The sequence below is a fragment of the Microtus oregoni genome, unplaced genomic scaffold, assembly GCF_018167655.1.
Source record: "Microtus oregoni isolate MIOR12 unplaced genomic scaffold, Mior012 000029F_ref0000214, whole genome shotgun sequence".
NCBI classification, from domain to species: Eukaryota; Metazoa; Chordata; class Mammalia; order Rodentia; family Cricetidae; genus Microtus; species Microtus oregoni.
The window spans coordinates 196,787-266,581 of record NW_024543088.1 but is presented as its reverse complement, the minus strand read 5'-3'; the positions used below and the strand labels follow the sequence as shown (position 1 = coordinate 266,581).

Sequence of the window (69,795 nt, the reverse complement as noted above, 5' to 3'; positions counted from 1 at the left end):
GGGTTGTGGACAGAAGTTACACCACAGCTTTTCACAAGGGGACTCTAGGGGGTGCACTACCACTGAGCCACACCCAAGTTCTTCACTGGGGGATTCTAGGCAGGGGCTCTACCACTGAGCCACACCCCAGCCCCTCACTGGGGGATTCTAGGCAGGGGCTCTACCACTGAACCACACCCCAGCCCCTCACTGGGGGATTCTAGACAGGTGCTCTACCACTGAGCCACACCCCAGCCCCTCACTGGGGGATTCTAGGCAGGGGCTCTACCACTGAGCCACACCCCAGCCCCTCACTGGGGGATTCTAGGCAGGGGCTCTACCACTGAGCCACAGCCCAGCCCCTCACTGGGGGATTCTAGGCAGGGGCTCTACCACTGAGCCACACCCCAGCCCCTCACTGGGGGATTCTAGGCAGGTGCTCTACCACTGAGCCACACCCCAGCCCCTCACTGGGGGATTCTAGGCAGGGGCTCTACCACTGAGCCACACCCCAGCCCCTCACTGGGGGATTCTAGGCAGGGGCTCTACCACTGAGTCACACCCCAGCCCCTCACTGGGGGATTCTAGGCAGGGGCTCTACCACTGAGCCACACCCCAGCCATCTTTTTACTTTTTATTTTGAAGCAGAATATCACTAACTTTCCCAGGATTGACTTGAAGTCGCAATCCTCCTGCCTCAGCCTACAGAGTTCTTGACAATCTGCCCCCACGCCTGCCTTGTATCTAGCCATATACCTTTCTGTCACTTTTCATTCAACTGTGGTCTAGATGCATGAACTCCTAGCTGGGTCCTCCACCAGACTCATTCAGAATCCATTCAATGAGCAGGGCTTGCCATGATACACCGGGGTCTCTTTTTCCCACAGGCCTCTTGAATCCCCACCCCCAATCCACCCCACACACACCATTCTTCTTCTGTTTTTGCTTGCTTCCTGGTTCCTCCATTTTCCCATCAACAAGCTCAGAGAAGTCCTGACCCTCCACAGGCCCCACAGAAGGCTGGGAGAAAGCCTCTTTACTTGGTTCCATCCCTAACCCTTAGAAAAATCAAAATGGTCAGCACCTCCAAACAAAAAGCCTAGAGTCCAGCCAAGTCCCTTCCATCCTGTTTGGTGCTGCTGGCTCCCAGCTTCATCCTGGCAATCTGTCTGTCCATCTCAGTGCAGTTGTCCCTGACAACAGTGGCCAGAGCTGTTTGTGTAGGGCCGTGATTCTCAGCCTGTGGGTTGCAACCCCTTGGGCAACCCTCTGTCTCCAAAACTACTGGCATTGCAGCAGCAAAACTATAGTAGTAAAGTAGCACCAAAAATAATTTCACAGTTGGAGGAGGCTACAACATGAGCGATTGTATTAAAATGTTGCAGCATCAGGAAGGTTGAGAACCTCTGAGCTAGAAAAAGACATGGTGTGGACGTGGACGTGAAATTAAAGTTGATTCACATTCAGCCCCTTGCCCTGGAGAGCCTGGCTCTGCCCGCTGCCCCTGGATCACCTGCCTCTTTAGGTCTTAGCATCATGCATCAAGCACCCACTGCCTACAGGGGGTTGGATGCGGTCCAGAAAGAGGTGCCGAGTCTGGATCCTGAGCTACGCCTGGACCCTTACTTGGGCTATTGCACAGTTATTAAGGATCATCCTGGGTTACTGTCTGTGAGCCGACCCATGGCACATGAAGAGAGAAGGGGTTTTGGACCCATCACCTCAGAGGTTGAAATAGGAAGATTGAAAGCTCAAGACTACCCTGGACCAAAAAATGGCAGCATGAGGAGGATCTGAAGAGATGAATTAATGGTTATGAGCATTTACTGTTCTATCAGAAGACCAGATACCTGTGCCCACACAGGGAGGCTCACATACACCTGTAATTCTAGCTGCAAGGGATTCAGTGTCTCTTCTGGGCTCCAGGGGCATCCACACATGCACATATACAGACAGTCATGTACACATGCACACACAAACACACACACACACACACACAAGCAAAATAAAATAAAGATATATTGCTTGTAGTGGTAAATTAAAAGAGGAGAGTAGTAAGTTAGGTCAATGACTGAGTCAATAAACTACGTCCCGGGGGCTGGAGAGATGGCTCAGTGGTTAAGAGCACTGCCTGCTCTTCCAAACGTCCTGAGTTCAATTCCCAGCAACCACATGGTGGCTCACAACCATCTGGAATGAGGTCTGGTGCCCTCTTCTGGCCTGCAGGCATACACACAAACAGAATGTTGTATACATAATAAGTAAATAAATAAATATTTTTTTAAAAAAAACTACGTCCCACACCAGCATGAGGATCTGAGTTCAATCCCTGGAACCCACATTTTTTAAAAGCTGGTGTAGTCTGTACTTTTACGTGCACTCAGCACTTTTAATCCCTACTTCTTCACTGGTACCTATATGGTTTATTTATCGATGTCATGTGGTACTTATCGATGTCATAAGGCCCTTCCTAGCCACTTCCTTGTTAGCAATGAGGTAAGTACAACATCTCTAGAAACTGGAACTTTCCCCAGGGCCTGTATGCAGTGAACACACGTGGAACCTATGGATAGAGTGGTAGCATGCATCCCAGGAGAGGAAGACTCGTGGCTTTGGAGAGAGGGTGGCTGGGCTGCATTCCAACCCTACACACCACTCGCTTACACTGGGGTTAACTGCACCCCAGTTCAAGGCTGGAAGAAAGACTAGGGGTTCAGGTCTTCAGGAGACTGATGGACACACTAGGTTCTGGTTCCTTGGGCAGCATGTGACCCCTCTCACGGGCCTCTGAGCCACCTGGACAGAAACGTAAGCATGAAGACCTCACGTTATTCCTTCTGCCTGGAAACCCGACCTCCACAGGAGACCTGCACTCAGTAGTAGCGCTACCTGGGGTCAGCGCTCTGCTCAGCCCTATGTCTGATGTCCATCGTGCTATGTCATAAGCTATTTCCACTCCCAGAGCACCCCAGATTAAGCCGGGGCTAGGAAGCAGTGCCTGCAGACAGGCTGGACCGTTCTCTGGCTGGCTCTGACGGGGAGCCTTGTAGCTCTGAGACACCCAGAGAAGGAAGTGTTTAATTAATTTTTGATGATGGATGTTTGCAAAGACTTTTACAGAGGAGAGGCCCCTGGGTCCCCATCGTGTGACTTCGCTAATGAAGTAATGAAGTAATGAGTCTGTAGGGTGGGTTAAATAACACCCAGTCCCCGAGGGTCTGGGAACCAGTGCAGGCTCCTGGGTGGGTAATAAGCTTCAACTGTTTGGAGAAGCAGGAGGTGACTTGGGGAGGGGATCATCTTTCTCATTAAACCTCGGTTCCCCAGATGCCACTTTCCTCCCAAACTCAGATGAGCTGACAGGTCCCTGTCTGGCAAGGGAAGGCGTGGAGAGAGGCATACAGGATGGACACTTGTTGTGAACTACACTCACCGCCCCGGTCTTCCTGTGCTGTGTCCCCAGCTGGCCTCCAGGGACTTCCATATAAACTGACACTGGCATAGAGTCCCCTCCCCGCCCCCAGACTTAAGGACTCCAGCTTCCCCTTCCAGCCAGAGTGCCTTCTCTCTGGTCCTCTGGGCCTGTCCCCCACCATCCCAATGGGTCCCCACGGCCCTGGCTTGCTCACTGTTCAGTTCTCACTGCACACGGGACGTGGGCTGCTGTGTTTGTTGTCTTCTCGCTCTCCCACCGAGCAGAGTTCCGCAGAACTGGGGAAAATTCCAGGCTTGCTCACCCCAGTGCCTCTGGGCCCAGCTCGGAGGCCTCCCTGTGCTGAGCAGGCAAAGACTGGGCGGGCATGGTTACGGGGAGGAAAATGAAGTGGAGTAAGTAGGGGGGGGAGAAGAGAAGGAGAAAGGAAATAGGGGAGGTTAGAGGGGGAAAAAAGAAGAGAGGAGGAAAGGAGAGGGGGAGGGTGAAAGACAGATGGAGGAAAGGGGGGTTAAGGAGAGATTGGGAAGACCAAGGAAGCCGAATAACATCTTTGTTCAGCGGTCCCAACCCTCTTCTAGAAGGGAGACTGAGGACCTTGGGAAAAACAGCAGTGTTCTGACCTCAAGGGTCCTATTCCTCCTTATGACAGTTTCCCATGGTACCAGTGAGAGAGATAAAGCAATAATATTGGCTAAGAGCAGAACATTGCTCAATGCTGTTAAATCAGGTAAGTGTTAATTTTAATGTTTATTTTGCCTTTAAATATGCCAAGATGTTGGGGTCCAGACAATTTGACTATTGAACTGGTAGTTTCTAGACCTTTCTTTGCTGCCTGGCTATCTTGAGCTGAGGACTAACAACCAAGTAGTAGGCTGCTCTGCTTTGAACGCTGCACAGATCCATGAGGAAGCTGCACAGCACCTACAACTGCTTACTACTGAAGCACAACTCTGACTGCGGAAGGAGCTGTCCGGTCATGACCGGTTCAGTTTGTGCTGGATGCCAATACTTGCCTCATCAAAGTCTCCACTGCACTGAAGCCATTTCCACCCATGCCAAAAGGGAAGGGCTTCTCCAGCAAGCTCAGCAGGAGGCCTGCAATTGGGGCAAGAAGCACAAGCCTTCAATCACATGCGGCACCGTGCTGTGTGATTGGTGTAGATACATCCCTTCATTTGCACGAAGCATTCTATGCTGTGATTGGTGTAGATATATTCCTTCCTTTGCATGAAGCATTCTATGCTGTGATTGGTGTAGATATACCCCTTCATTTGCACGAAGCATTCTATGCTGTGATTGGTATAGATACGATCCTTCCTTTGCATAAAACACTGTGCTTGGATTGGTATAAGCATCCTTGTTACACCACTTCTCCAGCTATGTAAGTAGAGAGTTTGGCTCACTATTCCAGTTAGCCAGGAGACGCTCTCCTGAGCTGCTTACCTTGTGCTGAAAGCGTTAGACTCAACAAAAGCCTTCTGAGTCATCAGACTGCTCAGAAGAGCAAGCAGGCTGGTGACATAAGGAAAAACAACAGCAAGATGACAGCATCCTATGTGTAGGAAGCAGCAGTGGGTGGATAAATGACTAAAGGGTCCTAGGCAAGGGTCTGGAGAGATGGCTCAGCGGTTAAGAGCACTGGCTGCACTTCCAGAGGACCTGGGTTCGTTTCCCAGCAACCACATGGCAGCTCACAACTGTCTGTAACTCCATTTCCAGAGGATCCAACACGCTACACAGACACACATAGGCAAACACCAATGCAAGAAGAAGAAGAAGAAGAAGAAGAAGAAGAAGAAGAAGAAGAAGAAGAAGAAGAAGAAGAAGACCAGAAAGCGTATACTCCAGTCATGAGAAGCTTGGAAAGCTGCTGAACCTTATGGGCTCGGGGACTAGATACCATAGATGTGAGAAGCTGGGGAACCCTGGGCCTGTAAGTATGGAAATCTCAGTACCCAGAGCCCACCCATGATGGTAGCTGCTGCTGTCACTGTCGCTGTCTACTCCACTGAGGAACAAGAGCTGCCAAGCTCTGGGTCATGGGCACAGTAGGAAGCTCGGAGTCTCTACCACAAACACCAACAGCCATTAGTCTCCAGCTTCTAGAGCCTGGAGCCATGCACCTCTATCTCTCAGAGCTTGGAGCTATAGGTCCCTAAATCTGTTAGTTCAGCACATAAACCCTTAGCACTCAAGGGCCTAAGACTGACCTCTAGCCTACATAGAGGTCATAGCCTCATAGCCTGCTTAGCTGTGATTTCTAGCAGGATGGAGCTGAACCTCCCAACCATATTGGTAACATGAAGCTGATGTGTGGTAGAATTCTGGTTTAGTATATGCAAAGGCCTTGGTTCCATTCCCAGCACTACATATCACTGGCTTAACAGTTGTCTTAGTTAGGGTTTCTATTGCTGTGAAGAGGCACCATGACCACAACAACCTTTATAAAGAAAAAGGTTTAATTGGGGCTGGCTTACATTTCAGAGGTTTAGTCTACTGTCATCATGGCAGGAAATACGGTGGTGTGCAAGCAGACATGGTGCTGGAGAAGGAGCTGAGAGTTCTACATCCAGATCAGCAGGCAGCAGGAAGAGAGAGTGAACCACTGGGCTTGGCTTGAACATCTGAGACTTCAAAGCCCATCCCCCAGTGACACACTTCCTTGAACAAGACCACACCTACTCCAACAAGGCCACGCCTCCTAATAGTGCCACTTGCTACAGACCTATGGGGCCATTTTTATTCAAAACACCAACGTGGTATATTCCAGTGACCTCAGTATCCAGGAAGTAGAGGAAAGAGGATCAGAAGGTCAAGGTCATTCTTGGCACCATAGCAACTTCAAGGCCAGCTTGGGCTATGTGAGATCCTGCTTTTAATCATCATCATCATCATCATCATCATCATCATCATCATCATCAGAGATTCATCCATTCCCAAGCTCAAGCTTCCTTCCTTCTTCTAGGGATAACCAGATGCCAACCCCAAGCATAGACCCATTCTGATTTTTGGGACAGCAACCTTTCATCTGAGCCCACTGACTGATCTCTGGAGACACAGTCTCCAAAAAGATGGAGGGATGGATGCAGATGGAGGAGGGTAGTTGCCTTTCCTATAGTGTGACCTCTGCTCCACTGCTCAGCGGCAAACAGTTCTGCCAAGGGACTGAGGAGCCTAGAAACTACCATCTCCCTTAGTCTCCAGTGTGGATCAGGGTTGGCCTCCCAGCCACCTCGTCCCGTGACACCCTCTCTTTCCTTCCACCTCCTACCTCTCCGAGCAGGGGCAGGCCAGGGAGGGAGAGGCTTTTGGCATTGAAGTTCTGTGGGTGCCAGAGAGTTAGCAGTGAGCTGCACGGAAACCCCAGGTGCGGCCTAACCTACAAATGCAAAATTATGGTAATGAGGACGAAGGATATTTGATGAGGCAGAATCTTGGGGGAATTGGATTTTGGCTGACTTGCAAGGAAAAGGCAGGCTGGGGGAAGGTAGAGAAATGCGGAAAGCCTACAGGCAGGGCAGGTGTGGGAAGCTCCATGGGCGGATGTAGAAGCATGATGGCAGGAGAGGAAGTGCCACCCACAGCCCCAGAAGGACACTCACTGCCAGGCAGCTGGCCCTAGGGAGAACAGAAGTGAACAGCAGCCTGGTCCTCACTCATCCATCCTGCAATAAATATGCACCTGCTGAATGCTCCCCGTAGCCTATATAACTGAGAAATGGCCCAGTGGCAGTCATTTCCCAGCATGCAAGAGTCTCTGGGTTCTATCCCAGCACTGCACTCTGAGAGCAGACTCAGGTTGTTCCAGGCTTCTACATGGGTCTTCAGACTCCAGGAAGCTGGGCCGGCTCCTGCAGGCTGAGGCCATACCCAGACCGTGCTGGAGACCAGCATCCTTGGGGTCTGTGTGATCAAGACCATAGGTGTGGGCACGAGTGCAGGAGCCCTAGGAGAGTTGTGACCCAGATGCTCCACCTGGACCCTTCTTTGCCTGGTCTTCTGAGTGCTGTGACCCCCCTCCCCCCAGTGACCCATACAAAATCAGACCTCTGTTCAGCCTCCTCTTCCGGTTTGGATGTGAGCCAGCAGGGCAGGGGAAGAGAGGGTGGTGTCATGACTACAGCCTCCCTTAATCATTTACCCATCATCCCAAGTTGGGAAGACACAGTACTCAGAAAGGGGCCCAGAGAGCTGAGTGTCTGCACTCTCCTGAGCAGGTTGTCCATACCTCAGCATCCTGCGTGGACCACCACCTCCTCCTCCATTTGCAACAGCCTAGAGGTGATCCCAGTTGCTTGTCTGAGCCCTAGCAGCTGGTTGACTGTGAGTCACCTTCTCTGAGACATCAGCACCCATGTGCTTGCCCATTTATCCCCAGAGGAAAGCCAGCAGGGCGTCCCATGTGTGGATACAAATAGAGAAGCCTGGAAGGAATCTTCAGGCCTGAGGCCTTGCAAGACTCCTTTGGGCCACAGGCTAATAGAAATAGAAGCAGTAGGAGCTAGAACTACCCAGCCCCAACCCCACAAAGCCTCCAGCACCCTGCTATCTTCATGACAGTTGTCTCACCAGAATAGTGACCTCAGACACCTTTATGACACTTACAAATTCAGGCATACACACTAAAAAAGAAAACCCAAGTCCAATTGGATTAACCTCCATCTGATCAGCTCAGCTAAATAAATTACCCCCAGCCCCAATGAGATTAAAAGGGCCGACATTTTAATGGCCTCATTTAGTGGGAGATTCAATGGGTTTAATGAGTTTAAGTTCCAGCCCCGTGTCTTTCTACCTGGCTTCAGACCTCTTGGGAGGCACAGGCCCTGGGGGTCTACAAAGGGGAGCCTGATCAACTGTCGGTGTAGTGAGGAGAGCATAAAGGGGAGAGAGAGAAGAGGTGGCAGAGGGTTCGGAGACACTTCCGATGTCCAAGAAATGTGCTCATGCTGGCATCAGGAATGCCACCCTTATAGACACACACCTTCCTTCACACCAGCCCCAGGGTCGGGAAAGCCAAGCAGAGAGTCCAGCAGGTCTAACTGCAGAGCCATATGACCCCAGTCTTTACCTGAACCACATCGGTACACGGAGGCAGAAGCTCCCCTGGTGGGCACAGGCAAACGGCACAGGACCATGAGGAAGGACAGAGGCTAAAAATGTCATTTGTTTTAGATGGGGATTTCAGGATGTAGCCCTGGCTAGCCTGGAACTCACTGTGTAGAACAAGTAGCCTCAAACTCGTAGAAATCCACCTGTCTCTGCCTCCTGAGCTAGGAATAAAAGTGTGAGCCACTATACCAAATGAAACTTCTCTTTTTTTGTTTGTTTGTTTTGTTGTTGTGGTGGTGGTGGTGTTTCCAAGACAGGGTTTCTCTATGTAATAGCCCTGGCTGTCCTGGAACTTGTTCTGTAAACCAGGCTGGCCTCGAACTCACAGAGACCCACCTGCCTCTGCCTCCTGAGTGCTTAAATTAAAAGCATGTGCCACCACACCCTGTTTTCCAGGTGTATTTTATAGGTTTATTAAAGGTATAGATTGATAAGGCCCGTTAGTTTCCCTTTGCTAGTCCGTTCTCTCCGGTGTCCCCAGTGTCTGCAGGGTGTAGGTCTACAATGATGATCAAGGTTAACCTCTGGCCTTTGTGTCCACACACCTACAAACGCATCTATAGAGGCAGGAGTGCATACACTCACACACACACACACACACACACACACACTCACACACACCAGAAAGTAACAGAGAAGCCAGGCCTGGTGGTGAGAATCCATCATTCCAGCTACTTGGCTACTTGAGTGGTTGAGCCAGAAAGATTGCGAGGTCAAGGCCAACCTGGGCTACAAAGTGAGAACCTGTCTCAAAAAATGTGAAAAGCCCAGGTGGTGGTGGCGCACGCCTATAATCCGTCACTCGGGAGGCAGAGGCAGACTGTCTCTATGAGTTAGAAGCCTGCCTGGTCTATAGCGCAAGTTCCCAGACAGCCAGGGTCATACAGAGAAACATTTTCTCAAAAAAAAAAAAACTAAAATAAATAAATAAGCAAATAATATGAATAAATAAGTAAGTATATTTGTTTAAGATAATATTCTGGAAAAGGAGACTAGAAGACGTGGAAGACGGTGTTGGAGTTCAGTAGTTAAGAGCACTTGCTGTTCTTATAGAAGATCTGGGTTTGGGTCCCAGCTCCCACATGGTGGCTCACAACCATTAGAAATTCCAGTTCCACAAGATCAGACATCCTCTTCTGCCTTCCTTAGGTACCAGGTACACATGTGGCACACAGACATAGATGCAAAACGCTCACACACATTAAATAAATAGTATTAAGAAGAAAACACAGCGGGGCTACAGGACTCAGGGACTGGCTGACTGCAATGACTCATGGGATTGGATTTGGGGAGATGCAATGCAGGCCCACATCTTCATAGTAGCCAGAGGCTGTGTGTGTGTGTGTGTGTGTGTGTGTGTGTGTGTGTGTGTGTGTATGTGTGTGTGTGTGTGTCAAGATTCATACAGCTGTACCCCAAAAGAATGCCTTTGTTGTGTTAAATAATACCCTCTTTTTAGTTAAAAAATAAATAACCAGACATGGTAGTGAGACCAGTGATATCAGTACTCGAGAAACTGAGGCCAAGGAATAGAGAGGTGGAGGCTAGCCTGAGCTATGTCAAGTTTCAGTCCTACTTTGGCTGTGTTGTTGAGTCCTTGCATCAAAAAGCGAGAGCCATGTGGGTGGTTAAAATCACTTCCTGCTCTTCAGAGGCCCCAAGGCCTCTGACCCCCTCTTCTGGACACTCAGGTGCCTGTACCCACATATCATACATCTATACACCACACCACACACACACACACACACACACACACACACACACACACACACACACCTTCACAGAAATAGTAAAACCTACTGTCTTTTAAAAGGAAAAAAGCCAATCCCAGGCAAGAAGGCCCCTTGTCCTGTGAGTCCTGGTGATACATCTTCCTGCCTGCCATTGGTGGTGCATTCCAGGCACCTGAACATGCCAGGCCCTAACACTGTCCTGACACCTCAATTCCTCTGGAGAGAACTTGAAGGGTCATGAAGGGCTTCAGACGCCTCCCTTCAAGACCTGGTGAGAGATGGATCTTCCATTAAGAGCACTTGCTCCACTTCCGGAGTACCAAAGTTCAGTTGCCCGTACCAACATCTGGAAGCTCCCTGACTCCACTGACTCCAGGAAGCCTCTAATCCCAGCTCCAGGAGATCTGACGCCCTCTTCAGGCGTCCATGGGCATTTGCACACATGTACAAACACAATACATTTTTTTATTTTTATTTATTTATTTATTTGGTTTTTCGAGACAGGATCTCTGTGTAACAGTTCTAGCTGTCCTGGAACTAGTTATTGTAGACCAGACTGGCCTCCAACTCACAAAGCTCCCCCTGCCTCTGCCTACCGAGTGCTGGGATTAAAGGTGCGTGTCACCTGACACATATAAATTTTTTTAAAAAAAATCTTTTTAAAGAGAAGAAAGAAAGCTAGATATGATGGTTCATGCTTTTAATCCTAGCACTCCAGAGGCAGAGGCAGGTAGATTTCTGTGAGTTTGAGGCCAACCTAAAACACTTTCAGAAGAAGAGGAGGAGGAAGAGGAGGAGGGAGGAGGGGACAACCCAGTTTTTCTCTCAGCAGCTGGTGACTGGGAAATAGGAACCTGTGTGCCCGGTCTTGTTTCCATATTTGCCAGGGCTACCAGGGGAGTGAAAGCTACATCTGAGACCTAAAGCTAATAACCATGAGTAAGCTGGTATCTAATGCACACAAACCTTATGTCTCCATTATGTTCCTGTCCCCAACGTGTGGTCTATTCCAAGACACGCTTCTTGCTTTTGAACATCCGAGCCATTCTCTGTATCATCCTACCATCTGTGTGTGCCGAGGATTCTCTCCAGATGGTAACAGCCTAAGCCTGTGTCTACAGTGCACAGACTCCATTCTAACCTATACCGTCGGCCCTGTGTCTACAGTGCACAGACTCCATTCTAACCTATACCATCGGCTCAGCAGGTGTCTGCGATGTATAATTGCCCATACCTTTGAGGGACACAGGTGACACAAGGTAGAGACAACAGATAAGATAGAGAAAGAAGCAGAGGGACAGAATTGGCTCCCATCCTCCCTGAAGACATAAAATTTCCTGGTGCACCCAGAGGAAGGAGTGGGATTCACGGCTTTCCAGGAGAGAAGAAAGAAGCCGGTTCTCAACCCACAAGGCTTGGGCGTGCAAGCTTCAGTATTCTATGGACTCTGCTGCCCCCTAGAGATTATGTCTGGTAATACATGCTCTCTATGAGGCTGGCGACCCTGTGGCATACTCCTGGTGCCCAATCCTTGCTCAAATCCACCCTGTTCATCCCGGAGGTTACGGGTGGGTCCACAGGCTGTAAGGACTGCTGTACCTTTTTATTTTTCTCTCTCTTTTTCTGATTTAAGATAAATTAGTGCCTGCATGATGGTGTGTGCCGCTGACCCCAGCGCTTGGGAAACAGAGGAAGGTGGATCTCTGTGAGTTCAAGGCCAGCCTAGTCTCCAAAGCAAGTTCTAGGACAGCCAGTGCTACATAGTAAGAGCCTGTCTACGAAATAAATTGAAGCAGTAGCTATCCCACCAAGACCAGAGGAATGGGGTCCCTGTTCAAGGCAGTTGTCACAACCACAGAACTGCTACTGCCCATCCTGCGGCACAATGGACTGTGTTCTTGCAAACTGCGAGCCAAAAATAATTGCTTTCTGCTTTAAATACATTTTTCTTCGCTTTTGTCTTGTGCTTTCTATTTGCCAGATTGACTTTTTGGTTTGAGACACAGTCCCATGTAGCTCAAGCTGCCCTCAAACTTCATACGGAGTCAGGAAGACCTTGAACTTCTGATTCACCTGCCTCCACCTCCTAAATGCTAGGATCGCAGGTCTGAAACACCACAACCTGCAAAACAAACAGACGCACAACACACACATGTGTGAATATGGAAACAAAGACTTACCTGATTTCTGCCCCCATTGAATCCCAAGTAATCCAGCAGTATGTCACCACTAGCCTTCTCCACCAGGTAGGGTCCCATCCTCCAGGACTTCTGGGCTTCTTGATGCCTCTCCTCCTAGAGGCGTGTCTCCCCCATCCTTTTCACCCTTTTAAGTTGTTGCCTGTTGGTCTGGCGGTGGCATGAGGGGGTGAGCTGTTCTTGTTTTCATCCCATGCTAAAAAACCTGTAACTCCGGGCTCATAATCCATCTAAACACTGGAGGGGAGTGGTTGCACAAGGAAGTCCTTGGCTCAGTTCTCACTAAATAAAGAGACAAGCAAGTGTGTCTCTTCTGGGATAAGTGGATGGATGGGTAGGTGAATGGGTGGGAAGATGGATGGAGGATGGGTAGGTGAGAGGTTGGCTGGATGTGTGTATGAAGAAGTGGGTGGGGGAATGGATGAATAATGGATACAGGGATGAGCAGGTGGATGAATGTGTCGATGTATGTTGATGCGCGCATGCATGGGTAATAGGTGGATGAAGGGATGGGTGGATGACATGGATGGCTGGATAGATGGATAGGTTGATGGATGGATGGATGGATGGATGGATGAATGATGGTTGGGTAGGTGGGTGGGTTAGTGACTTGAACACTTTCCAGGGAAACTCTCAGTAGTGAACTGCAAGCACAGCCACAGCAAGGAGACCTGTGTGAACTGAGGTATTGAGGGTAAGGGTATGTGGGAAGACGCTGGTAGCATGTGCTATCAGAGGCGCACGCATGCACGGGTGCACACACACACATCAACAATAGTAACTGCTATAATTAGTACACACAGGGCTCTGAATCAAAGCCTGGTCTGCAGGGTGGTCCTATTTGGGGGTGACTAAACATTTTGGAGGCCTTCAGGTCACTAGGGCATGCCCTTGAAGACCATGGGACCCCAGTGCCTCCCGCCTCCCCCTTGCCCTATGGCTAATGAGGTGAGCGGCTCTGCTCTTCCATATGCTCAGTCACTGCTGCCGCGAGTGATGCACCCATGAACATGGGTGTGCAAATGCCTCTTTGAGCTCCTGTTGCTATTGTGTGTGCGTGTTCATCTGTGTGCAAGGGTACGTGTATGCACACGCATGTGGAGGCCAGAGGTCAATCTCAGGTGTCATTTAAGTGCCATTCACCTTATTTTTTGACAGGGTTTCTCCCTTGGCCTGGCATTCACCAGTTCAGCAAGGCTGGCTGGCCAGTGAGTTCCAGGGATCTTCCTATTTCTGCTTGCCCAGTGCTGGAATTATAGACACATGCTTCAATGCCGGGCTTTATCTTTTTAGTTTTATTTATTTATACTGTTTATGTATAAGTGCAATGCGTGTACACCTTCAGGTCAGAAGTGGGTGTCAGATCCTGTTACTGATGGTGTGAACCACCACACGGGTTTTGGGAATTGAACTCAGGACCTCTGGAAGAGCAGCCAGTGCTCTTAATCTCTGAGCCATCTCTCCAGCCCTGTATTTTGTTTGGTTGGTTGGTTTTGGTTTTTCAAGATAGTTTTTCTCTGTGTAACATTCCTAGCTTTCCTGGAACTCACTCTGTAGACCAGGCTGGCCTCAAACTCACTGAGATCCACCTGCCTCCGCCTCCGGAGTGTGGGGATTAAAGGTGTGTGCCGCCACCACCACGCAGCTAACGTTTGGCTTTTTCGTGTGGTTTCTAGAGTTAAATCAGGTCCTCATGATCACAAGGCAAGTACTTTGCCACCTTAGTTACTTTTCTGCTGCTGTGAGAAAAAATACTCTGACTAAAGCCACTTAAGCAAGTAGGGATTTACTCTGGCTTGTACGGTCCACCGTGGCTGTTAAAAGGAGCGCAAAAGAGTTGATCACATCAAACAGTCAGGAACCAGAAAGCCATGAGGGCACGATGCCGTTCTGCTGGCTCCCTTTCTCCACCTCTACAGCCAAGGATGCCAGCCAGGAAATGGTGCCCACCATGCTAGAAAAGTCTTCCCACGTCCATTAACACTTCCAAGATAATCCTGCACAGGCACGCCCAGAGGCACAGCTCCAAGATTATTCTAGAAGGCTGGAGATGGAGTGAGTGGTAAGGTACCTATCTTTACCAGTTTAGTTGTCTAACGTGTATGTGTGAGACCTTAAGTTCAATCCCCAGTACTGAAAAAGAGAAAAATGTCAAAGCGGGGTAGTGTAGCTAAGCAATGGAGCCCCCGCCTTACCTCATATGTGAGGCTCAGGGTTTAATTCCCAGCACTGAAAACAAAACAAAGCTGGTTACCCAACTGCTTTCCAGTGCGCCCGCACTTCTTCGCGTGGCTGCCAACAATAGCAGGTGTTCCGGTTGCTCCGCACCCTTGTCAGCACTTGGCGTTGTTGGCTCGCCTTTAGCATCGCGTTTGTTTCGCACGGGCAGGATTTAGCAGCAGCTGTCTCGTGGTGAGTGTTTGGATCTCCTCTAGCTTGCAGAGCTGTCGACATTTGGATGTGGGAAAGCCCTCCCGACTCTTTGCCGAGCTGCAGATATTCAGATGTAGGAAATTGTAGGAAAGGCTTCCAAACGCACAAACTACAGAAATCCCTGTGTGAGTCCTTCGTCTGCATAACCGCCCCCCAGGCTCCATCCGGTGATCCTTCGTCCGCATAACTCCCCCTCCCCCGCCCGAGGCTCCGTTCCGTGACCCTCCTGGAAGTTTCAGGACCAGAAAGCCCTGTGTTGAGCCTCCACTGCTGTCCTGTGAACCTCTGCCCCAGCCCAGTGACACAGATAAGGCATTTAAGAGTCACACCGTGCCTTCCTATTTCACAATACTGCTTTGCTCCTGAAGGAAAAACAAAAACCAGCCCTGCAGTTAGAACTGGTGTCCCAGGCCTCTAAACCCAGCTCCTTGAGAGGATTGCAAGCTCCAAGCATACTGGAGCTACACAGTGGACGCGGGGCTAGCCTGGGCAATTCACCCGGCCTCAAAATAGTAAAGAGAGGGCTAAAAATGTAGCTCAGCAGTAGAGCTTCTGCCTATAATCCGTCAGTGAGGGGCGGGGTGCATGACTCCACACGAGGTCACCTGCCTATGTTCCCTCAGGAAGTGTCTAGAGGAATGGATTCTTAATAGAACATTTACCTAGAAGGCCAAGCATCTGGATTCGGTCCCCATCATGACAGGTGGTGCTGTGAGCAAGCATGTGACTACAAAGCTACGGGCCTGGGGCAGGGAAGGTGAGGGACAAAACACATCACTCTTATCTGTCCTGGAAAGTCCCTTTCTGGGGCTCTAGAAAAATTCTATTCTCCTCTGAGGGCCTCTATTTCCTCTTCTTTGAAATGAACAAATGGCAAAATGCCCCAAGGTTTCTGCTAGGATTGCCATAGTTCTAAGCAGGTGCTGAACTTTTGAGCCATGACCCCACCCCCGCCTGGGGGATTCTAGACAGGTGTCGTACTGTTGAGCCACACCCCAGCCCCTCCATTTCTCCTGGAGGGGGAAAAGCACACGCTGCAAGGCACTTACATTTAGACCGATGATCTTGACAGAGGCACAGGAGAGAGCAGGCTTCTTTGCCAGGGTAAATAACTTCTTAAAATATTGAAATAAAGGCTCCCAGCAATTGCACGTGGATCAAGCTTTCATTTCTTGGAGGGCTAAACAAATAGTTCAAGATATGGGGTGGTGTTTTCCAATATCCGAACTGAAGGCAGAGAGCGTCGGTTGAGAAGAGAAAGGTTGTCATATTTGAGCTTGACTAGTTTCGGCACAAATAAGCAGACGCGCTAACTCTCAATTCTGTGCCACTGCGGGATCTGGACTGACAATGAGGATACCCTTTGTGGGATTTTCCTTCCTTGTGGATTTCATTTGTTTGGTCTTGAACTGGACTGAGCTCCTGATCCTCCTGCCTCTATCTCCTGAGAGCTGGGATTACTGTTTCAGCCAATGCTGGGGATAAAGCCCAGAGCTTTGTGAATGCTATACATGCACTCAGCTAACTTCTATCAATACAACACACACATACATATCAGACACACACATCATACACACTAAATAAATGAACCCTCAGTGAAGCCCTGGAAGTCACCCAGCAGGAGGCAGGCAAGGGCACTTATGAGGCTGGGTGTCAACTGCAGAGCTTAGGATAGGAGTGTGGAGGGAGGAAGACATCCATCCACCTACCCACTCAAGAGTCCATCCACCTACCCAACCATCCATCCATCTATGCACCCATTCATCCATCTACCTATCCATCCATCCTCTTACCAACCCATCCATCCACCAATTCATCTACCCATCCTCTCCTGTAAATATCCATCCTTCCATCTATCCATCAGCCCATCCACCTACCCAACCATCCATCCATCCGTCCGTCCATCCGTCTGTCCATCCATTCATCCACCCATTTATCCATCCACCACCCAACTACCCACTCACCCATCCGTCAGCCCTCAGCTGAAGGGTAGCCAAAGTAGGGAAGGCTCCAAAGGCAGCCACTTCCCCTGGCCTGGCTTCTTCTTTGTTACCTACCTCTAAGCCATCATCCCAGAACTTCTAGAGGGTGTAACTCTTATGTCTTTAAGACTGCTTTCAGGCTTATGAGCCTGGGGCAGGAGTTATAGAGGCAGGTACATTACCCGCACTGCCAAAACTTGTCTTTTTTAAAATTATTTTTATTGATATGGTTTTCTTGATGTTTATTGGGTTTTTTTTTAAACAAAATTCAAGGTTCTCTAGAGAAACAGAATGGCTTTTTAACTTTGTGTTAAAAGGAGGCTTACTAGATTGATTTATATGATGTGGTCTGGGTAGTCCAGCAATGGCTGTCTCACACTGTAGAAGCTGAGAATTTGGTAGCCACCTGGACCATTCCCAGGCTGTCTCAACAGTCCCAGTCGGTGCTGAAGGCAGAGAATTCCTGCAGAGGAGCTGGTCTTTGGCCCATGCTGGAAGGCTAAAGAAGCTGGGTTCTGATAATAATGGCAGCAAGATGCCACAGAGTAGATGCACCTGTCAGCTGGACATGAAGGCAAGCAGGCAAAAGGGCAAAAGCATTTCCTTCTCAGACCTCTTTTTATCTGAGCTGCCAGCAGAAGCTACTGCCCACAGGTATGATGGGGCTTTCCACCTTAATTAAAAGGGTTGGTCCCTCACTGTGTGCCCAATGACTTACCTGTTGGCTGGGTCTGGATTCACTCACATTAACAACCGAGAACATCCATTGCGCAGAGTCTCACCAAGTAGCCCAGGCTATATAGGACTCATGCTTCCCATGTTTTGGCCTCCCAAGTTCCGGGAACATAGGCGTGCCCACCTGCCTGACTTGCCCTGCTTCTACTCGCAAACACTCTTGAGGGGAGAGAGCAGAGAGCAAGCCGGTGACTCACCACTTGTGTCCACGTGGCCGTGGCTTCTATTGACCTGAGAAGAGACAAAAGCTGTAGCAAGTCTCTTGGGTGTGTGAGGTCCTCCAGAAGGAAGCCTTTTGACAAATGGGATGTCATTTAATCCCCGCCAGGATCCAGGAAGAAGGAAGTACAGACACAGACTGTGCTGTGGAGGTCTTTGGAGATGTGGTGCTCAGCAAAGAAGCCTACTTAGTGAATTCCAGGCCAATAGATCCTGTAAGGGACCCAAGAGAGGACACCTGATGTTGTCCTCTGACCTCTGCATGCACGGTGCACACACAGGCAAGCATCGAGAACAGGGGACAGAATGTCAAATGATGATACTCCAATAAGAAGCTATTTGATTTGATATTCAGTGAGGATGTAACACCCTTGAAAAAAAGTAAATAAGTAAGTAAATACAAAACCACCATGCTCCTCTTTACTACAGAATTGGAAAATCCCCCACACCAGAGGATTATAGTCAAACCACCATCCAGCTTGTTAGAAAAAAAATTGTGACCCTTCCAATACACAGATCAGCTCTGGGATCCTTGTTATTTCTGTCATCTAACCCGAACTACATCCGCAGTCCAAAATGTGGCCTGTTAGTGGCCTTGTGGGTGCTGCAATTCAAAGTCGCTTCCTCTGGAAGAGCAGGAAAATCTCTTACTGGTTGAGCCATCTCTCCAGCCACCTCAATCTCAATCTTTTTGTTTGTTTGTTTGTTTGTACATGATGTCATGTATCTCAGGCTAGCCTTGAGCTCACTTTGTGGCCCACACTGTCTTTAAACCCCTGTCTTGACTGCCCAGTACTAGCATGCCAGGTATGCACCGCTAACACTCCATTCCTGAAGGGCCGGGGATCAGACCTGACTTATATTCATGCCAGCAACAGAGCCTCATCCCCAGGCTCTCAAGTCAATTTCCTTTTCAGTCAGAGTCTCATTATATAGCCCAGGCTAGCCACAAATTCACCATCTTCCTGCCTCAGCCTCCCAAGGCCTGGGTACAGGTATGACCTACCGCACTTGGCCTCAAGGCTTACCCTCTGCGACCCACTTCCTCCAGCTGGGCTCCACCCACCCTCTGCAACCCACTTCCTCCAGCTGGGCTCCACCTCCTTAAGGCTTTAGGACCCCTACTGAGCACAAAGGAGATAGTACAGACTCAAATTACAGTTGTCATTTTATTATTATTATTAATTTTGTGTGTGTGTGTGTGTGTGTGTGTGTGTGTGTCATCAGTGAGCATCAGTTTCCCAGGAGTTGGAGGTACAGGTGGTTGTGAGCCACCCTAGGTGGGTGCTGGAACCCACCTTCAGGAGAACAAGAGCAGCAAGTGCTCATAACCACTAAACCATCTCTCCAGCCCCAACAACGGCTATTTCAAATGTGTCCACTTAAGGGTTTTGCTTTCCAGCCCAGCCCAGTGGTGCACGCCTTAATCCCAGCACTAGGGAAGCAGAAGGCAGGCCTATCTCTGTGAGTTTGAGGCTAGCCTCGTCTACATAGTGAGTTCCAGGACAGCCAGGGCTACATAGTGAGACCCTGTCTTGAAAATAAAAAGGGTGGAGGGAGTCTTTCTTTCCAGTGCAATCGCCCCCCCCCCCCCCCCCACACACACACGGAAGAACAACCAAACAGGAAATGCGATTCCTCCTTTTGTTATCTCTGAGTCTGGTGTGTGTGTGATGGTGTGTGACTGGGAGGCTCTCATGCAATGGCACACGATGGAGTCAGAGGACAACCTCGGGCTTTGGTCCTCGCTTTCCACCTTGTTTGAGGCTGCTGCGCTCACCACACTAGCTGGTCCTTGAGCTTCCAGGGCCTTGAGCTTTCCGGGGACATTCCTGTCTGCACCTCCCATCTCTCCCTAGACGCACTGGGATTACAAGTACACATTACCTCAGCAGGCTTTTGCATGGGTTCTGAGTATTTGAACTCAGGTCCTCACGCTTGCACAGAAAGTGTTTTTCCCACTGAGCCCTGATTGATTGTACGAATCCCGTCCAGGCATCCGTTTAAGCCATGGGGGAGGTCTCCTCCCTGAAACAACAGCACGTCAGCCGGACACAACCTTTCCCCTGTTTTCCTTCAGGCTTGTTCTTTATCAACAGATCAAGATCCAAACCAGCCCTGAGTCAACCCCTCACCTAGCTGCTCAACAATGTGACCAGAATGCCGTCCACCTTGTTCTCCAATATCCCTTTTGCAAAGGTGATCGGTAGGTTTCCAGGGCTTCCACATGCTGGGGAGGCAGAGTTCCTGGACCTCTGTCTCCGAGAGAGAACGCCTAACAAGGTGGATCAAAAGCTTTTGAAGATTTCTCTAGGCAAAGCAACACGCCAGCAATTTGCTTTTGCGGTGTGTGGGCGGATGCGTGTTTAAATTTAGAACCGACAAAAAGACTTTGCTGAGAAATCTATACGCTCCTTGCCTCTTGAGTATTAGTGCCATGAAACCCTAATCTTCCCCCTTCACGTGCCAACCGCGAGAATGCTCAGAAACGAGTTTCCTCTCGATCTGTGTCTGTTCCCATCATGCTTTGTATGCATGCCTTTTCTTTTACACCACCAAGAAATCATTTTGGAAGCAAGCTTCATACAGCTCGACGGAGCTTTGGATAAGGAGTCATTAACTCAAGGAGGGAGGAAATTTATTGAGAAGAATGCCTGAGCTGTCTAAGGACTTGAGTGTGTAAGCAGAAACGGGGATTTTTTGGGGGCAGTCAGCAGAGTGTACAGAAAAGCTTCTGAAGTGGGGTTTTCAGGACTCTGGGAAAAGGTCTCAAGGTTGCAGCTTTTCCCAGTGTCTGCCCAAGACATTCCCAGTCTGTGAAACCTCCATCAGGGTGGCAGGGGAGCTTTCTGGCTTGGATGCAAAACTCACCCCGCAGTTCAGGAACTTCCTCCTGCTTTTCCCTGAGACTCAGTGAGGTCAGGGGTTCCAGGAATTAGCTGGGACCTGGTGAGGGTCAGTGGCCCAGGCTCAAGTATCCTCAGCCAGCATCAGGAAACCAGGTCAGGCATCAAGCTGAACATCAGGGAAGGTCAGGGTGGGGTCAGACCACGCATTCGAGCATTCTGTTTTCAAAGGGGCTCATGGCGTTTCTAAGGCGGCTGCAAAAGATGAACTGATCTAGGTCTATAACAACAAAGGGATGGGTAAGGAAAACGTGAAGTATATACACAGTGGAGCCTCGGCTGTAAAGAATGAGGTGAGGCCAGCAAGATGGATGTCAGTGAAGTTCTTACCTTGCGAGCACAAAAAACAAAGTTCCATCCCCCAGAGGCCATGTCTAAAAGCCTGGAGATCTGGCACAGCCTGTAAGCCCAGCACTGGGAAAGTGGAGACAGGCATATACATCCCTGAGCTTGCTACCTAGCTCAAGAACCTAGCTCAAGAAACAAGGTGTAGCCGTGTGTGGTAGCACACCTTTAACCCCAGCAGAGGTGAGAGAATCTCTGAGTTTGAGACCAGCCTTGCGTGCATAATTAGTTCCAGGCCAGCTAAGGCTACAGAGTGAGAACCTGTCTCAAGGGGGCGGGGAGGGAGCAGAACAGAACAGAAAAAAGGTGGGTATACAGCTCCAGAGGAACAGTAACTAAATTGATCTCTGACCTCCACACATACCTGCACCCCCCCACACACAGATAGGAATATACACACACACGAATGAGGTTATGTCATTCTTAAAAGTAGTCAAGCCGGGCGGTGGTGGCGCACGCCTTTAATCCCAGCACTCGGGAGACTGAGGCAGGCGGATCTCTGTGAGTTCGAAGCCAGCCTGGTCTACAAGAGCTAGTTCCAGGACAGGCACCAAAAACTACAGAGAAACCCTGTCTCGAAAAAACAACAACAACAAAAAAAAAAGTAGTCGAAACTGGAGGTAATCATGGTAAGCAAATTAAGCCAGTCTCAGTAAGACAGGTATTGTATGTTTTCTCTCAGTTGCAGTTCCTAGGTTTTACATAGTCACAGGAAACGTGTGTGTGTGTGTGTGTGTGTGTGTGTGTTAAGTGAAAGAAATGAATTTGTTTGGGAAAATGAGGATTAACAGAAAGGAAGAGGAGGAAAGGGCAGGTAGAAGGAATAAAGAAAAAACGTTCAATTTGAAATCTATACTTTTATGAAAAAAATCGTTTTAGTTTAATGGCTCAATGTTATGAGCATTTGCTGCTCTTGCAAAGAACCAGGTTTGGTTCCCAGCATCTACATGGCAGCCCACAACTGTCTGTAACTCCAGTTCCAGGGAATCCAACTCCCTCTTCTGGCCTCTGAGGGTACTGCATGTACATTGTACACATACATTCCAGGCAGGCAAAAATACACAAATAAAAAATAAACAAATACTGTTTAATTTTTTAAAGCATTCTGTCAGATGAGCAATACCTATTTAAATGAGTAGATTTGTTTCTCAATACCCAAAAGAAAGAAAGGAAGAAATGAAAAACAGAGGGAAAGAGGAAAGAGATTAAATGGGGGCTGGAGTTTAGCTCAGTTGGTGAGTTTGCACAAACTCCTGGAGTTTTTTTGTTTTGGTTTGGTTTCTGGTTTTTCAAGGCAGGGTTTCCTCTTTGTAGCCCTGGTTGTCCTGGAGCTCGCTCTGTAGACCAGGCTGGTCTCAAACTCACAGAGATCCACCTGCCTCTGCCTCCCAAGTGCTGGGATTGAAGTTCATGTGCCACCAACACCCAGCCAAACTCCTGGATTTTATCCCCACAACACTTAAACCATGCATGGTAGGGCGTGCTTGTCATCCCAACACTTGGAAGGTGGAGGCGGGAGGGTCAGGAGTTCAAGGTCACCCACCCTTGGCTAACCTAGGCTACTTAAGACCCCATCTCAAAAAAAGAAAATAATCCCAGAACTCCGAAGGTAAATCCCCATGAGTTCGAAGCCAGCCTAGTCTACATAGTGAGTTCCACAACAACAGGGCTACATAGAGATACCCTGTCTCTAAAAAACAAACATACACACACACAGAGAGAGAGAGAGAGAGAGAGAGAGAGAGAGAGAGAGAGAATCAGTCAGTCAGTCAAAGTCAGGTACACACCAAATGAAAATAAACATAAACCGGGCGGTGGTGGCGCACACCTTTAATCCCAGCACTTGGGAGGCAGAAGTAAGTGAATCTCTTGAGTTCGAGGCTACACAGAGAAAACCTGTCTCCAAAAAAACAAAAAAGTAAAGAAATAGTAACTATTATGGCCATCCACTCCACAGCTGGGTCCACAGCCGGGACACGAAGCCCTCTACACTGGGTTCAAGCACCGCCCACAGGGTCTAGAAGCGCCTAGACCCAGAGGCGACACAGAGTTCTTTTGTCACGAAGCCTAGCGGTCCCCGCAGCAATGCGGAACCTAAGGCTCTGGGATTGCGGCGAACCACGGACCGGACTAAAGACCGGAACCGGAAGTTCTCTTCCCGCGCGCGTTTGCGAAGTGTGAGCTGGCTCAGTTGTGCCCGGACTTTTGTTTTTGCCGTGGTCGATGTGGTGAGCGCTGGTTGCTGCTGGTTTCAGACCCGGCTGCAGTCGGTAGTGCCCCAGCCGTCCCCAGCCCTGCGGGGTCGGAGAGCTCGGTAGTTTCCCTTCTCCCTGGTAATCTACAAGTAGGTGACAGCGGGGAGAGCGATGGGTTGTAATCGCAGGCAGTGTGGCTGGACAAAGACACTAATAGAAGCCTGTCTGAGCATGCGCACACTCGGTTTTGAGCCGGGGTAGGATATTAAGATAGTGTCTCTCCCACGTAACTCAGGCTGACCTCGAACTCGGGGTCCTCCAGCCTCGGCCTTCCTTGTGCAGGGATGACAGGCATGCACTACTACTTAAAACTTTAAATGGCTTGCTTGGCATTTCTGCTTTGGAGCTCCAGGATGGACCTGACTGAGTGCTCCCTCCCCTTTTTCTTTCCTTTATGACTGAAGCCCCCACTGAAGAACACAACCATGGAAGACAAACCATTGGTAGTATCTAAACAGAAGACAGAAGTGGTATGCGGTGTGCCCACCCAGGTGATCTGCACGGCCTTCAGCAGCCACATCCTGGTTGTGGTGACCCAGTTTGGGAAGATGGGTACGCTAGTCTCCTTGGAACCCAGCAACGTGGCCAATGACATCACCAAGCCAATGCTAACCACGAAAGTCCTCCTCGGGAAGGACGAGGTAAAGGGGTTGGGAGAACAATCTTTTTCTGGGAGTCATTTGTCCAGAAGGATATGGGGTGTCTGATAGGTGCCCCTCTGTACGCACCCAAGGACACAGTAAGCGTTCTCCAGGACCTTTCAGATCTGAGGGTGCCCTGGCTGCCCCGAATGATGCTTTTCCTGGCGTGTCAGCATTTTATTCAACACTCAGTGGAGGTATTGATTTTTGTGACACAGCCATCTCCTCAATTTGACCCCCATTGTGTGGCTTTATGCTAATGAAGGCTTTATGTGTATGTCTGCTTCTTGAGTCTTGACAGCAATCCCCTCTGCAGGCATGTCTGTCTGGGTTAGGGGTAACCACAAGATGGTACCCAGAGACACCCAGGGAAAATCTTAATGATGCCTCGTCGGCAGCTGGTTATGTCTGCCGTGTGCAGTCCACTCCGCGCTCTGAATCACTGTGGCCTTTTTGTCCCTGGAGGTGATTTAGGGAAGGTGTGGGAAGCTGGTCTGGATCCCTGATGGGTGCTTAAGGAGAGGAGAGCATCAGGAAAATAAAGTGTTTGAGCCGAGTGTGGTTGTGCATGCCTGTACTCCTCCCTTGGGAGACTGGAGCAGAACGGTTGCTACGAGTTTGTGATCAGACTGAGCTATGTGGTGAGTTCGAGGCCAGCTAGAGATAGACCCTCTTCTCCTCCCCCCCTTAAAAAGAAACAAAAACAAGGGCTGGAAAGATGGCTCAGCCGATAAGAACACTTACTGTTCTTCCAAAGGACCTGGGTTCAATTCCCAACACTCACATGGTGGCTCATAGCCATCCATAACTTCAGTCCTAGAGGATCCAGCACCCCCCGCTGTAGGCACTACACACACATGGTTCACACTCATACAGGCAGGCAAAATATCCATACACACACACACACATACACACACTACATATATATATGTATATGTATAACAGGGTTTAGTTTGTTTTTTGTTTTGTTTTCTGAAACAGGGTCCTCTGTGTAGCCCTGGCTGTCCTGGAACTACCTTGTAGACCAGGCTGGCCTCAAACTCATAGAGATCCACCTGCCTCTACCTCCCAAGGGCTAGGATTAAATGTGTGTGCCACCACCACCGGGCCAGGAGTTCAGTTTCATTCCCAGCTACATAAGGCCAGCGTGGGCTATATGAGACCCTTTATTCAAAAGGCAGGGAGCTATGAGAGAGCTTGGGGGTAAAGCGCTTGGCTTGCAAGCCTGTGTTCAGTGGATGGAGAAAGCTAACTGCCACAAGTTGTACTCTCACTCTCCCAGACAAAAAACACACACATACATAGACAGAGGCTGCTTGTTCATTTCCTGGCTGCCCAAACCCAAAATAATCGCACAGAAACTATATTTTAAAACACTGTTTGGCCTATTAACTCAGGTTTCTTATTAACTAACTCTTACATCTTAAATTAACCCATTTCTATTAATCTGTGTATCGCCTGTGTAGGCATGTTACTCCTTCTGCAGCTACATGGCATCTCCTTGACTCCGCCTACTTTCTCTCTCTTTTTTTTTTTTTTTTTTTTTTTTTTTTTGGTTTTTCGAGACAGGGTTTTTCTGTAGCTTTGGTGCCGGTCCCGGAACTAGCTCTTATAGACCAGGCTGGCCTCGAACTCACAGAGATCCGCCTGCCTCTGCCTCCCGAGTGCTGGGATTAAAGGCGTGCGCCACCACTGCCCGGCTACTTTCTATATCTCTGTTTGGATTTCCCGCCTGGCTTTTCTCTACTAAGCCATTGGCTGAAACAGCTTCTTTAATAACCAATGGTAATAAAACGTATTCATAGCATAAAGAGGGGAATCCCACATCATCTCCTCATTTCTGTCTTAATAAAAAGGAAGATTTTTAACTTTAACATAGAAAAATTAAATATAACAAAACATATATATTTGTGTGTGTGTGTATATATATATATATATATATATAGAGAGAGAGAGAGAGAGAGAGAGAGAGAGAGAGAGAGAGACTAAATAGCCATGCATACATGCATATCAATGCATGTCTTTAATCTTGACACTTAGGAGATGAATGTAGGCCCTGGTCTACATAGCAAGTTCCAGATCAATCAGGGCTACATAGTGAGCTCTTGCTTTATAAACTAACTAAACAAATAAAATAGAGACTGAGGAAATAGCTCAGTTCCTAAAGTCCTTGCGAGCATGGCCTAAGTTTGAGTGTGAGACTCGGCTTGGTGATGAGCACTTTTAACTCTAGCATTGGTGAGGCTGAGGCCAGCCTCATCTACATAGCAAGTTCCAGCCATAGAGAGGGCCCTGTCTCAATATTTACAAAAAAAATAAATAAATAAAAGATATTCTCAGTGCTGGGATGGCAGAGACAGAAGGATCTTGGGGCTTGCTGGCCATGCAGTCTGGAGGATTCCAGGTCAATGAGAGACCCTGTCTCAAAGTAGATGATGGTGCTCTATGCCTCATACCTGGGGTTGTCTTCAGGCCTCTTCATACCTATGTATGTGCACACACTCTTTAAAAAAACAAACAAACAAAAAACCTGGGTATGTCAACACATGCCTGGAATCCTAGAACCTGGAATCCCAGGAGACTGAGGCAGGAAGATCTCCATGAGTTCAGTAACTTGCGCTATATGACTTCCAGGCTAGCCGCCTGGGCTACAGAAATTGACAACCTATCTTTAAGAAGAAGAAGAATAAAAGTGAGGTTTCCTGTCTTCTCCCCTCCCCAGCCGCTCATCCATGTCTTTGCAAAGAACCTGGTAGCGTTTGTGTCTCAAGAAGCAGGAAACAGAGCCGTCCTCCTGGCCATGGCTGTGAAGGACAAGAGCATGGAGGGGCTGAAGGCCTTGAAGGAGGTGATCCGGATGTGCCAGGTGTGGTGAGCTGAAGTCACAGTACATGACAGTCGGATCCGGTGGACACGCGTCAGGGTCTATGCGACCCATGTTTCTAGGACAGTCAGGTGGAGGCTCATTCTCTGGCTTTAGCCCTTGAAGCTGGGAACAACATTCAGATCTCAGGACTTGCCCTATGTGGCTACTGTGTTCTGCCTGGTGCACCGGAACTGTTCTGGGCTACAACAGAGGCATCTGCTGAGTGGAAATCACCCAGTTTGGGCACTGGCAGCCCTCGGTGTGCAGAGGCACCTGTGGGGAGACTTTTTTTTTTTATCAAAAATAAATCTAAAATACTTCGCTAGCCTTGTCAATAATGCTGAGACATTATGGTCATGTGTCAAGGTTCGCTTCAGGACACTGTAAGGAAAACCTCCTGTTTGGCAAAAGCACAGTGCATGGTTGCTGGCATGTGAGGTAGATCCCAGGCATGTGGGGTCATGGGCCAGAGCCTCAAATTACATAATATAGTGAGGGACAAGTGTGTGCAGAGACTGGACATGTGGGAAGCCAAGCAAGGGTGGAGTCCCTAAAGATGAGCTGGATGGGAAATCCATGGGGGAAGAAGAGGGCGCAGGTGAGCAATCCTCAGCTCAGAGAGGAGGAAGGCTTCTGAATCAAGTTGGGATCCGCTATTAGAAATACTTCCAAGGCTCACTGCAAGGATTGAGAGCCCAATATCAGGCCTGGACATTAGACTGGCATTGATGCCCAGAGTTGGCCTGTTGGTGCCCATTCCTCTGAAGATTGGCATCCTGGGACCCCTGGGGTCCCCTGCCATGGGAGGAGATGGGCAGAGGGTGGGGTCCCTGATCACAGCTGAGTGGGGATTTCTCAGGTCCGATAGGGAATCTGCTCTGACATTCTGATGGTCACCAGAGGAGAAGAGGCCACAGAGAAGCCGTGTAGAAGTCCAGGATGGAAAGCAAGCCAGTGCCTTTTCAGGGACCCAGGATGTCAGCTGTGTGCTCAGGAAACAAGGACGGAATTGCTGACTTGGCCTCTGAGCCAAAGATTCAGGAGTGCCTGCCAGGTCCGGGGATGGGCGGTGAGCTTGGGTAGCCACTTTCACTTAGAGTGGGTTGGGACAGCTGGGGACACTAGCTCAGCTGCGGTGGGAGTGGGGAGTTGTGCCCAACTTCTGGAAGGAGGTGTTGCTGCCTATAACAGGGGTGTCCCAAAGCCTCTGAGAGCCCCGTGCTTGCACCCCCATCCCTGGCAGGCAGCTCTCCCACACAACTTTGCCCTTTGTCCATCCTTTCCCAGACCCTGGTTTCCCTTCTCCTTTATGTCCCCTGGGTAGACTGATGGTGGGGTCTGGCACTTCTCAACCAGGCGTCCCCTCTGTAACCTCTTCCCCATCCTCCCAGTTGCCACCAGCCTCTGGAGAGTATGGGCCATCAGAAATCTCACAGGCCGTGAAGGAGAAGGACCGGTGTGGAATACAAACAGCTGGTAGAGCCAGCCAGGGCAGGGCATGCTCAGGTGCGCCCTGTAGGGTGGCGGCACTGGCCAAAGGTCTCTGTTTGGTATCACCCTGTGATTATTCAGATGGATAATAATCAGCAAGCCCCAGCTTCCTAGCCTTAGCAGATAGAGAGCACCCTGGGTGGAGCTCAAGGCCAGATCCAAGTTCTGGTTTGTGGCTTTGGTTTTCTGATTTGTTCCCTAGGCAGACAATTAACATGACCCATTGGGTGACCCATTACTTCCCTTTCACCAACCTTTTCCCGACACCTGTGCCCCAGAGAGGCTATGCAGCAGCTGTTCCCGGGTAAAAGAGCTGGGATTCGAGCCCAGATGAAGGACCCAGGCACCAGGCCCTTTAACAGCTCCTTCATCAATGTCAGCTCCATCCGCCAATAAGGCTCAGGGATGCTGGTTTTGCTTCCAGGCTTCTGGTCCTGGGTCAAGCGGTTTCCTTTCCAGTCATCTCTTTGGGTCCTCCACCAACCCAAAACGCAAGTGACAGAGTGTATTCCACATAAATGACAGCTGGGGGCGTAAAGGTAGCTTCATTCACTTTGTCTGCAGGGCTGGAGGCTGCCTGCTTGGGAAGGGGTACTGAAACTGACCTGTAGTTGAACCGGCTCTCTCTCCAAGCTGGGCAGTATTTACAGCTGCTTGGAGCTGTCTGGAGCTGTCTGGTAGCCGTAAAACACAGGCCCGTAACAAATGCCTTAATCATCTAAGCCAGTGCCCCTGGCCCAAATCTGCTGTGTAAATCAGCCAAGGCTCTACTGGAGAAGGGACCTGGCCAGAGCGTCCCCTGTGCTCCGCTGCTGCCGTAACTCAGGAGAGACCCACGTCACCCGGAAGCGATCCACAGCGCCAGCAATTCCTGGGTGGAAAGGATTTCTGTGGACACAGGCGCTGCACGTGGCACACACCTGGGGTAGATCTGTAATCGACTCCTAGCGCACGTAAACATAGACTGCTCTGCCTGTCACGTGCTCAGGCCAGGCTGCCCCCTAAGGGCCATGCCTTCGCCACCATGAGGTCGTTTAGCAGTTTTCTGCTGAGAGGAAGCAGCCTCCCCAGTGGCTAGGACAATGTGCTCTTGCTCAGTCGGTGACGGCACTAAAGAGGTCAAAGGAGGCCTAGGAAGGTATAAATCCTCAGGGGACCCTGCAGGAGCCTTTCCAGGAGCTTGACCAAGCCCTACCTTGCTCCCTATAGCCAAGTAAGCAGCACACAGGCAAGCCATTGAACTGTCCTGGCTTGAGGTTGAGGACTGGGAAATCAAGAGGCCCAGAGCTGTGATGAAAGACTTACCAAACTTGAGGGCTGGAGTTCCTATCTCCAGAACGCATGGAAAAGCCAGGCAGATGAAGCAGCTGCCCAAAATGCCGCATGCCACATACCAAAAGAGACAAAGACAAGCCCTAAGTGAGCAACTGGAGCAGGGGCCAGTGGTGAGTGAGGTCAGGAGCCTACATGATGCACAGGATGACTGCAGGGGCATTACCACTATGTCTTACAGTTTGCCATCACACATCGGGGCTTGTCCGAAGGATCAAGAGTGCTAGGCTCGGCTGAAAGTGGAAATAAACAGATTCTACAAGGACCACAAGATGTAAGACCCCAGAACCCTGCTCAAGTGGGAGAAATCTCTAGATACAAGCCCAAGTAACACAGCTTGAAAAGGCTATGTCCCAGGCCTCAGAGCCCACTGCAGAGTGGACATGGCACCTAAGGCCTCGTGGAGCCCTGAACCCAGCCCCACCACCAGACACTGGCTTCGGGGGTGACAGACTGCCAACATCATGATGGAAGGCCGAACACAAATGAAGCCTTGGGATTAAAGGGTGCTTGGAAGAAACAGGGAGATGGGGAGAGATCTTCAAAAAAAGATTTGGTGGTACCTACCACCCAGAACATGAGAAGCATTGGGCATCCCTCACAACTAGGTCCCAGCTGCAGCTCCCCAAGGCCATACCAAAGATGTAGGACAAACGAGATTTTTTTTTTACTTTTATTTTGTCCCATTTCATACATGTGGGGGGATAGTGAGAAAGTAAAGATTTTCCTTCTACCATGTAGGCCCTAAGGATCAAATCAAACTCAGGTCATCAGACTTGGTGGCAAGCACCCTTTTGTTTCCTGAGCCACCTTGCTGGTCCCAATCCCCAAGATTCTGTTAGTGCCCTGACCCACCCACTTTCAAAGCTCTTCCATGCCCTTGGACAACCATGGCAGTCACTTACTTAGCCTGTGTCTCCTGATGCCAGCATCCTGGGACAGACGTCAGTGACCTTGATTAGAGGTTAGAGGTGATGTCTGCCTTCAGGCGCTTCAGAGATGAAAGGAAAGGGAGCTGCGTGGATAAAGGGAGAAGCTGGAAATCATCCTTGCCCTTCAGTCCATACATGTCACTGGCATCATGACCCTACCTGAGAACCCATGTGGGATGTGGAGACCAGCTCCCACTGGGTTCATGGTCACAAGCCTGTCTATCCACGCAGCTCTAAGGACTTGGCCTGTGGACACTATTGACTGGGACAGGGAAAGAAAGGCTGGTCCCAGAATCCAGGATGACAGAGGGTGTGGCCAGGTGAAGGGTGTGTTCCTACAAGGCTGTTGGGCAGGCAAGGCAGGCCAGGCAGGACTGGGAGGAGTTTCAGGGCCTCTGAGAAGCCATGCTCGGGAAGCAGCAAGAGTATCCAAGGGGCCTGGGCTTCCCTGGTTGCTGAGAAGAAGGACAGCAGAGATCTGGAGACCACACTGAGGAGGGACCTCCTTAGGTCCGGAAACTGCAGAGTGTGTCCTGAGAAACCAAAGCAACGCACCAGCCCAGTGGGCCCTGCCAGCTGCCCAGAGCCACCATGGAGGTGAGCTGTGTGGGTGTGAGTGAGTGTGCATGCGTGTGGGGCTGGCTCAGGAATAGAATGGTGTCCAAGCAGTGGCCCCATGACACCAACACAGTGGGGACACACTTGCTGCCAAGAATCAGAGAATCTCATCCCCTAGCCAATCTTCTCCACCTGTGTCCAGACTCCCTCCTTACTATGAAGGGTCTCAGGACCAAGGCAAGGCTTTGCCCATCTCCAAGTGGAAGGGCCCCCAGGTCCACACCCAAGTCTGGCATCTGGCTGTGGGGCAAAGTCAAGCCCGGACAGGCCCCGACAGGTTCTCTGAAGGCTGAAGAGTCGGGTCTAGAGAGGAAGGTGGGTACAGGAGCAGGAGGGGGCACAGTTGGCAGACATCACGAGGATGACCCACCATGGGGTCTAGGGCCATTGGGCACAAGCAGATTCTACTCATCCTCAGGGATGAAAGTCGGATCCACCTGTGCTTCAGCTGACACCAAGGCAGCTGAGCTGGCTCTGAGCCCCAGGTCCTCACTGGCCTGGTGAGAGAACCTATAGCCACCTGAGATTAGCAACCCAAGTCCCCTCTGTGTGTCCAGACCCTCTGTGAAACCATAAACAGAAAGATAACAGCCTGGGGAAACTGAGGCAAGGCTTGATCATGTTGACTTGTCTGCCCCCACCTTTCTCAAGGCTACATCTATCCAAGTAGGGGCCACATCTTGGTCACCAGAAGGCACTACATACGCATTCTAGACTCGTATTCTAGGCAGGTAGGCTGGAAGTCTCAGCTGGAGGAGGCACAGGCAGAGAGAAGGGGTAGCTGTGGGGATCCCCAACACGGAAGGCCAGCAATCGGGACTCATCACCCAGACTTCCTGGAAGCCGCAAAGAGAGACACCCAGGGCCTCTCAACCTACCTGAGCACCTTGACCCATAGGGAGCTCTTGGCTTCATCTCCGCCCTGCCACGCCTCAGGTGTGGGTGCTAGCTGGATCAGGGCCAGAGCGCTGACAGAAACAAACCTCATTGACACCCAGCGGACACTAGCAGGGGATCCAGAGGATTTGGAGATCAGCCTGGGGCGACTGGATGCCAAAATTATACTGCCCACCCTGCAGGGCTGGCCCTGAATGTGTCAGCTGAGCCAGCGAGTTCTACCAGCAGGTTACTTACCCCGGGGCAAACAAACCCTGACCCCGACTCTAGAGAGACCACATGGCCAGCTAGAGACTTGCCACAGACCAGCCTGAAGCCCAGTGTGGAAACCTCAGCCCACATCAGAGGTGGAGGCCATGGGACAGTGGTGGAAGCTAGGAACAAGCAGAGCGGCTTTCCTGAACCCCCACCCCCAGTTCTCTCAGTACCACCTTCTGGATTGGCAGGAGTCTAGTGTCCTGGTCACAGTGAACAGTAGGCTAGTGGGACTATCCTCATATGGGTGTGGCCAGGGCCTAGCCCTCTGTGACTGTGGTCTCTGATACCAGCCTCTGGTGAGGCCTCACTCGGCAGTGTGTGTGTGAAGAAGCAGGGACAAGAAGCTAGCTTCTCTCTTGCCGCCTTCCCCTGTGACCCCTCACTTCTCCAGCTGTATCTGAGCTCAGCACAGCGGCTCCCCCTCTTTCTCCAGCTTCCGGGATGTGGTACTCTGTCGAGACTGTGGACTCCCTCTGCAGGCGAGTCATTTGGCAAGCCCTTCCCTTGTTCCAGAGCCAGGCAGCAAAGATGGTCCCCAGCCCTAGACATATCAAGGATGTGTTTGCCAAAGCCACACGGTGCACCCAGCAGAGACCCATTTCTGCCCCCACCTCACATGCCCAGAAGGGGGAGCCAGAAAGGGAGCTCCACCACCCAGAAGGGTGCCATCGCCTCCATTAAAGTCCATTCCTGAGATGGCTACCTGATCTCTCCCATCTCACAGCTTAGAACCCACTAGGAAGATGCTGCAATGACCAAAGTTTTCCAGCAGGGGGCAGAGCCTGCTGAGGTCGAGGCATGATCTGGAGACCCAAGAATGGGGTGGGGGGGGGGGGGGCTTCTGCGTTATTAAGGACCCAGGCACAGCGTCAGGTTCCAGAAACTCCTAACCAGAAGGACAGATAAACACCCAAACAGATCTCAGATGAAAGCTTTTAGCAATGGGATGCGGAGACATTGCTAGAAGTGACAAAAGGCCGGGACATCAGTATCTGGGAGGTGAGGGTGCAGCAGCCATGGTCCAGGGTCTATATGTCAGGGACAGAGGTGGCCTAAGCAGTCAGGGAATGACTCCCAGGACATGTGCAGTCATGGGAAGTACATGATGAGAAGACATGGATTATAAGGGATCATGGGGTTGACAGATCTCAGCCTTGTACAGTTGGGTACTTCTGGAGTATCCCAGACACGTGCTAAGCCTCCAGTGTTCGTGTCTCAACTCCAAAAGGAAAGTAGCCTGAAATCATCAGTAGGGTCACATGGCACAAAGGACCAGATGGGTGACATCATAATACACCCACAGTGGTAAAGCCCATATGAATCCAGAACAGACCTGAGATATGGCCAGAGCACCCACCTACTCCAGGAGCCAGGACAGGTGAGCCTCTTTCCACAGGCATGTCACATGGTAGGGATTCTAGGCAGGTGTTCTACCACTGAGCCACACCCCAGCCCCTCACTGGGGGATTCTAGGAAGACAGTCTAAAGATGAACTACATTCCCAGCACACTTTTTATATTTTATTTTTAGATAGGATCTCACTAAGTTGCCCAAGCTGATCTTGAATTCACTCTGTATCCTAGGCTAGTCTTGGTTTACCAGTGTTGCCTCAGATTCCAAAGTAGCTGGGATGACAGGCCTATGCCATGAGGTTTGATTAAATTTACCCATTTTTATTTTTTCGCTCATTTGTATATTCATTCATGAATATGTATAGTGATTGATTCAGTGGGACAGGCTTTCCACTAGCCCAGTTTAGCCTAAAGCAGTTTGTAGCAAGAATGACCTTGAACTTCTAACCCTCCTGCCTATAACTGAAGTGCTGGGAAAACAGTCGGACACCAGCTCACTTGGTTTATGCCACACGGGGTGGAACCCTGAGCTTCACGCATGCTAGGCCAGCACTCCACCAACTAAGCCACATCCTCAGCACTACCCAGTTTTAAGCGCACAATTCTGGAGTAGTAGGGATGCCCACAATAGGCAGCCCCCACTTTGTCTAGTTCTAGATCTTTCTCACCACTCAAAAAAGAAGTTCTATGTCCGCGAATCCCCCATGGCCTTCTTCCTCCAGCTGGCCCAGCTCACGCACGCCCTTCTCTCTTGTCCCTGCCTGCTCAACTGCCTGACAACCTGGTGCCAGCAGGTGAAGGCACCTGCCAGCTAGGCTGTTCCTGGAAGCCAGCTGCTGCTGAGCAAACAACCCCAGAGGGATAGAGTGTCGACAGGGGCGGGGACAAGCCTTAGCTTCCCCTCCCTTTGCCCCTCCCTCAGCCCTCAGCCTAGGTGGGCCATTGGCCAGGTGAGGCCCTGTGTACCTTTCCTGGCCTAGCGCTACCCTCCAGAGACCGGCCTTGCCCCAAACCGAAGCTTGACTTCCAGTGGGGGCCATGTGGCCGCGTGAATGACCAGCCAGGCTTCCCATGAGGCTAGGCCTCTCAGGCCTGGGCCAAAGAGCTTCCTGCTCACCGAGGTAGGCTCCTGCCCCCGTGACAGACAACTGAGGGTAGGAAAGAGGCCCAAGGTTGTTGGCTCCCAGCTGGTACATGCACTACTGCTTACTGCTGGAGCTTGTGGAGACCCTAAAGAGTATCTGGCCAGAGTCAGAGGCAAACAAGGGTCGGGTGGGGGTGGAGCACCTTCTCCTGCCTGAAGGTATGATTACTGGCCATCCCTCCCAAATGTCCCAGGCAGGTGGATCCCCACTTCCCAGACAAGTTTCGGGTTTATTGTTTGCTTTGGTAGAAACAAGTTTCGGGGTTTATTGTTTGCTTTGAATTTGAGTTTGTTTGGAGATATTTTTCTATTTTGAAACTGAGTAACTAGGTAGCCCAGGCTGGCTTTATATTTGCTAGGATTACAGGTGCGTGCCATCGCCACCTGCTTAGAAAGTCTTTGACTCCTAGGAAGTAGCTGTCAATAAGCCCAGAGCACAAAGGAACCTGAGGGGGCTTCCTCCCTGAACATCCACCCAGGATCTGAGCCCCAGGCAGCAAAGCGGCCAGGTCCCTTGTCCTTCAAGTGGGATCCCATGGCTACCCAGAGTCAGGAGAGTGGGTGGGAAAGCCAGGGCAGACTCCCACAAAGGGGACAGGTGGCCACGATGGGCCCCCAGGGAAGCTTCTGTGAATATGGGCGGGGTGCTAGGGATGGTAGCCAGGCAGGCAGAAACGGCTGTGGGCAGAGCTGGCCCCTGGGCGACACCCACATGGCCTTGCCCATCTCCTGCCCCACCTCCTGCCCCTCACACTCCTATGGAGGGGAGGGGGCTGCCCTGGCTGCTCACTCCTCTGTTGGCTTCTGCAGATGAGGAATGCATCAGGCTTTCTGAAAACAGCCGGAGCTCCTTTGGTGTCAGCGACCTGGATTCCACCCAGCCCCTCTCCGGCAATGCCCATGGTGGCAGCCGGGCCGCAGATGGAGCGCGTGGACAACGGCTCACAGGGGCCCCACCAGCTCTTCCTCACCAGTGCATTGGCTCGAGGGGTGTCAGGCGTGTTTGTATGGACTGCTCTGCTCTTAACCTGCCACCAGGTAAGCACCCCAAAACCCTGCTGGGCTCACAGTCTCTATGGGACCCGGCAGGGCTCAGATGGACCCCCATGGACAAGATACTGGGATCATGGAATCTCCAGTCATAGCCTCCAGTACTGGACACCCCATGCATAGTGTCCGTCTATGGCACTTGTCCAGGGCTTACATGTAGGGGCCAAACCCAAGGTGGGAAGTCTCGGCCAGACAGAGGGTACTTTGCTGGGTGGGCACCCCCAGTCATGTCTGAGGCCTCTCACTCTGCTCACCAAGATCAGTGATTGGTCCCAGGTCCCAGACAGCAAGAACACTAAGGCTCAGAGATGACTGGAGGCTTCCCCAGGCTCACACAATTGGAAGAGAAAGGGCCTCTCCCCCCCCCCCCCCCCCAGGAACGTCCAGGGCTTGGACTTTGCTCTATACAGAGAACCTCAAGTCAGACATCGGGAGTTTGGGGAGGAGGGGCAGGAAGATGGGAGAAGGAGCGGAGCTAGGAGAGTGGGGACTGAGAGGAATGGGAACTGGGGCAGTGAAGAACTGGAAGGGTGCTGAGGGCAGTGAGCCGAGAGGTAGTGGGTGGAACTAGGAGAGTTGTGAAGTAAGAAGCTGGGGCTAGGGGCTGGGCAGGCAGAGTGGAGAACTGGGGGAGGAAGATGGCAGCTGGAATATGGTAGCAGTTGGGGAGCTGGAGCCAGAGAGTTGAGGACTTTTGGGAGCTGAAAGCCCCAGGCCCTTTGGAACACCCATTTGGCACCAGGGGAGGGCCTGAGTCAGTAGGTAAGCTGTGTGCAGGAACTAAGCAAACACCTCTGCCTGTGACAGCCACCTGCTGACTGGTACCTGGCCAGGTGTGCCTCAGTAACCAGGATACAGGCCTGGCCCTGAGGGCAGGCCAGGCAGGTGTCAGCCACTTGTTAGGATCAGCAGGATGACCTCTGGGAGGAATAGGGGCTGGCACAGAGAGAGGATCAACACCTCCATTTACAAATGGAGAAACTGAGGCAAGAGAGGGCAGCAAGTTGTCAAGGTCACCAGCCAGGTGGTGCTAGCCTGGGAAAGGTCTCCCCGCTGGCTGGTCACATTCTGTCCTCCCTCAGCGGCTGGGGAGGGAGGAAGGGACTGATAAGGAGCTGGTCTCTGACGCCAGCAGCCTTCGCACCCCACGCAGCCCCTGTACACACACAGCTCCCTCTAAAAGCATGACCTCCATGCCCCGCAGGGCACCTCCCCAAGGAGTCTTTCTCACAGTGGCCTGGAACCAGGAGGAGGCACCCAGCTCCTAGCCTACTTCCTCTTAGAGACTCTGTACAGAGGGGCTTAGGGGCACAGGCTGACCCGAGAGGATCACAAGAGAAGGCCTCCGTGGAGTCCACAATGTGTTCAAGACCAGCCTGAACAGCTAGCAAGACCCCCACCCCCAGATAAAACAGAGGAAAGAGAATGGCTCAGAAGTAGAGTACGGCTGAGGGCACACGAGGTCCTGGGTTCTGTTCCTGGAACTGGGGGTGGGTGTGGGGGGCATGTTCCTATTCTGTTTCTGGTAGAAAAAATGCAGAAAATTCAGAAAAACTTTAAGACGAACAGCATAATCACCTTCCTGGATTGGTTTTTGTTTTGTTTTGTTTGTGACAGCATCTTGTAGCCCAGCATGGCCGGCCTCGAACTCCGTATGTAGTAGAGGATAACCTTGAACTCCTGATTTTCCTGCTTCCATTTCCCAAGTTCTGAAATTACAGGTGTGCATCACACACCTCCCGGTTGATATGGAGCTGAGGATGAAGCCCTGGGCTTCCTTTGTACTCGGCAGGCACTCCATCGACTGAAACACATCCCCAGCCCTTTCCTTCCATTTTCGTTAGGCAGAGATGACACTTGAACCTGCTTGGCTTCCTATTCTGACCTTGGGTACCTCGTCTCGTCAGAAGATTTCCCTTAGAGCTGTGCATTGAAGCCCCGTTCTTACTGACTATATAGCGTGCCTCCACACATAGGCTCTATGGGGTGAGCCTGGCATCCCATGGTGAGCGTAGCCCCAGCAGTTGTAACTGGGGTTCATGTGATGAACCTCTTTACACACAGATTTTTTTTTCCTCTTTATTTCTGTAAAGGGACAGATTCCTTGAAGGGATCAAAGAGCAAGAGGCCTGCCATGGTCCCCAAGTTGAGAGCCTACCTGTACCACAGGGGACATTTAGGTCTCCTTACTGAGTTCTGACACTTAGCAGGACTCAGGAAACTCTTGTTGGATGAGTGAATGTCCTGACTTCGGGTATGTTCTTCAAGATGACCCCACAGGGCATCAAAATATGTTACAAGCTTGAAAATGCCTAAGGAATGAATTTTAGGCTTAGTGTGACAGACGGGCTCATCACTTCACCACTGGGCGAGGCTGAGGCAGAAGGATCATGCATTCAAGGCCAACCTGGGCTACATAGTATAACTCTCAAAAGCAACAGCAGTGTTTTTTTTTTTTTTTTTTAAGATTTCAGGGCTGGAGAGATGGCTCAGCGGTTAAGAGCATTGCCTGCTCTTCCAAAGGTCCTGAGTTCAATTCCCAGCAACCACATGGTGGCTCACAACCATCTGAAATGAGGTCTGGTGCCCTCTTCTGGCCTTCAGGCATACACACAGGAAGAATATTGTATACATAATAAATAAATAAATAAATAAATAAATAAATAAATAAATATTAAAAAAAAAAAGATTTCATACCATGTCACAGAATCAAGTGAGGCATGAGGTTGGCTGGTCTCAGCCTTTTATGGTCTGTCAAAACAGGAGATGGCTCTGCCGCTGTGCAAGCCTGGGACCAGAGCTCCATCTCTGGGACCCATAAAAAATATGCCAGGCAGAGCAGGACACATCTATAACCCCAAGGAGGGATGACCAATCAGATCCCTGAAACTGACCAGCCCGCTCTAAGTTGAGTCAAATCCATGACCTCCAGATTCAGTGCAAGATCTCATCCTACAGTATGAGCATGGTGTCTGAGGAATGACCCTGGAAGGTACTTCTGTTCCCTCTTCTCAAGAGTGAACGAGGACTAGCGGTGTGGCTCAGTGGTAGAGCATGTGCCTGCAGATCCTCTAAGGAGGGGCTGGGGAGATGGCTCAGCAGTTAAGAGTACTTGAGGCTCTTGCAGAGGACCAAGCACCCGCAGACTCAACTGTCTGTAACTCCCGCTGCAGGGGATCTGACCCTCTTCTGGCCTCCATAGACACCCACACATAATGGCATATCCTCAGTGCAGATGCTATAGATGCATAATGTTTTTATTTGTTAATTGCAAACGCTTTTTTTCTTGGTGGTACTGGGGATTGAACCTGGGACTTCACACATGCTAGACAAGTGCTTTCCCAGTAAGCCACACTCCCTGCCCACTGATACTGTTTCAAAGAGCTGAAGATATGGTTCAGTGGGAAACCACTCACTTAGTCTGTGCAAGACTTTGGGTTACATACAATAATAAAGTCTGGCAGTGGCTCACACCTTTAATCCCAGCACTTGGGAGGCAGAGGCAGGCAGATCTCAATTCATTCAAGGCTAGCCTGATCTACAGAGTGAATTCCTGGTCAGCCGGGGCTACATAGTAAGTCAGGCTATACTGAAAATAAAAAAAATAATATATATTTGTATATATTAAGCATGTATTCAGTTTTGAGGGAGCATATCCTAGGGATTGAATCCAGAGCCTTGCTCTTGCTAGGTAAGGACTCTACCTTAGCCAGGACCCTGCCCTGCTACCTCCTGTATTATTCCTCAGGTACCATCCATCCTACTTTTAAGGGACAGTCTCTCACGGAGACCTGGAGTTCCCTGATTTGGCTGCACTGGCTGACCAGTGAGTTCTAGAGAGCCAGCTGTCTGGGATTAAAGGCATGCATTAATGTACCTAGTTTTTTGTCCATGAGTCTGGCTTGAACTCCGGTACTTATGCTTGCAAAGGTGCAACTGAGCCACCTCCCCAGTCCTACTTTCTAGTTGGAGCCAGGGATGCTCAACTGGTCTTGCACTCACCCACGATGCTCCTGTCATAAGCAGATTTGACTCTTCTAATATATACGCTACAACCTCCCTCTAACGGCTTCCACTGTCTACTCATCCTGTGCTCAGTGGAACATTAGGCAGTGTAGGAGAGGGAGGGCAGCCTGGAGCTCTGCCCGGCTCCGGTTCCTCTTGTATTCGGGCTGGCACCCATGTGGTGGACGACAGGGCCAGGAGCAGGGACAGAGGCGCCACAGAAACTCTTCTGCCACAGATCTACTCGCACCTGCGTTCCTACACCGTCCCGCAAGAGCAGCGCTTCGTCATCCGCCTCCTGTTCATTGTGCCCATCTACGCCTTCGACTCATGGCTCAGCCTCCTCCTCCTCGGGGGCCATCCATACTACGTCTACTTAGACTCTGTGCGAGACTGCTACGAAGGTGATACTCCAGGCTGGGCCTACGGGAGCTCAGCGGGGACCCTCAGCTTCACACACGCACACCTACCTGCACACACTTCCCCTGCCATCATCCCCAAGGTGCCCTGTCTCAGCTGGGACCTGCTTCCGGGGTTGTGCAATCGGCAACCTCGATGCCTGGGACTCACAGTCTGAGTAAGCTCGCTCCCTCTCCTGGGGTATGCTGAGTGGATCTGGTGGCACCTGCATGCAGAGGGGTTCTGTGACTGACCCTCACTATCATCCCCTGTCCCCCTGCAGCATTTGTCATCTACAGTTTCCTGGCCTTGTGCTTCCAATATCTGGGGGGAGAGAGCGCCATCATGGCTGAGATCCGTGGCAAACCCATCCGGTGAGTCCACCCACAGGCCCCGCCCCGTCTGGGGCCCGAGCCAGGCCACACTGTAGAACCCCCAATTATCTTCCTAGTGACCTTAATGACATCTTCCTCATCTGCAGGTCCAGCTGCTTCCATGGGACCTGCTGCCTCCGTGGCATGTCCTATTCCATCACTTTCTTACGTTTCTGCAAACAGGTGAGGGGGCCTGCTCACCCCACCCCAATGCCCTCACCCTACCCCACCCCATCCCAACCTCACTCCCTTCCCCCACCCATCCCAGGCCACACTACAGTTCTGCATCGTGAAACCTGTCATGGCTTTGACCACCATTATCCTCCAGGCTTTCGACAAATACCACGATGGGGACTTCAAGTAAGGGGGACTATGAGCAGGTGTCTGAGGGGCAGGGCTCCCCCGCAGGTCCCTTCTTCAAGTGGCCTTCTTCCTCCTCTCTGTGGTAAAGTGTGTGCCTAGCATGCATGAGCATCTGGGTTCTATCCCCAACTTCATATAAACTAAGTGTGGTGGTGGTACACGCTTGACATGTAGCACTTGGGAGGTTGATAGAGGAGGATTAAAAACTAGAGGTCATCTTTGGCTATCTGAGGAGTTTGAGGCCATCCTGGGCTACATGAAATCCTGCCTCAGAACAAACAAACAAAAACAATGCTAAGGTTGTGGGAGGGCTCAGGAGGACAGGCCACAGCTCTGGGGGAGGCGCCTGAACCATGTCCTATTCCTGAGGGGTAACCCCAGGCCCCCAACCATTACTCCCTTTGGTACTGTCTGAGGCCCTGGAGGGAGGATCTAGATGGAGCTATCCTGGGGGTTGGGTGCCCAGCCAGGGGACAGGCTAAAAGAATGTCATGAGGGACTATTCTAACCAGCACTTCCTCTGACCCAGCATCCACAGCGGCTACCTGTATGTGACCGTTGTGTACAATGCCTCAGTTAGCCTGGCTCTCTATGCTCTGGTCCTTTTCTACTTCGCTACCAGAGACCTCCTGAGGCCCTTTGAGCCAATGCTCAAGTTCATCACCATCAAAGCCATCATCTTCCTCTCCTTCTGGCAGGGTATGTGAGCCTGGGCAAGGGTGGGGAGCCAGGACTGGCATCCCTGGGACCTGGGTTCAGATCTGACCTCTATCTCAACCTTGTGTGCCTCGGCATCTGTAACCTTACGAAAAGTCAATAACTCAGCTGATCAGCTCAGAGCTGGCAGAGTCTGGAGGGGAGCCTGTTGACCGTGAGATCTGTCAACAGTAGGAAGCCTTGGCTTCCAGAACCCTGGTCCCCACCAAGCCCCCAGCAGGCCATGAGATCTCACTCAGTCCCCACAGCCAGCAGCATAAAAGCAGGGATTCCCAGGCCCAAGTTGGATATGTCTGGGTGAGAAACAGGAACCCTGACTTTGAGGTACCCAGCCCTTCTCAGCCCCTCCACAGCCCCTCCACCAATGTGGTCAGTATCAAAGAAATCCTGGGATAAGGCTAGCCTTTCCCCCTGCATACCCTCGGCTTCAGTAAGAACCTTGGCAGGGCTCAGCTTCCACCCAACAATGGGGCCTGAATGGTTGTCTATCTCTAGGAATGGTGCTGGCCATCTTGGAGAGGTGTAGGGTCATCCCTGAGGTCCAGGCCATGGACGGCACCAGGGTGGGGGCTGGCACCCTCGCCGCTGGCTACCAGAATTTCCTTATCTGCGTTGAGATGCTGTTTGCCTCGCTTGCGCTGCGCTATGCCTTTCCCAGTCAGGTGTACTCAGAGAAGAAGAACACGCCAGGTGAGCTGGGCCCCACCACTGAGGGGCACCTGCAATGGCTCAGCCATGATGCCTATCCCTGGAGGGGTCTTAGCCAGGCAGGCAAGGGGAGATTGTGAGCTCTGAAAGATGAGGACAGAGGAAGTTACTCTCTTAATACTTGGTGCTTGCCGAGGGTGTCAAGAGTGGCTGAGTTGGCTGTCCTAGTGAGTGTGCTGACTGGCCACATGGCTGGTGACTGCATGGCTCCTGGCCACTCAAGGCAGGAGTCTATTCAAAGATAGCCCAAGACCAAGGCTAAGACACAGGAGCGCCTTTAATCCAAGCACTCGGGAGGCAGAGACAGGCAGATCTCTGTGAGTTAGAGGACAGCCTGGGCTACAAGAGCGAGTTCCAGGACAACTAGGGCTGTTACACAGAGAAACCCTGTCTCAAAAAACTAAGAGAGAGAGAGAGAGAGAGAGAGAGAGAGAGAGAAAGAAAGAAAGAAGGAAGGAAGGAAGAAAGATGGATGAAGGAGCTGAGCTGGGTCTCTAGTCTAAGGTCACCTACTAGCCAATGGCAAGGCCTGGACATGCTGGATCCTCAGACCCAGATAGCCCAAGGTGAGACAGGGCTGAGGGACTGGGTTAATGAAGCGGGGTGCTGTGGACCAGAGGACCTGTGACTCAGGCCCACATGTTCTACCTTCCAGCCCCGCCAGCACCTATGCAGAGTATATCCAGTGGCTTAAAGGAGACCATCAGTCCACAGGACATCGTCCAGGATGCCATCCATAACTTCTCACCAGCATACCAGCAGTATACACAGCAGTCCACACACGAAGCTCCTGGGCCTGGCCAGGGTGGGCACCCATCGTCTAGCACCCACCCTGGCCCAGCCAGCAGCTCCGGAGGGGGTAAGAAGAGTCGCAACATAGAGAAACGCATGCTGATTCCGTCAGAGGACCTGTAGGGGCATGGGGTGTGTGGAGCCTAGCAGGGGACCCACCCATCAGCATTTCTTTTGACAGAGGCCCAGCCTCTTCTGAGAGCTCACTGGGGGGGCGCGTTGGGCCTCTCTATTCCCTATATATCGCCCAGAGCGAAGTCACCTGGGCAAATTGGACAAACCTAAGGACCCAGTGAGATGTCTTAGTTACAGCCTGCAGGTGGCGCTATGAGTTGGCCCTTCCTTCCACAGGCAGAAGCAGTGCGTGGTAGATCTGCAGAGAGAGATGGCCAGGGAGAATGGGCCCAGTCACTCAGGCCTGGGGAGTCACACAGCCTCGGCCTGGCTGTGGCTATCTTAGATGTATGAAGAAGGCCCTTTGTCCTGCGTTCTAGCACAGATACTTGTCCAAGCCCTCCCAGGGGCAGCCTAACCTATTCAGCACAACAGGGTTGCCAGGGCACCAGCCTGCCAGCTACTGACTGCTTATTTATAGATAAACTCCTTGCATTTTTTAGAGTTTGTTGGGCTTTCTTTTCATGTGGGGCTTGTCTTCTGAGTGATGGATCCCTAAGTAGTGGGTTTGCTGGTGCCCACGGAGCAAGGCTGGGTGTCAGAAACAGCCAAGGTGTGAGCCACGATGTGGCTCAGAGCAGTATAGGGCAAAGGGTGTGGACCTTGTCCCCAGATGACCAGCTCTGTTCCACAACAAAAGTTGGGACAGTCACCTCCCTCTGAACCTCAGGTTGGCCCAACCCTAAAGTGTTTTATAAAGCTTGTGGCACACAGCCTAGCATGCCTGAGTACAGGGACTCAGGCCTGGGAGCCCCCTTCTGTCTTTCCTCTTCCTGTGTACCCAGTTCAGTGCTCATGGAGTCTGGGATAGGCTAGACTGGCTTTGGAAACACGGAGGACAAAGTTAACAGGGGTAGGGAGTCAGTGACCAGCTGTCCAGGCAAGCAACCAGACAGAAGTGCCTGGTGGAAACCACCTAGGAACAGCATCGCTTTGCCCAGTTGCCAGCTCCCAGAGCCCACAGTATCAGACAAGGCAGCTGCACTTCTCTGCCTTCTTGTTCTTGGGGCCCAGACACAGGAGGAGTCAAGGCCAGTGGCGTCTCCCTGGCTCTTCTGGGTTGATAAGATAGACTCTGTTCCTCCCTGCACCTGACTGTAAAAAGCCACCCACACCCACTTATCTGCCTTCTGGGACAGGCAGGCCCACAGTGTGGCCCCCTCAGCCCACACAGTCAGCAGAACTGGGAGGGGCTCAATACTCCGAGAGTCCTACACTCTAGAGGCTCAGCGCTGGCCTTCAACTACAAGAGGAGGGCTGGCTTCCTTTGCCCTGGAGAGGCCATAAGCAGCGACAAGCTAGGAAGGATCCGCTTCCCAGGAGCTCAGACACAAAGTAAGATCCCAGGCCTTGGGCAGTATCTGGGGTCTGCACTTTAGAGAGAAGGCCAAACTGACATCACTAAACACCCACACATGCACCAGGAACCTCTGTACCCTGGTCCTGGGGAAGGTGTGCCAACCAAAGAAATTCAACAAGTTGCCTGCAGTTACTGAGCCAGTAGGGGATGCTACCAGTAGGGGTCACTGCGCCTTGCTTCCCTCTCCCCCTCCACCCCTATTCAGACATGCCTCAGTCCAACTTGACACCAAGCAAAGTTGGGCCATGGTTATCATGGAATGTGGCTGTGGACTGACTCAGAAGGATCTGACCAGGCCAAGGTGGTCAAAGAATAATGGGGAGTTATCGGAATACCAGAGGAAGAAGGGGGCTTCGGTCTCATCGCCTCTGGTGAAAGAACCAACTGCAAGTCTGACCCATGGGGCCCAAGGAGGGACAGCTTGCCAGGCAGTAACTGTGCAGATCCTGGCACAACCTTCTGCTATTTCATGTGTGTGTACATTTGTAAGGAGGTCAGAGGTCAATACTGGGTGTCTTCCTTGGTTATTTTCCACATTAGTTTTTAGGACAGGATCTCTCACTGAATGTAGAGTTTCATCATTTTGGCTAGGCTTGCTAGCCAGTAAGCACCAAAGATCTGCTTGTCTTTGTCCCTACAATTGCTGGGATTACACACACGTAACAGGTGTTTTGTTTGGGTTTGGTTTGGTTTATCAAGACAGGGTTTCTCTGTGTAACAGCTCTGGCTGTCCTGGAACTAGCTCTTGTAGACCAGGCTGGCCTCAAACTCACAGAGATCCGCCTGCCTCTGCCTCCCGAGTGCTGGGATTAAAGGCGTGCACCACTACTGCCTGGCTCTGCGAGTTTTTTATGTTGGGGTTGGGGATCTTACATTTACACGGCAGGCACTATTCTAAGCCATCACACTAGCCCTCATTCTTTGAGACAGGGTTTTACTTTGTAAGTTAAGCTGGCCTGGAACTCACTATTTAGCCAAGGCTAACCTCAAACTCTTATGTAGCCAAGGCTACCCCTGGACTTGGAATGATCTTGCTACCTTATCCTCCTAACTACAGTGATTTATAGGCATGAACCATCATGAAGGGCTCTTGCCATTTTTGAACCTGTTCTGACCTCTGGTCCCCATGTGTGAGGTAGCCCAAGTAAAACCCAAAGCAGTTTACATGGTATGGGTGTGCCACGTGAGTGGACCTTTTATAGTCTCTGCCCAGAGGTTGGTTACTACTCAGGAACAGGAAGACCAGAAGATTCAGAGGTCAGCTGTAGAGAAATAATCTGGCCTAGCTAGAGACTGTTTCTGTCTTGAAAAATCACCAAGCGGGCTAGGCCAGGTGGCCCGCGAGCCCCAGAGATCTACTTGTCTCTGCCTCCCTAACACTGAGATTACAAATATGCACCTGGCTATTCTGTGTGGTTTCAAGGGATTGAACCCAGGTTCTCATGCTTGCAAGGCCAGCACTTCACCAAGTCAACTGAGCTATCCCAAGCTCTAGTCAGACTTCTGAGAGCATTTCGTTAGCTTCAGCAAACTGGAACATTGCTTTGGGCCTTACTTAAGACCCTGTCCCTCTTGCAGTGCCCTGCATGTCCATCCTAGACCCCACCTGTCATTGCTCAGGGGCTGAGGCCAAGCAGCCGGTATGACCCACCACATGAGAAAGGGGGGCTCAGGTCTCAGAGGTTCCCAACTATGAAGCACAAGTTACATTGGCCATCAGAGACTTCTTGCCAGGGTAGCCTGGACATTCAGATATATGTGCCAATGACCAGGAGTGAAGGTGGAAGGTGTCACCTTGTTCTACTTCGTCCCTGTATCTCAGAAGATGGCCTGGGGAGAACACCAAGGTGTGCAGAGTAGAAGGCTAGGCCTCAGGGAAGGCCAGCCCAGGCTGGAGGGCAGGACACAGGGTTCCCAACCACATCACCATCCACACACCGGAAAGCATCTCAAACAGGAAATTCTTTATTGCAAAGATACAAAAGCAGTCACAGCGACATGTACAGCAATAAATTAGGTAGTGGCCATGAGGCGGGGCACAGACAGGGGGTCAACAGTCTGTGATCTCTTCTCAATAATTTATAACATGAGGGGAGGGAGGAAGCACAAAAATAAATATTGAAATGAAACTGCCAAGGTGGCTGGGGACACCAGGCCTCCACGTGGTCAGCATGCATCCCTGCCACCTTTTGAAAAAGTAAAGCTTGCTTTGAGAAGTCAGAGGAACAAGACAGAAAACTCACTTTTATCTTAAATAAAAACTCCATATATTAAATTGTGATGATGAAATTTCAGTGACAAAGAGCCACAGGGCACGCTCACACCCTTCCCAGCCCCTTTCAGGCAGGTACCCTGCACAGGCGCTCCAGGTGGCACTGAAAGCCCCATCCAGCCTGCAGGCCAACAGTATGGAGTCTCCTTCATGGAGACCACCACAGGCCTGCAGTGGGCAGCAACCCACAGCCAGGGGTCACCCTGCCTACCACTGGAGACTACCCTGGAGACCACGCATTTCAGTGTGATACCTGCTGGAACAAGCTTCACCAGTGACCCAAGCATGCCCAACGCCACCACAGAAAGACTAAGGGAGGCTGTTGGCACTCTGGGCCTCCATCCATGGCCAGTTCCCCACCTCACTGGCCAACCTACTCTGCATTAATAAAAGATCTACAGTATCAAACTGGGAAAGAAAACTGTATGAAAAAATCTGTACGATAAAATGTGTATATAATTATATATATATATATCTTCTCTCTCTTTAAATATCCCATGGTCCTTATTGATATCCAATATGGATTACCTACCAAGGCAATGGTTCCAACAGTGCTTCCTAAGTGCCTGACTTTGGCTCAGCCTGCCCCCGACTCCTTGTCCACCATATACTCCTCAGAGCCTGGAGGACATAATCCCTTCAGTAAGAAAGCACAAGATGGCCGATGGCCCAGAATGCTATGGAAGGAGGAATAGGCAGGTAACAATTGGGCACCAAAGTCGCAGAGTATCTGCACATACAGTCTGCCCTGGGCCCCTGCTGACACCCACAGGGCATGTCCACGAGGCCCTACAGATGCACCCTTTGTCCCTCCATACTAAGCCTCTTAGGCCTCTTCCACATCCCCTGGGCCGCCAGGACTTCACCCTGACTTCACCTCATTCCTATTTTGTTTTGTTTTTTTCCCCAGCAACAAGACACATCTTAACAGCCATTTCTGTAACCCTCAACACCTCTCAGGCTTCACCGGCTCCCCTCCAGCCTCTCCTCTCTGCTAAGCCCTAGGGAACCCGGGCCCTACTGTTTGCTGGCTCTATGGACAGATGGCCCCTGCACCACAATGGGCAACCTTAACACACCCCCAGGGACATTCCAGGACATCCGTGTAACCCTCACTACACATACTGGACAGGCTCTCCTGTGTGGCCACCTGGCCCAGTGGTTTCCTGTCTTCACACAGGCTGCCGTGACAGCCTGTATACACACAGGAACACATGAAGTAGCCTCTGCAGGAGGCTATATTGGGAACTGTTTCCCAGGGCGTGGACTTGGCTCTAAGGGCTAAAGCAGGTAGTAGCGCCCCTTGATAAGGACAAGGCCAGAGCCCAGAAAGTGACAGTATGGTGTCCACCCCAGCTGGAGGCCCTTAGGGGATGGCACTGATGGCGCTGACAGGCAGGCACCAGAGAAGTGGAAGACGAGTTCTCACTCCCTCCCACAGGGGGCCTGGAGTTGTTCATGCTGATGGCCCATGTGGTTCCTGTCAGCAACTAAAACCACACCCCTGGGGGAAGGAGAGATGTGAGTGGGGGTTGCTTGTAGCACTGGCTCATGAGAGCCTCCCTTTTATCCTGCATCCGCCTGTTCCTGCTCTCCTTGCCTTCAGCCCCACAGGGTGCACAGTGGGCAAGTGGACATGAGGAATCTGTACTAGGGAGCCCGGGAGAGGCGTGAGGGCTGTGCCACTGCCCACGCCCTGCCCGGCCCCGGCAGGCACTAGGAGGCAGCTGAAAATGGCACAGAGGTGGAGGAGAGCTCTGCGGATTTGACGATGGTGATGACACTGGTGGTGGCCACCTTGGTTGGTGTGACAGGCCCCCGGGCCACGGTGCGTGCAAAGGTCTGCAGGGCCTCGTACTTGGAGCGCAAGGCATCCAGCTCCAGTCGCATGCTGCTGTTCTCCCGGGCCAGCTTCTCTACTTCCTGTTGCAACTCTACACGCTGCCGCTCCAGCTCCTCCTTCTGGGTCACACGCTTGATACGGCAGCTAGCTGCGTAGCCACGGTTCTTGAGTGTGCGCCGCCGCTGCTTCAGCCGAGTCACCTCCTCTTTGGTGAGCCCCCGCAGGTGCTGGTTCAGCTCCCGCACCGACATGGACACCAGCTCATCATCACTAAGTACAGGGGCGTTCTCGCCCGCCTCCTTCTTAACCTAAGGAGCCAGATAAGCAAGAGTCAGCACGGGGGAGACAGGGTCCACCAGACTGGACACAGTCACCAAAGACTGGGATCTGGTACAACAAAGGCCCAGAAGTGCATCTACATTGTGTAATGTTCCCATTGTACATCAAGGTGGCAGCATGGGACTCCAAGATTATGCCCATGGCAGGGTACCACAAACAACCCCACTGCTGTTGCTGTGACCCCTCTTTGAACAGGAGGACCTGACAGTCAGTCCCTTGGGAAGTAAGGTCTTGAGTCAACTTAAGTTTTCTAGACACTCAAGGAACTGGGCTATTTCCCCTCAGATGTTCTTCTAGGTAAGGGACAGGATGATACAGTGGCCCTGCTCTTCCCTGACGTCTACCCACTGGTGCAAAGCGTGAATCTGGCTGGTCAGGGCTCACTCAAGGGAGTCCAGCACACAGCACTCAAAAGCCTGCGAGGCAAGAAAACTGACTCAGAAGCACCTTTGGTGACAAAGGTTGAAAAGGCCCAGAAGGGAGTAAGGGCCTGGGCCGGCAGACGGGACATCAGCTTACCTGAGGATACCACTCTGCCCACCTGGCACAGGAGGGGGGATGAGCTTGGGCAGATGAAGGGCCTGTGGATGCAGCTCCAGGTGGCTAGGATCTACGCAGCACCTGTCTTACCACCCACCCCTCCACCTGTGAGCTACCTTCCTGGTCAACAAGGCCAGGCTCTTCTGGGCCACTGTACCACCTCTCCTTCTAGGATCCTTCACCAATTCCTGAGGACAAAGCTAACCTCGTTTTAGGGGCTGTGCTGTACAAGTGGGGCTGCCAGGACAGGGTGAGTCTTCCCTGTGCCATGCCAGGACAGTGCCAGTCACAGCCCATGCTGGTCCAGCCCACCTTACCTTCAATGCTTTGTTCGGCTTGGGATTAGTCGTCATAACCTGGGCCCTGTCACCAGGACGGAACCACCAGGAAACTGTCGCTGGAAAGAAAGAAACAGTGTGGGTCAGGACCCAGCAAGCTACGGGCATTGCCTCTGAGTAACAATACTTGGAATCAGTTCTTCTCTCAACAACCAGAGACAGTAACAAGAGAACCTCAGCTCTAAAATAAAGGGGATGCACATGTAAATCTGCTTGTTCCTGTCCTAGTATGTCTGGCCAGCAACTCTACATGTTTCAGAACAAGCCCAATTCAGTTACAAAGTAACATGTTCCCCCCATCCAGTTCACAACGGCCTACAATAGTGATTCTCAACCTTCCTAATGCTGTGACTCTAATTCTGTTTCTCATGTTGTGGTGACCCCCAACCATAAAACTATTTTCAATGCTACTTCGTAACTAGTTTTGTTACGGCTGTGAATCATAACGTAAATATCTATGTTTTCTGATGTCCTTAGACAACCCCTGTAAAAGAGTAGTTTGATTCCCTAAGGTTTTGTGTCCCACAGTCCAAGAACCACTGCCTTAAGCAATCTGGAGTGGCCGTCCTGGCCATTCTGCATCTGCCTAGCAGGCAGACATGAGACCCAACCACGCCTCATACTCCAGCATCAGCCCTCAGAGCAGACAGGCCCCCTAGGTCAATGGGGGCTGCCGTCCTGTTCCCCGCCCCAGCTCATGCTGAAGCCATCAGCACTGTGGGGTATCTATCGGTCATGAGCAATTGCTGCTTTCTGCTCTGGGTCCCCACAGCCTGAATTCAGACAATATATTTACAGCCGTGGGAAACCAGGTACTGCAGCCTCAAGACCAGAGGGACCTGCCAGCTGCAGAGCTGCAGTTCTCAGCTCAGAAAGAGGGCCTTGGGACAGTGTCCCTTAGCAAGGACTCCGCAATGGCTCACCAGGGAGAAGAAAGGCCCTTTCCCGAAATTTCACTCACCCCTAAAGAAGATGGGGTACAGAACACCTGCCACTCCTCCCTAGCCCTGCCCTCCAGCAACCCATGGGACACCTACCGCCGTGAAGGACACTGCAGCTGTGACATCACCACTCCTCCCAGGCCACCCCAGCCCCTCAGAGTGACCCCAAGGCCCCTATGGGTGGGGTGGGGTGGCTACTGATGGGTAGCAGGTTCAGAGGATCCAGCCAGAGGCACAGGCAGAGAACCGCAGCCACCTGACAGACCCACTAGGCCGTCTGGCAAGGAACTGTCCCTGTGGCCGGCCCGCCAGCCCCCTGGCCCGCCCTTCTCATTCTCCAGTCTGCATTGTGTCACACACCCTCATCATTCATGAAAAAGCCAGCCAAAGCATCCCAAGCATGATTCCCCTCTGATAGTTGCCATGGCGACCTTGGGATGTAGCCAACCCCCCATGGTCTCCATGGCAACGGTGAAGCCCAAAAGCATTCGGGACTTGTGGGTCAAGCCTGTGCAGAAGGACAACACGAGGTTCTCAGGCAGTAAACAAACCCATTCATTCCCTGACAACTGGGGAAGGGGCAAAAGGGATGGGGATGGCCTTTGGTGGGATGCACAGCCATCTCTTGAATTTTAAACCGTGACAATGACAGGCACAGAACAAGGGACGTCAGGGAAACCACACAAAGGAAAGTGTGGAGGACAGGCATGAACAAGACAGTGGGTGACCTCCACTGCCCCTCACCCACAGACCTGGGGCCCTCAGGCCCCATCTCTCTACCCTATGATCCCACCTCTGATGGGGTCCTGTCTCCAGTGCCCACCACCCTCACTGTCAAAAAAAGTCATCACAGGTCACTCTCAGAGGAAATGGCAGTAAGAAGAGCAGGACAGGGACAGAGCCATCCTAGAGGAGGCTCAGGTAAACCACCATGCATCCTGACACAGTACCCATCTGGGACCTGAGCTGGGACCAGAGCTGGTGGGGTGATCTAATGGAGATAAGAGACCACACGGGGACATGGGCAAACTGTAATCACAGATCACCTCCAGCTCCAGCTGGGTTACAGTGGCACTAGGGAAGTCACGGGTTTCCGCCACTCCATTAGGAACTCTCAGGAACCAGGCGCCTAGGAGCCCCAGGAGCCCTGAGAAAGTTTTCCGTAAAGAGGGAGGAGGGGTTGGGCATCTCTTCCAACTTGTAACCCCAGCGTCAGTGACATAGCTATGTGGTGAGTCACGGGCTGTTTACAGAGTCGGCTCACATTCCCACACAAGGACACCCCTCCCACCCGCATGTTCACGGGCCCCAGGGGCCACTGCCAGCGGAAAAGGAAGGTGCTGGGGAAGAAGGGGGACTCAACTCGGGGAAGAAGGGGGACTCAACTTAGACCACGGGTGCTGAGACCCACAGGCCAGGGCTCAGCTTGGGGCAGGAATCTTTCCACCCCATGATGATGGGGCTGTGACACCAGGTGGCCAGGATGTGCACAGGGCAGGGGCCTGCCCCCAGGTGACACCATGAAAATCAACTGACCACTGGATGGGGCCACGCGGCCAGCAGGAAGGGCCCCTCCCTGGCTCTCTCCATCTACACCCACCTCATGGGCTTCTGCTGGGGTCTGAGTTCAGGGACCCTTCTTCAGTCCTCGGCTGGCTTCAAGATGAAACATGAAGCCAAGAGGCCATGGACAAATGCCAACCCCTCCCAATGCTCTGGTCTCTTCCTCAGAAAAAGATGAGAGAACCAGCACCAGCGATGGCCGGTGATGCTGGCTGAGAGGCCCCACTCAGTAGTCCTGGGGGCACACTTACAATGAGCTACGAAGTTTACCCCAGCTTATCCTGCCCCAGCTAGGTTTCTGCCTCTGGGACACTTGGACCCCTGTCAAGATAACTCAAACTTCATCCTGCATGTCCAACACTGTAGAAGTCTGTCCGGGTGAAAGGTGAGGCACACATTGACCCTGGGTCAGAGGTGTGCCCTTCTGCCTGCTGCCAATCATGGGGGACAATCTAGGGAACAGAGATCTTCAGCAACTCAGCATGTGGCTAGGATGGTGCTGGAAGGTGCCCCTGCCCCAAATACATCAAGCACATGGGTATCGTCCCAACCTATCCATCATAGATCAAGCCAGGCCTCTCATCTTAGTACCCTGGGAGGCTGAGGTAGGAGGATCACAAGTTGAAGACGCGCCTGGGCTACAGTGTGTTCAAGGTCACTCTGGACAACTTAGTGAGACCCTGTCTCAAAATAAAAAGGAGAGAGGGCTGGAGTTGTAGCTCAGTGACAGACTGTGTGCCTAGTATATGCATCCATCCACAGAATCATTAAAAAAAAAAAATCAAGGAATATAAAGGAGCCCAAGGGGGAATGTATTGTTTGGAGGTTTCCGGTGGTGCTGGGGAAAGAACCCAGGACTTGGACCACCCCTGAGCTTTGTCTGGGCAGCAGAGAGCCCTGCATTCGTGATAGAAGTTTGTAAGACAAACGTGATTTCAAAACAGTGAGTCACGTGGTGGCCATCACAGCACTTAGAACTCAAAGGCAAGAGGCTCAGTGCAATTTCAAAGCCAGCCTGGACTATCTGGGGAAGACCCTGTTGTAATAATAATAATAAAGCAGCCACACCTGTCATTACAGCAGAGGGGGGAGGGAAAGGCAGGGCGAGCAGGAGTTCAAGGTCATCCTTGGCCTGACTCGGCTACTTGTCATTCTGCCTTTAAACAAAAACAAATCTTTTTTTTTTTCTTGGTTTTTCATGACAGGGTTTCATCGTGTAGCTCTGACTGTGTATTGGAACTTGCTCTGTAGACCAAGCTGGCCTGGAGCTCACAGAGATCCCTCTGCCTCTGCCTCAGAGTGCTGGGATTAAAGATTTGCCACCACCACCCACAAAAACCAAACTACTCTTAATGGCTTCTGAACTCTCAGGGGAGCCTCAAGGCCTCCCTGCTGAGCCAGGGGTTAGAGATTCAGTAGCCACAGTCAAACTACACAGGGCAACAGGCTGAGGCAGAGGAACCCCCAGAGAAGCAGCTGACCCCCTCCTATCATTCCTGTTGCCTTTTGCAATTTGAAAAGGCCATTAAGACAGGGGTTCTGGGTGGCAGTTCTAAGTCACCAATCCAAGCTAGGCACATCTAGCCAAGAAGATCTGCCCTAGATCTTCTGATAAACACAGCCAGCCAGCAGGGTACAGAGTGGCCAGATCTTCCATTTCAAGATGGACTGAGGGAGAAGACCCTATGCAGCATAAAGAGCAGATGGGCATACTGCAGAGCGTGGGAATCCAGCCTAGGCACCCAGGAATAGCAGGCAGTCCAGGTAGACTGCAATCTAGTAAACTGTCCTCAGAGAGTGAGCAAGCCAGCACAACATCTCCCAACCCACTTCTCACCTCCATTAGCTGTCCCTCAGCCCAGCCTCAGACCTCCCTCCCTGAATGAAGGACATAGCACACAGCTAGAAGGACCATGCCCAGGTCCAATGGAAAAATAGACAAGAAGCCATGGGGGCCTTGCTACCAGACCTATGGTGGACCAGAAAAGAAAGTCCCAGTCTCAAAGGGTCTCCATCTTGCTCAAGGTAATGTGGAGCCTGGATCATCCACCTCACTCCCTGCTGCAGTTAAGGGTTCTAGATGATGCCCCCTGTTCCACAAGGTGTTACCAACTGCAGCTCCCTGACCCTGGCTCCTACTGCCCAGCCCAGCTGACAAGGATATGTGCTCTTCAGGTTCCCAGTATACCAAAATGGGGAAAGGGAGCAGGGAGCGGGGTGGATGCGGAGGAGGATGGGAGACCCATTCTGTGCAAGGGAACAGGTTCAAACCGCAGACACCAAACCCAAACCTCTAACAGCTGCAAGCCACAGAACCTAAAGCCACTAAGGATGTGGCCACCTCTGCTTGGGAGCCTTTGACAAGTACCCAGATCAAGTACCCTTTCCAGGACCCCAAGGGTACATAGGGCTGTCTTCACCTGCCACACACAGTGGGCACATGCTGATGAACCACACCACAGCCGGTCAAATGAGCCTCCTCCCACTACGGACCACTAAGTTTTTACTGTGCCGTCCACCCACAGTGCACGGCGGGGCATCTCCGCCCAGCTCTGGCTGGCCGCCCTCCCATAAGCCACAACTGTCTGCCTGGCCTAGAGGACGTCTGGTCACCTTGCATTTGCAATCTCAGGAAGCTGTGTCATCCCAGCTACATCCAGAGGTGACTCAAGCAGCTTCCAGGCTGACGGCAGGCTGCATGGCGCAGCCCCCTCAGCTGTGGCTGCCCTCCCTCTGCCCCTCACCCAGACCTCCCCTCCCTGACTGGCTGAGTGGTTCTCTCTGCCACCAGGTCCTTGTTAGGGTTCCCGTCCTGTCCCTGGTGGTCCTCGGATTTCAGCCACCTTCTAAGCTCCATGTTTAGCTGGGGATGTCTGGTGGGAACAGCTAAGCCCAGATTTGCATATGTGTGTAAATGTGTACTGTCATTCGTCAGATTGTTTATCTGCTGTTTTTCTTTTTAAACTTAAAAATTACGTTTATTTGCTGGGTGTGGTGATTCACACCTTTAATCCTAGCATTTGGGATCCAGGAGTGTGAAGCTAGCCTGGTTTACATAAGGAGTGTGTGTGTGTGTGTGTGTGTGTGTATGCACATCTGTATGTATAAGTGTATATATACTTGCCAAATTATATGTGAAGGTCAGAGGATAATTTGTGCGTGTCAGTTCTCTCCTTCCACGATGTGGGTCTTGGGGAACTGAACTCAGGTCATTGGACTTGGTATCAAGCACCTTTACCCCCTGAGTCATCTCACTGGCCACCTCACTTTTTCAAACCGGGGTCTCTCAGTGGCCTGGAACTAACCACTAAGGCTAGGCCAGTGGACCAGCCAGAGAGGCTCAGTGATCCTCCTGTCTCTACTTCCCCAGCACTGGGATTAGAATGTGTGGCCACACCTAACATCTTTATGTGGGATGAGTTCTCTCTCCAGACCTGTCTGTTTAAGACAGGGTCCACACAGCCCAGGCTAGCAGAGAACTGATCTTCTTCTGCCTCTACCTCCTAAGTGCTGAAATCACAGAACCAGCTCTTAACCTCAGTCCCAAGGTCTCCTGCCCAGCCCCAAGTATGGTTCAGTGTCTCCCTTGGTACAACAAATCCCCAAGCTGCTCTTGGTGCAGGTCGTGGAGTTCCCTTCTCAGCTTCCTGCTCTGGGCTTCCTTCTCTGGCTGGTGAGTGCTCCTGAATGTGGAGGGCACAGGGTCTCTACGCCACCCTCAACTTCTGCTTCTTCTACAAAGTCCTAGACCTGGTTCTAGAATTTTCTTCCAGTAGCTTTGTTGTACAATGAGCCCCTCCCCGTCAAGCAGAAAACTTGTGTTACTGACACCAGCTCCCTCAGGGTATCAAGATACTAAAAAAGTTCTGTTTTATAGGCAGAGGGGGGATTCAGACAGGGAAAGAAGCCTTGGAGAAAGTGTGTGCCCTTGCCCCACCATACCAGATGGTCTCATGGAAGAACCAGGAGTTGTGTCACCACCAGACGTGACAGCCCCTAGCTTCTAACCCTGACCTCTGACCTCAGGCCATGCCATCAGGCAAACAATGTAGGCTTCAGGATCCTCCCCTAAACCAGGCAGTGCATGATCACCCAGGCCCAGGGCTACCCCCGTGAAATTCTACAGATTTTCAGATAACACTCTCAGTTTCCTGAAACTGCAGTTAAGAGGAACTATAACGCATGTGTGACTTATAAAAAGCAAAAGTAAATACGAGCGACCAGGCATCTTCCCGGAGTGGAGCAGGGACAGGGAGGGTGGGGCGGGAGAATGAGTCACTGTTTATAGCTCCCGAGATCGGCCACACAGAGAATTCTCCCAGCTGGCCTGATTTCCATTTCCCGTGTGGACTAACTAGACCCGAGATCCAGAAAGTCCACTCCAAGAAACCTTTAGACTCAGAACAGCCGGGGCAGAAACAGACACAACTTCTTGGTCTAGACTGCGAGGAAGAATTGCCAGCGGCAGTAAACAAACCCTGGGGCTGGCAGAGCCGGGACTGAAAACTGAGGGTCCCTGAGATAGAGTGACCAGGAAGGTCTCACTAGAAGCCTTGAAGGGGCTAGAGGAAGGGCTGGGACACAGAAAGAGCCAACTCTGGGGGAAACATGGCTTCCCAGGACCCTCTGTCCAATTCCCATTTTTAGCAACTACCTGGAAAGTACACAGCCCTGAACTTGGAACCCGGCCCTGCAAGCCCAGCTCAGTTCAAGAACAAGAGGAGAATGTACTCCAGAGAAGCCTGGCTTGGTTTTTTACTCCAATAAATGTTTTATTTTAGAATCACAAGAAGTTTAGTTTTAAGTTATAACAGACTTCCTTTCTTTACCAAGGTCAAACTCATGACATTTCTCCAGCTGATATATCTGAGGAGCAAGGAAGCTTTTGTCGTAAGGGTTGTCCACAGTGACACAGGTTATAGGTATGTCCTGCCTATCTACAGCTTTCCTTGCTCCATCCACATGCCTAAATCCATACCTTGTTGTTTGGGTTTGTTTTTTGGTGACAGAATCTCACCATGTAACCAAGGTTGGTCTTGAACTAGCCATGTTCAAACTCAGTATCAAACTCAAACTGACTTCAAGCTCAGTATCTTCCTGCCTCAGACTCCCGAGTGGGCACGAGCGGGCATTACAGATATGTCGCCACCATAATATAACAGCTTTAGATCAATGCCTAAAAAAAAAAAAAAAAAAAAAAAAAAACCTCCCTGGCCCTAGAAACACCAGGCTTGAAAATGCCATAATGAGGCATCACAGTACCCACGTGCAAGCCACCAGATGCCTTTCGAAACGTGGTTGTCACAGTAAGACCTCAGCAGCGCCAACCCTGGGGTTCCAGAGCTGTTTCTGATGACTCCACAGAAAGCAACGCTTTGAGTTAACTACCAGCTGTGGCATAAGCTGGCTTTTTGGGACTGAGGGCACCAGGCAAGGGAAAGCTGAGTGCCTGTCGGTCCGTTGGCGGGTGAATTATTAAAGTGCATCTGTGCTGGCTATAGAGCTGTGTGAAAAGCAGGGCACAGCAAAGCTTCACAAAGGAAACAAGAGCACCAAGCAGCCTGCCCTCCCAAACATCAACCGTCTGTGAACAGGGCAAGCTCTGGGAGGCTGGAGTGGCTGCCCTCTCTGGGTGTAAGAAGAGTTTCTCTCCGGCAAAGGGAGCTAAGCCAGGCACCTAGGACCCACGAGGCTTTCCCCACCTGTGGTCTGCTAGATTTTGCTTCCGATTTCTCATGACACACTCTTAACACACCTATCCGCTCACCCGACAAGGGAACCTCACACTTCAGAGTTGGAAGAGACCTTGGCCCCTGACCACACCTGAAGAAAGTGGCGGAAGCGATAGGCTGGCCAAGACGGTCACCTGCCTCGCTCCCCACCCACAGCTTCCACATCCGGCACCGCTGGCCGGTCAGCTGATTATAAAGGGACACCAGTTATCCAGGCCCCTGCCGGGTCGCGGCTGGCGGGGGGGGGGGGGGGGGGGGGGGCGATCCTACCGCGATGGAAGTGGCCAGGTGAGCACGGCTCCCGGGAGCTGCTCTCCCGCACGTGGCGGGTCCCGCGTGGGCCCTTAGCCAGGTCCTGCGTGGCACGTGCTCGAGGCCCAAGCTGGGCCTCACGGCCTTCGCGGTGCGCCGCCTTCAGGTGCGCGAACTCGGGGTCCCCCTACCCTGTCCCGAAGCCCCTCACTCACCCGGGTCGCGCGCGGGGCCGGGCGCGGCGGCTCCTCGTGGACACGCACTCTCCACCCGCGCTTCTGCTCTCTCCCCACGTATTCGCCGCCTCCGCCTGCGCGCTCAGGACTCCACGCTCCGACTCGGCGAAGAACAACAAGTCCTCGCCGCCCGCCGTCCGCCGCCGGCTCCCCAGTACTGACACCGCTTCCGGGATCGCGCGTCAAAGCGCGTCACCGTCCCGCCCCCGTGTGGTCACGCCCCCTATCCGATCACGCCCCTTGTTGCTCACGCCTCTTCGCACACTAAAACCACGCCCCCTCCGACCGAGCGTTGGTGCCACGCCCCTGTTGGCCACGCCCCTTGCCTCCCTAGTCGCTGACTCCACCTAGATCCTTCCACGTGCTGTTGTCTCGAGGCTGAATCCTTGGCCCTGTCCACCTCCTGCACACCCGGGGCGGAGTCAGTGCGCCCTTCCCAAGGTGGGGAATGATCGGCGAGCGTGGCACACACCCGGGGTGTCTGTGACCCATTTTTCCCAGGCCTTTTCAGTCGGGCCACCATGTCTCTACTGTTGTCTGTGCTACCTACTATGATCCTGGGGTCGTGGCTGCTGGATCCTCCCGGGGCCTTGGCAGAGGGAATGGAGGCCAACTGGTATTGACCATGTTCCGGACATAACACCAAGTCCAGGTGAAGGAGGCGAAAGGAGCTGAGCACTGGGAAGTGGATCCATTATACCACCTAGTCTGCAGGGCAGATGCACCCTACAAAGAAGGAAGGGGTACCTAGCGTCCTCTTCTGACCCACACTCTCACCTTTTGACTTATCTGAGACAGCATAAGGTCGTAACTATGCAGCTCAGACTGGCCTGGGATGCTTGTAAAACTTTCAGTTTTTTTTTACTTATTTATATGTGTAGATGTATGTATGTGGACTGTTGTGTGCATGCTACCTCGCACGTGTGGAAGTCAGAGGACAACTTTGGGGAGTCAGTTCTTTACTTACATCATATGGGTTCCAGAGATCAAACTCAGGTCGTCTGGCATGGAAGCAGATACCTTTACCCACTAAGCCATCTCATTGGCATTGGCTTAGAGCTCTTGATCCTCCTGCCTCCACCTCCTGAGTGAGTGAGTGCTGGGATCCCAATGTGGTAATATGCTGCTATATGGCTCTCCTTTATAGGCCTCGATGAGGGACAAAAGCACTGTCCCACACGGAGCCTCCTATACTCCAGTCCAATGCTAGGAGTACCAAGATATCCTTAGATAGGAGCCATCCTCCCTCTACCTGCCCCAGAGGAAGGACAGAGTTGGAGGGTGGTGGTCCTGTGACCCTTGGATGGGAAGCAATGCCCAGAATGCATTTTAACATTCTTCTTTCAGACCTAAGTGATGCCCAGGGCTGAGAACCAGATGAACAAGAGTCATGCCTCTGCCCTAGCAACAGTGACCAAGGCTCTCAAACCCACACACTGAGCCTTCTCAGGACTTTTTGGTGTGAGTCGTGAGGCACCCAGGACGTATATTGGGGGCAACAGTAGCAAGTACCTGGAGGTCCTTAGCTTTCTGTGTCGTCAGTTCCACACTGTTGCCCCTTATGCTGCCGCAGACCCCATGACCTCTGACAGCTGACCTCGCGTCTGATCTTACTCCTAAATGTCCTTCTGGCACCGACCACTAGAGGGAGCCATCCAAATCTGCCTACAGCAGCAGTGACTGCAACGCCCATCTGGCGAAGATATTTTCAAAGCTATCCCCTAAGATCAGGAGGATGCTTCCCTTCATTCTCACCAGTGCTCCCACGACCCCATGCACAGCTGGACCCGTCCCAGTTGGTCCTCTCTGAAGGATTCTCCCAGGGGTCGGATGGTTTTGCTGTCATTTATCTGACTCCATGACTCTGTTCTCGTGGGGATTTTGTTAGGATAATTTATTCTCCTTAGTTCCTTCAAAGCAAGAGATCTAGAAAAGCCAGGCTTCGTGACTCACACCTTTAACCCCAGCATTGGAAAGGCAGAGGCAGAGGTGAGTTCAAAGCTAAACTTAGTCTATACAGAGAGCTCCAAGACAGCCAGGGCTACATATGGAGATCCTGTTTCAAAAATAAAAATCCAGAAAAATGGTCAGGGCAAACATGAGAACTTGAGCTTGACCCCAAAACCCAAATAAAAAGGTGGGGCGTTAGAGAGATGACTCAATGGTTAAGAGCATTTGCTATTTTTGCAAAGGACTTGGCTTCAGTTTCCAGTTCTTACATGGCAGCCCTTAAGCTGCCTATAATTCCGAACTGGATCACAAACCCTTTTCTGGCCTTCGAGGGTATTAGGCACACATGTAGTACACAGACATACATGAAGGCGAAACACCATACACATTAAAAAAATAAATAAATAAATATTGGGCCAAAAAACCAACCACAGCAAGTGTGGTGGTGTGCATATTGTGTTATTCTGAGAGAGGGAAATAGATGAGGCCCTGGGGCTTCCTTGACAAGCCAGCGAGAGACCCTGTCAGAAGAAACAAGTTGGGTAGCACCTCAGACACAATACCTGAGCTTTCCCTCCGGCCTCAACATGCTAGTGTGCGTGCACGCGCCCCGTACGCACGTGCATGCACACACAAACACAGAGTCACAGCTGGCTGTGGTGGTGTGCACCTGTAATAACAACTCCTGGGAGGCTGAGGCAGGAGGGTCGTGAGTTGAACGACCTGAACTATGTGCCTTAAACTTGGGATTCCCATCTTTACCTCCTGAGCGCTGGGATGGTGGTCATCGGATGCCCCACCCGACCCATGTCACATGGGTTCAGTTGCTGAGTGGTTGTGGAGACCAGGGGCCATGGCTTGGCTTGCCCAGATAAATGCTCCTTTTTATGATGGCTTTTATGGTAGAGGTGATGTGGGTTACACCCTGGTAATCTATCCCTTGTTGTCCTGGGAAGGGTCCTGTAACCACCACCAGTGCCCAGGGCTAAAGCAGGGCACGCCCTTCCTCCCAGCTGTCCTGGGCTGGTACTAGTGGGAGGGAAATCCACCTCCATAGGGAGGCTGGGCATTCTGGGAGGATTAAATGCCCTCCAACCCACCTACAGAAAGCAAGAGATGGGAAGAACTCAGATGGCCCTGGCAAAGCTAGAAAAAGGGATGAAGCTACTAGCATCAGAGGTCATTAAGTAATAAAGCTACAGACAAGAGTGGGCTAGCACCAGCCTGATGGAAAAGGGTAGCAGTTCTACAGACATTGGTGACCCTAAACACCCCTTTCCCAGGAGCCCAGACTCCCTGAAAAGGGAGACTAGATCCTTGGAGAGGCCAGACCCCAGAACATTCTGTGGTTTCCCCTTAGACATGGGAGCATGGCCCTCAGTGTCTGCTGCCGAGGCCTGTGAGATGGATGTCATGGCAGACGGAAGTTCATGCCAGTACGGCGGCTGCCTCCTGCTCGAATGATGGATGTAGTGTTTAGCCAGGATTGCTCTCTTCATCTTCATGAGGGTGGAATCAATGAATGGACAGATGGAGACTGTGAGCGATACAACCCACTTGTCTAGCCACAGCCATGCCCTCAGGGATGAACTATGAGTTCAGTTCCCTCCCGGGAGGGTAGGGGTTGTAAGATCCCATCCCTGGCATTCTCTGAGGCTAGGAGGAGAGCTACAGGTATCTATGATGGCTTCTGGGGTAAGGAAGGCAGACCGGCTATGACTGCCGGCAGACGGGGTCTTAGCGCTATATAGGAGACAAATGGGAGCATGGCGGGCTTGAAGGGAGCGGGGAGAGTTTAGTTTTCAAAAGTACCTTGACCTTTGTCCAGCTGTATGGCCTTGGGCACGTAGTCCCCACCTCTGTGCCCTCATCCTCCACTTTAAGATGACAATCCCTTCGATTCTCCTGTGATTCCAGGTAATCCTCCTGCCTCAGCCTGCTGAGTGGGAGCTACTGCACCCATTGTATGGCAGCTTCCTGGGCATTAAGAGATTCCTTCCAGGAGACTCATGGAGGTAAACAAAGGGCCACTGTGTCCAGGAATGTGAAACTTGGAAGGCTCTCGAAGACCCCTCCCCAGTTCTATAAAAGGAATAATTGCTGGGTGAGGTGACGTGACCAGCTGCCCTAGAGAGGGAACAGATTCTCAGGCTGTCAAGTTGCCTGTGCATCTTGCAGAGAGCGCCAGGGTTGCAGCTTTCCTGCATTGTCTCCTTTGTTTGGGGTGAACTTTTCCATGATGCAACCACTTTTGGGTCATCCCTGCTCCATAAGTAAACCCCTCCCCCACCACACACACACACACACACACACACACACACACACACACATTTCCATTAGTACTACCACGAAAACCTGATTAGTTTACAAAGTTGGGCTTTGATGCAATCGTTACTTTGGTCTGTTATAGGGCTGGCTGGAACTTCTGTGCAGCTGAGGAGGGGCTTGAACTCCTGACCCGCCTGCCTCTTCCTCTGAGAGCCTGAAGTATGGGTGCGAGCCGCCCATCATGTTTGACTTGCGTGGTGCTGAGATGGCTCCCAGAGCTCCAGGCTTGTCAGGCACGCACTCTACAGTGGAGCCACATCCCAGGCCCTGTTTCCGTATCTTAGTGGCAAAGCCACTTGTTCAGGGTCACCACCTTCTTAGTGGCCAAGGTCAAAGGGTCCAAATTCATTTCTACCAGGACCTGTGGCCCAACTCTTGTGAGTCACAGAGGAGGTGGACCAGAGGTGGTCACAATTATGAGACCACATTCCTCACCCTGGGTATCTCAGCAGTGTATCTGGAGTGGGTACCTGCCAGGGAGGTACATTCCCCTTACCTAGGTGACACAGCAAGCCGCCAGTGCTGATCACTCCACAAAGGGTCAAAGATTTACAGAGTTCTAGAATAGTATATTTCATCTATGGGGTGATTGGTAGGTGGGCAGACAATTTTCCCAGCTGGATCTTTCCTACACACACACAAAGTCGAGCTGGCCTCATACCCACTATGTAGCCTTGGACGGTCTTGAACTTCTGATCCCCCTGCCTCTACCTCCCATACTCTGGGATTACAGGTGTGTGCCACCACCCTACGTCTATGTAGTGCTGGGACTAGAACCCAGAACCCTGTGCATGGTAAGCAAGCACTCTACTGACTGGGCTATGTCCCCAGTCCCAGTCCTTTTCTTTGAGACAGTCCTTCCTCAGCTTCCTGTATGCTGGAATGACAGACATGCTCCTCCAATGTCCACTATTCCCAGTCTGACTCTAGTCAAGCTCCTCTGAACTCTTCGACTTGGCTCTGACTTCTGGGGTGCTGTGCTAGTCTCTGCACAGTCCAGTTTGGCAGGAATCTCTCCCACGGCCTTCTATGGTCTAAATGTTGATGTCTTCCAGCTTCCAGAGCCACATGTTGAGACCTGAACCTCTGCCCTTGTGACGTGGCCTTGGAACTATTAGTAGATGAAAGAGCCTGTGCTCAGTGTGATGGGCCAGGCCTGTCATTCCAGCGAGGGGACCTGAATTAGAGGAACAGAACCTATAGAGTGTATGTGTGTGTGGGGGTGGGTGCATGTAGAATGGGGGGATGCTTACATGTCCTCTATATAGGTTGCCAGTAGAAAGTGTGGTTCAGATTAAAGGTGGATCCTCCCACCTCAAGGATCTGCATTAGAAGTGGGTCTTCCCAGGCCAGGCCATGATGGCACACGCCTTTAATTCCAGCACTCTGGAGGCAGAGGCAGGATCTCTGAGTTCAAGACCTGCCTGGTCTACAGATTGAGTTCCAGGATAGCCAGGGCTACAGAGAGAAAACCTGTCATGAACCCCTCCCTGAGAAAAATGTGGGTCTTCCCACTTCAAATGATTTACTTAAAAAAAAAAATCCCTCAGGGCTGGAGAGATGGCTCAGCGGTTAAGAGCACTGACTATTCTTCCAAAGGTCCTAAGTTCAATTCCCAGCAACTACATGGTGGTTCATAAGCATCTGTAATGAGATCTGATACCCTCTTCTGGCCTGCAGCCATATATACAGACAGCATATTAAGAATGTATACATAATAAATAAATAAATTTTTTTAAAAAAACCTCTCACAGATGTGCCCAATCATTTGGGTTTTAGGTACCTCCAGACACAGTCAAGTTGACAAGCAAGAATAGCCATCACGGGACCTAAATTTGAAGACAGCCTGGGCTACACAATGAGACCCTGTCTCAAAACAGAAGTGAGGTGGCTGGTGAGGCGGCTCTGGCAATTAAAGCACTTACCACACAAGCCTGGCAACTCTGGAACCCAAGTAAAAAGCTGGCTGCAGCGGTACACATCTTTAATCCCAGCATTCCTGTGGGAAGGTGGGAAGCGATAGACAGGAGGATTAACCAGAGCTCCAGGCCAGGTAGCCTGGCGTATGCAATACTGCAGAAACGATAGCAAGACACTGCTTGAGCAGGACGGAAACCGAGAATTGACTCCCAAAGCGGTTCTCTGACTTCCACACATGCACCATGGCACATACATGCCTGTGTGTGTGTGTGTGTGTATGTGTGTGTGTGTGTGTTTGTGTGTGTGTGCTCAACACACAGAGGGGGAGAGACAGACAGAAAGACACACACAGACATGCACACACACACACACACAGAGACAGATAGACAGACACACACACACAGAGACAGACAGACAGACACATGCTTTTAATTTTCTACGAAGAAAAGAAAAGAAGGCAGAGAGATAATTCTATTGGTCCTGAATTCTGTGTTTTAAACTCACACACAGAAAATCCCAGGACGGTGGTTTGTGCTTGTAATCTCAGCTCTGGGGAAGCAGAGACAATCAGACCCCTGTGGTTCACTGGTCAGCCTGCCTAGCCAAATCAGTGAGTTCCTGGCCAGTGAAAGACCCTGTTTTCCAAAAACAAGACAGGAGCTGGAGAGCTGACTCAGCAGTTAAGGATGTGCGCTGCTCTTGTAGAAGACCTGAATTTGGTTTCTAGCAGCTCCAAGCATGATGCCTCTGACCTCTGAGGGCACCTGTACACACATCCACATACCTTCTTCACATACACATAACTGAAAAATAAAAGTGAAAACAACTCTTTTTTCATTTTCTGAGACAGGGTTTCTTTCTGTAGGCCTGGCTGTCCTGGAATTCGCTCTGTAGATCATGCTGACCTCAAACTCAGAGATCAGCCTGCCTCTGCCTCCTGAGTGCTGGCATTAAAGGTGTGCATTATTACTACCCGGCAAAACAAACCTTTTTTTTTCTTAAAGGGAGGATGGGGCTGGAGTTCAGTGGTTAAGAGCACCTGGCTCTCTTCCAGAGGTCCTGAGTTCAATTCCCAGCAACCACAGGGTGGCTCACAACCACCTATAATTGGATCAGATTCCTTCTTCTGGTGTGAATGAAGACAGAGCACTCAGATACATAAAATACATGAATAACAAAATCTTAATATATACATATATATGTATATGTACATACATACATGACCTGAGGAATGACCCTGAAGTTGATCTCTGGTCTCTACATTCATACGTACACACATGCACCTGTACATGTGAACATGTATACACATACATGACAATGACAATCAATGACTGGTGTAGAGAAATGGCTCAGCAGTTAAGAGCACTTGTTGCTCTTTCAGAGGACCCAGCTTCGGTGCCCAGCACCCACATGGAGCCTTACAACTGTCTATAATTCCAGTTCCAGAAGATCTGATGCCCCCTTCTGGCCTTTGAGAGCACCAGGCACACATGTGGTGCACAGACAGACATGCAGGCCAAACACTCAAACAGAAAGGGAGCCTGAGACCTGGAAGGGGTGCATTAAGACAGACAGACACATTGTCAGGTAGGACCAAATGTCTCCCAGTTCTGGCAAGTCTTTCCCCAGCCCACCTGTCCTGTCACACATTGTCTATCATCCCTAGAGGCTCCCCAGGTGACCATTGCCCGCCCCCCTTCCATCCCTGATTTCTTAGTTATTTTCCCCCAGGCATTTGGGATCCAGGGCTGACAAACCAGCGCACAAGATTCTTTTGAGGTCAGGAGGCCTGGAGGTACCTCCTCTGCGTGCTGCCAGTGTCAATAACTCTTCCTGTCCCACTGTCCCTCCCCATGATCATGACGAGGATTCATTTCCTCGTGAGCTGCCTGGGCTATTTTCAGACAATTGTTGAAAAGCAGGTCTCAGTCCCTGGCCAGAGTTGCTCTCTGGGCTTCCGCTTGTCAGGCAGAGTTTGCCCAGGGCTGGAGGCTACCAGCACGACGGGTCTCAGGTGTCAAGTGCAGAGGCTGCTGGACCAAGGCTGCCTGGCCCCACCTCTGGTCCAAGGGATAGAAACCTAGGATTTTGCATATTCTAGGGAAGTGCTCTACACCCCAGCCCCTCACTGGGGAATTCTAGGCAGGGGCTCTACCACTGAACCACACCCCAGCCCCTCACTGGGGAATTCTAGGCAGGGGCTCTACCACTGAGCTACACCCTAGCCCCTCACTGGGGGACTCTAGGCAGGTGCTCTACCACTGAGCCACACCCCAGCCCCTCACTGGGGGATTCTAGGCAGGTGTTCTACCACTGAGTCACACTCCCTAGCCTCCTCTACTTTTAGAATCATGAAGAATTGGGAACATATTTATCATTTAACAAATACTTTGAAAAAATATGAACCCTGAGGCCATGACAAACACTTTACTAACTGAGCCATCTCTTTATCCCAGCCCTTGGATTTTTGAGACAAGATCCTGCTCTGTATCCCAGGCTGGACTAGAACTCAAAATCTTCCTTCCATAGCCCCTTCAGTGCTGAGATATCAGGCATGTACCATTATGCCTTGCTCATGGGCTTCCTGAAGCTGCTGCTGCTGCTGCTGCTGCTGCTGCTGCTGCTGCTGCTGCTGCTGGAACATTGCAGCAGGGAATTTAATTAGCCCCTGTTAGGAACATTCTTCCGCAGAGGAAATCCTGGACACTTCCCTGGACTGCAGATGGGCAGCAAGCTGCTCTCTCGGGGGACGCAGACATGTTGTTGGTTTAAGGCTCTGAGACCCAGCCAGCAGGAGGCTTCCTAGACAGAGAAGCTGATTCTAAATTTAATGGACAGAGAGGCTGGGGAAGGATCCACACATCCAGGGCACGATTCCAGGCCTCTCCACTATGAAGTTTCCCCCAGGGCCTCTCAGCAACACTCCTGAGTAGCCATGTGACACATCAGTAAACTGAGACCAAAGATGAAACTTGAATGCTGCTTTTGTGTCAACTTGACACAAGCTGGAGTCATCAGAGAAGAAGGAGCCTCAGTTGAGGAAAGGCCTCCATGAGACCCAGCTGTAAGACATTTTCTCATTTAGTGATCAGTGGGAGAGAGCCCAGCCCATTGTGGGTGGTGCCATCCCTGGGCTGCTGGTTCTGGGTTCTATAAGAATCCTGGCTGGCCAGGGTGGTGGTGGTGGGGTGGTGGGGGTGGTGGGGTGGTGGGGGTGGTGGGGTGGTGGGGGTGGTAGGGGTGGTGCACGCCTTTTTTTTTTTTTTTGGATTTTTCAAGACAGGGTTTCTCTGTGGCTTTGGAGCCTGTCCTGGAACTAGCTCTGTAGACCAGGCTGGTCTCGAACTCATAGAGATCCGCCTGCCTCTGCCTCCCGAGTGCTGGGATTAAAGGCGTGCGCCACCACCTCCCGGCTGGTGCACGCCTTTAATCCCAGCACTCAGGAGGCAGAGGGAGGCAGGTCTCTGCCTTCTAGGCCAGCCAGGTCTACAGAGTGAGTTCCAGGACAGCTACACACAGAAACCCTGCCAAAAAAAAGAAAGAAAGAAAGAAAGAAAGAAAGAGAGAGAGATCTGGATTAAAAGTGTCTCTTCCCACTTTGAATGATTTAATTAAGAAAAAAAAAATCCCTCACTGATGTACCCAAGCCATTCAGACTTTAGTTCGTTCCAGATGCAGTCAAGTTGACAACCAAGAATAGCGATTGCACCGACCCAGTGGCCTGGGGACAGTAACATGACATGACAATTGTTTCAAACTGGCTGTGCTGGCATACTTGTGTTCCACCCGCCGTAGGAAGCTAAGGCAGAAGAATTCTAAGGTTGAGCATACGGTGTGAGATTCTACCTCAAGAGCAAATCTAGAAGGGCTAGAGAAATGGCTCAGTGGTTAAAAGCACGGGCACATATAGCTGTGGGTACACGTGCGTGTGTTGGGGGCCAGGTAGAGATCCATGTTAGGTGCCTTCTCCAGGTAGAGATCCATGTTAGGTGCCTTCTCCAGGTAGAGATCCATGTTAGGTGCCTTCTCCAGGTAGAGATCCATGTTAGGTGCCTTCTCCAGGTAGAGATCCATGTTAGGTGCCTTCTCCAGGTAGAGATCCATGTTAGGTGCCTTCTCCAGGTAGAGATCCATGTTAGGTGCCTTCTCCAGGTAGAGATCCATGTTAGGTGCCTTCTCCAGGTAGAGATCCATGTTAGGTGCCTTCTCCAGGTAGAGATCCATATTAGGTGCCTTCTCAAGGTAGAGATCCATGTTAGGTGCCTTCTCCAGGTAGAGATCCATGTTAGGTGCCTTCTCCAGGTAGAGATCCATGTTAGGTGCCTTCTCCAGTTGCTTTTCTACCTTTTTTTTTTTTAAATCTGTGTCTTTAAAAACATGTATAGTCTTGGCTGCCCTGGAACTTGCTATGTAGACCATGGTAACCCCCAACTCACAAAGATCCTCCTGCCTCTTCCTGTGGAGTACTAGGATTAAAGGCATGTGTCACCACACCTGGCTCATCTACCTTTTAATTTTTTAATTTATATATATATATATATGTATATATATATATATATATATATATATATATATATTCATCTGTGTGGGTATGTACACGTGAGTGCGGAGGCTGACAGACGCCATGGGGTGTCAGATGTCCCAGGAGCTGGAGTTACAGGAGATTATCAGCCGCCTGATGTGGGTGCTGGGGATTGAACTCTGGTCCTCTGAAAGAGCAGCACAGGCATTTAACCCC

General features: G+C 51.3%; 3 protein-coding genes across 8 annotated transcripts; 2 read left to right on the top strand and 1 right to left on the bottom strand.

The window, feature by feature from the left end:
* Positions 1 to 23,231: 23,231 nt before the first annotated feature.
* LOC121465042 (proteasome assembly chaperone 3) lies at positions 23,232 to 27,157 on the top strand. 4 transcript variants are annotated; one of them, XM_041678204.1, is made up of 3 exons: positions 23,232 to 23,389; positions 23,735 to 23,971; positions 26,694 to 27,157. In XM_041678204.1, the coding sequence occupies exons 2-3, from the start codon at positions 23,756 to 23,758 to the stop codon at positions 26,844 to 26,846; spliced, it is 369 nt and encodes a 122-aa protein (XP_041534138.1). In that variant the 5' UTR covers positions 23,232 to 23,389; positions 23,735 to 23,755; the 3' UTR covers positions 26,847 to 27,157. The 4 variants fall into 4 exon arrangements, with proteins under 4 accessions (XP_041534138.1, XP_041534141.1, XP_041534139.1 ...); XM_041678207.1 differs by having other exon boundaries at positions 23,233 to 23,408; XM_041678205.1 differs by having other exon boundaries at positions 23,233 to 23,419.
* Positions 27,158 to 30,993: 3,836 nt separating this feature from the next.
* Positions 30,994 to 45,548, top strand: LOC121465176 (transmembrane protein 184A). Of its 3 annotated transcripts, XM_041678375.1 has the most exons (10): positions 34,637 to 34,838; positions 35,672 to 35,899; positions 40,155 to 40,320; positions 40,599 to 40,689; positions 40,797 to 40,872; positions 40,958 to 41,049; positions 41,582 to 41,751; positions 42,265 to 42,459; positions 43,133 to 43,336; positions 43,621 to 45,548. In XM_041678375.1, the coding sequence occupies exons 1-10, from the start codon at positions 34,770 to 34,772 to the stop codon at positions 43,638 to 43,640; spliced, it is 1,311 nt and encodes a 436-aa protein (XP_041534309.1). In that variant the 5' UTR covers positions 34,637 to 34,769; the 3' UTR covers positions 43,641 to 45,548. The 3 variants fall into 3 exon arrangements, with proteins under 3 accessions (XP_041534310.1, XP_041534309.1, XP_041534308.1); XM_041678376.1 differs by lacking the exon at positions 34,637 to 34,838 and adding an exon at positions 30,994 to 31,189 and having other exon boundaries at positions 43,133 to 45,548; XM_041678374.1 differs by having other exon boundaries at positions 43,133 to 45,548.
* A 1,204-nt stretch (positions 45,549 to 46,752) lies between these two features.
* Positions 46,753 to 59,034, bottom strand: LOC121465096 (transcription factor MafK). Its single transcript, XM_041678278.1, has 3 exons — positions 58,839 to 59,034; positions 50,115 to 50,194; positions 46,753 to 49,226 (listed from the first exon to the last, which is right to left on the bottom strand). Exons 2-3 carry the CDS (start codon positions 50,148 to 50,150, stop codon positions 48,792 to 48,794), a joined length of 471 nt encoding a protein of 156 aa, XP_041534212.1. The 5' UTR covers positions 50,151 to 50,194; positions 58,839 to 59,034; the 3' UTR covers positions 46,753 to 48,791.
* Positions 59,035 to 69,795: the final 10,761 nt, after the last annotated feature.

Excerpts from the sequence above, each read along its gene's own strand:
- LOC121465042 (XM_041678204.1), top strand. The coding sequence starts at position 23,756 with ATGGAAGACAAACCATTGGTAGTATCTAAACAGAAGACAGAAGTGGTA. Across the intron at positions 23,972-26,693 it reads TCCTCCTCGGGAAGGACGAG|CCGCTCATCCATGTCTTTGC; the intron begins GTAAAGGGGTTG and ends TCCCCTCCCCAG.
- LOC121465176 (XM_041678374.1), top strand. The coding sequence starts at position 34,770 with ATGACCAGCCAGGCTTCCCATGAGGCTAGGCCTCTCAGGCCTGGGCCA. Across the intron at positions 35,900-40,154 it reads TGCTCTTAACCTGCCACCAG|ATCTACTCGCACCTGCGTTC; the intron begins GTAAGCACCCCA and ends CTTCTGCCACAG. Across the intron at positions 40,321-40,598 it reads TGTGCGAGACTGCTACGAAG|CATTTGTCATCTACAGTTTC; the intron begins GTGATACTCCAG and ends GTCCCCCTGCAG.
- LOC121465096 (XM_041678278.1), bottom strand. The coding sequence starts at position 50,150 with ATGACGACTAATCCCAAGCCGAACAAAGCATTGAAG. Across the intron at positions 49,227-50,114 it reads AGCCGAACAAAGCATTGAAG|GTTAAGAAGGAGGCGGGCGA; the intron begins GTAAGGTGGGCT and ends CTGGCTCCTTAG.